Genomic DNA, 72,089 nt, shown 5'->3' with positions numbered 1-72,089 from the left:
AATTATTTTGGGGAAGTTCAATGGCCTGTGCTCTATAGAAAGTCAGACTAGATCATAAGCTTTCGTGAGCTACAGCTCACTTCATCGGATGCATTTGGTGGAAAAAACAGAGGGGAGATTGATATACACACACAGAGAACATGAAACAATGGGTTTATCATACACACTGTAAGGAGAGTGATCACTTAAGATAAGCCATCACCAGCAGCAGGGGGGGGAAAGGAGGAAAACCTTTCATGGTGACAAGCAAGGTAGGCTATTTCCAGCAGTTAACAAGAATATCTGCATCCGATGAAGTGAGCTGTAGCTCACGAAAGCTTATGCTCTAATAAATTTGTTAGTCTCTAAGGTGCCAGTACTCCTTTTCTTTTTGCGAATACAGACTAACACGGCTGCTACTCTGAAGACTAGATCAGTGGTTCTCAGCTGTGGTCCACTGCTTGTTCAGGGAAAGCTTCTGGTGCGCCGGGCCAGTTTGTTTACCTGCTGTGTCCGCAGGTTCGGCCAATCACGGCTCCCACTGTCCACGGTTCGCTGCGCCCAGCCAACGGGGGGCTACAGAAAGCGTCACAGCCGAGGGACATGCTGGCCACCCTTCCCACAGCCCCCATTGGCCTGGAGCAGTGAACCGCGGTGAGTGGGAGCTGCAATCGGCTGAACCTGTGGACACGGCAGGTAAACAAACTGGCCCGGCGCACCAGGGACTTTCCTTGGACAAGTGGTGGACCACAGTTGAGAACCACTGGACTAGATGATCACAATGGTCCCTTCTGGCCTTGGAATCTATGAATCTTCTAACTCCCTATCTTGTGTCTGGACTGCAGGGCCATCCTTTCTTCCCCTTCCACTCTGGTAGGTCTTTTCCATCTCTAACTCTTGGGTTCCAATGATAGATATTAAAGGAGAGAGTGGAATCCTTGGGCTATTGCTGCCATCTGCTTCCCTAGCCACAAGGCAATGCCAAGCCCTGTGCTGGAAGCTGCTGTTAAAAGAGAGCCCACAGATCGGAATCATAGTAGCAGCCGTGTTAGTCTGTATTCACAAAAAGAAAAGGAGTACTTGTGGCACCTTAGAGACTAACAAATTTATTAGAGCATAAGCTTTCGTGAGCTACAGCATCCGATGAAGTGAAGTGAGCTCACGAAAGCTTATGCTCTAATAAATTTGTTAGTCTCTAAGGTGCCACAAGTACTCCTTTTCTTTTCACAGATCGGAATATATGTTTTAAGCAAAAGGCCTAGAGAGAATCTCCCCTGTCAAACCATCTGTTCCTGCTTCAGTGGCAAAGTGAGTGCTCTCCTCTGCTGGGAACATCACATTGATTTCAAATCCTGCCACAAACAGCCCCTGTCAGTGATCAGAGACAGACAGCCACGCTCACATATAGAATGTGCAATGAGCAAACCATTAAGTCTTCCTTTTCTTTGGAGTTGAAGCAAAAGCAATTAAGAAACATGGCATAACTTTCCATCTGAAAAAAGATTTCTTGCATACATAAAGCAGATGAACTCTGTCTCCCTCAAGGGATTTATTGAGAAGGGACCAGAGATTTCTCATTATTAACTACAGTTGCCTTGGCTGTGTGGACATTATCAATAAAGAACCATATTCCCCCTGCAATCCTTCCCAGTGCAAGTGAACTCAATGTGGTTTAAAAGATATGTGATATATTATTAGCATTAGCATTATTGTGGGGTTTCTGTCTTTGGCTTTGTGTTTAATCAAAAAGGAATTTTAGCAGGTGGTTTTTGAAATCCACCTCCTTATAAAAAAGTGTTTCACAAAAAGCAGCTCTGATTGTAAACATGTCGCCTTTGAAAATATCCTTGGCAAGGTTAATAAAGCGAGCCATGTAATTCGGTGCTATTCCTTCGGAGTCAGTACTGAGCCAATGCCCTGGTCATGAGGTTATCTTTCTGATGAACTATTAAACCAAAGCCCATACCATTTCCAGCTGCTGGGTTCCTGTTGCTCGGTGGTAACTGATAAATATTTTACCTTGAAATGTACTGTCTTGTGCAGTGTGATGGGGGATACAAACCCCACACAGGACAACAAGGGGCTAAGAAGTTGCCTGGGGCTTAGCCAACTCCGCCCTGCCACACCTGCAAGGCATGCATTGGCTGGCAGAGGAGCTTAAAAGGGGAGCAGAACAGTTTCCTTGTTGGCAGGCCAGGGAAGAGAATAGATCTTGAACCCTCAGCTCCTGAGGAAAGAGCTGACTGAAGGCAGGAGCTTCCCAGATGACTGCTGCCTGAAAGCCCCTCCCAGAGGGCCGTGTCTGACGCACACTGAGAGGGAGTCATTGCCCTCTATTTTTATTAATTCAGTTTATTGTTAATTCCCCTTGGGTTTTGTTCATGGACAAAAGTTTTGTTCATGTTAATGCCCCGGAAGAGGGGAGACTTTACAGTGACCTGGCCGGAGGACTAAGGCACAGGGAAAGGTAGGTCGCTTGCAGAGATGGAGCAGCTGTCAGCAGGAGACACCCAGCAAAGAGAGAGTTCCTATGCCTGGCCCGGCCACAAGGAGGCATCAGTGGTGAGCCCACCCCTTCACAGCAGATATACCATAAACTCCCACTGCGTTTACAGCTGTTGTGGTCTCAGAGGCCAGTCCCCTCCCAGGCCCCAGCTCACTGGGCAGATCAATGGCACCTTGGACCCCAGCCCTTTTGAACCCTCTGTCACCCTTGGCAATGTTGATCTTTGGCACTCCATGCCAGAAGGCCCACTAAGCTGAAGAGGCAGAGCCAAGATGTATACTTGCCTGCGTAGGGGGACAGAGCACTGCTGCTGTAGCCCCCATTATTTCAGCACGTATCTCCAGAAATGTCGCCTTCCCCATCCTGAGATTCTCTCACCACTGCTGGGCCCAGGTCTGCAGAACAATTGTTTCCCACCAATCCACGCTGGTTTCCCAAGCCCAGAAACACGGCTGCTGTAAAGCTGCTGCAGGAGCATGGCCTCCTCTATCACTGGCTCGGTGTCTTCCTCTTCTTCCTCGTCCACCTCCCAGTGCCACTGTGGCTGAAGAGCCTCCTGCTGCTGGAGGAGCTGCGGCTGCTGCCACATCAGCTGCTTGGTGCGGCAGGCGAAGTCCCAAGCTGAAATCTCTTGGCTCCAGGGGTGAGCTGGAGCCGGTTCCCACCCGTTCGCTAGAACCGGTTGTTAAATTTTGAAGCTCTTTTAGAACCGGTTGTTCCGTGAGGGTTCTAAAAGGGCTTCTAAATTTAACCGGCCAAAAGTGGCGCCCTAGGTGCCGACTCCATGGGGGCTCCAGGGCTGCAGCACCCGAGGGGAAAATTTGGTGGGTGCAGAGCACCCACCTGCAGCTCCCTGCCCCGCCCCCAGCCCCAGCTCACCTCCGCTCTGCCTCCTCCCCTGAACGCGCCGCCCCGCCCTGCTTCTCCGCCCCCCCAGGCTGTTTGTGCGGGAAGCGGGGGCGGGCTGAGAAGCAAGCGGCGGCTTTGCACTCAGGCCCAGGGAGGCGGAGGTGAGATGGGGCAGGGGGAGCGCGAGGAGGGCCGCCCGTGCTGCAGCAGGTAACCCCGGGGGGGGCAAAGGGGAACCACTCCCCGCCACAGCTCACCTCCGCCACCCTCAGCCTGAGCGGGAAGCCGCCGCCTGCTTCTCAGCCCTCCCTGGCTTCCCGCCGAACAACTGATTCGCAGGCAGCCAGGGGACGGGGGACGCGGAGAAGTAAAGCGGGGCGGCACGTTCAGGGGAGGAGGCGGAGCAGAGTGGAGGTGAGCTGGGGCCGGGCGTGGGACGGGGAGCTGCCGGTAGGTGCTCTGCACCCATCAAATTTTCCCTGTGGGTGCTCCAGCCCCGGAGCACCCACGGAGTCAGCACCTAAGGCGCCACTTTTGATGTGATCAGTGGGGAAGCGGCCACTCCCCCGCCCCTAAGAGCCAAAGGGACCTGCTGGATGCTTCCTGGGAGCTGCCCCAGGTAAGCACTGACGGGACTCCGCACCTCGCCCCCCGGCAGGTCCCTCTGGCTCTTAGGGGTGGGATGGGCACCCACTATGGTGGCCTACAAGACCCTCCTGCCTGGTTCTGGGGCAGGGGTTCTGTGGGGGGGCGTCAAGGAATGCGGGGGGTTGGATGGAGAAGGAGTCCCGGGGGGCGGGGTGGGCAACGAACCCCTCGTGGGGTGAGGAGGGAACCAGTTGGTAAGATTTTGGTAGCTCATCACTGCTTGGCTCCGAGTGCGGATATAAAGCCCAAATAGCCTCTGTGCATTCATAGTTGTCAACATAGTGGCACAGAGCATTTGTTGGGTCCATGCTGGTAGGCAGCAACTCAGAAATAGTGCTAGCCCATCCAGAAAGGAAATATGGGGTGGAGACAGATGAATTATGGAATTTTTAAAAAAATTGAACTAGCCAGGCTTCCACTATGCATCCCACAATGCACAGCAAGAAAAATCCCAGAATGCATATGTAAACACCGACAGACCCCGGTCATCAGGATCAAAACTGGGACCTCTGGAGCTAAATGCATGAGCCTCTGTTGCATGAGCTAAAAGCCATATGGCCCTTCACTAAAGCTGAAGCAGGCTCATTAATCTCTCTCTAAGTGGTCTCGGTGCCAGTAGATGGGACAGAACACCACACCCAAGAGGTGTGTGGGTTACACACGCTGCTTAGCAGCCAAGCAAAGGTGCATGGGATACCGTCCAAGAATGCCACACCTTCAGTTTGCAGCAAACCAGTGCCATATGTACAGAGTGATGTGCATTGCCAGATGTCCCGCATGGATGCTGGTCCTGCAGCTTGCATCTTGTGTGTTACCAGATGTGCAGCAAAAAAGCTAAGGATTAAACCCCCCATGTAGACAAGCCCTGAGAGTCAGGAGTGGATTAACCCTTACTCCCTTGAAGCTAAATCGGGGTTTAGCACAGCCCATATCTTTAAAGTTCCTAGATACTCAGAGTTTCCTTATTTCCCTGTAGAGTGTTAGCCCATCAGTGTTTTCAGAATCCTCCATTTCCTGAATCTTATTTTCCTCCCAAGCCCTAACTCCAGATGCTTTAGGGTTCATCTACGCCACAGTTCTAAATGCGCTAACCCATGACAAGGGAGTTGCATGTTCAACCACAACTTGTTGTTTGTGGAGTGGGATGGGGCACCATGGTTACAGAATCATTGTTCAGGAGTGAGTTATGATTACAGTTGTCGCCCTGGTGGAGAGTAGTGTATCAGGGACACTCCCAGGGTGTTCCATTTGGCTTCTGAACAGCCTTCTTCCAAGTCCTCTTCTCAGTTCTTGCTGCTTGTTTCACTTACAAATTGAATAGTGAATACTCTATATTTTGTTTACATTTTAAAAATGTGTAACTTTTGGATAGTACAAAACTAAAACCCAAGCCAGTTCAGGGTAACATAACTATATAAAACTGTCATCTCACTAACCAAATGACCTTAGAACTTTGCAAAAGTTTATATTTTCACTAAACCAAAGTAAAACCACTCTGCAGTGCCCTCTAGTGATGCTAATGGTGCATATCAGAACTAAGCTTCCACAAAAAGAAAAGGAGGACTTGTGGTACCTTAGAGACTAACAAATTTATTTGAGCATAAGCTTTCGTGAGCTACAGCTCACTTCATCGGATGCATTCAGTGGAAAATACAGTGAGGAGATTTATATACACAGAGAACATGAAACAATGGGTGTTACCATACACACTGTAACGAGAGTGATCAGGTAAGGTGAGCTATTACAAGCAGGAGAGAGGGCTGGTGTGGGGGGGGAATCTTTTGTAGTGAAAATCAAGGTGGGCCATTTCCAGCAGTTGACAAGAATGTCTGAGGAAGGGGGAGGGGAGGGGGAAATAAACATGGGGAAATAGTAAAACAGCACCCTTTAAAAAAAGATATTGTCGAGTACAACTGGGCCCAAACCATAGCCTTCCTTGAAACTAGTTGAGTCTATGGGAATGTTTTCTGTGGACAGTTATTCCATTGGTTGCATGGGTACAATTGCAACTGCCATTGAATTTAACAGATGTCTGCACAGGCATGGGTTGGAGAGGCAAGGACACTAGCTGATCTCAGTGCAGGACTGGAAGCTAAATATGAAGCACAAAAGGTCTCTTTCCTGTTCGTGAAGCAATGTGTTGTGGTTCTGTGCCTCATTTACAAACTGCCTCCTCCTCTCTCAGCTGGTGGCCTCTCCTCTATCTCCCTAGGCTTCCTCTTCTTTTTACTGTGCATCATTTAATTTGCTATTTGCTATTTTGATATTCCATACATAGTTTCCTTTGTCTCATTTTAAGGCAGTTCCTTTTGCTTCATTTTAAGGCTGAGTTCACAAAGGGAATTAGGTACCCAATGCCTTCTGGAAATCCCTCTTAATTTTACTCCTAGTCTCTCTTTATTTTGGCTTAAATTTCCCACCTTCTTTTTGTTCCTCTTTTATTTAAAAACATAAGAACAGCCATACTGGGTCAAACCTATGGTGCATCTAGTCCAGTATCCTGTCTTCTGACAGTGGCCAATGTCAGGTGCCCCAGGGGGAATGAACAAAACAGGGCAATTATTGAGTGATCCATCACCTGGCAGTTCCAGGTTCTGGCAGTTTCACTTACTTGTTAGCTGCTACCTTCTCTCTCTTCTTCTGTCTATGGCACTTATATTGCCCCATTGCTGTAGCTCCTGAACACCTCACAACACACTTGGGAGGTAGACAGTGCTATTTATCCCCATTTTAGAAATGGGGAATTGAGGCACGGAGAGGCAAAGCGACTTACTCAAGCTCACAGAGAAAATTTGTGGCACAGCAGGGACTTGAACCCAGTTTCTAAGCTAGTGCTCTAAAATTCAGATCATCCTTCCTCTCCTGATCTAGGCATTCCAGGGGAACTGAGCCACTGGGTAAAACTTTTCATTTTCTTTTGGTGCAAGATTATACTCCCTCACATTTCACTTTATCTGCAGGTTGGTCAAGATGGCTATTTTGGCATCAGAATCATATAGACACACTCACTTTGGGCTCTTTTCAGTGTAAAAGGCATCTCAGTTAGAATTCATGACATCCTAGAGTGAGACGGTGACCGCCTCACTCCTACAGATAAGCAGCAATATACACTCATAGTGCCATGGACTCCAGCAGACTACTTGTATGATTACCAGTGAGAAAGAGGAAGTCACAATGTGGCTCTTGGTGAAATTGTCCACATAAACCCATTTTTGTGTAGATATGGCAAGGCAGCTTAAACAGGAAATGAACTGAACACACTCGGAGAAGCATTTAAACTACTATCTGCTTATCCAATCTAAACCTTCCACTCTCTCTAGGAAAGGAGTACTTGTGGCACCTTAGAGACTAACAAATTTATTTGAGCATAAGCTTTCGTGAGCTACAGCTCACTTCATTGGCTGTATGATGCATCCGATGAAGTGAGCTGTAGCTCATGAAAGCTTATGCTCAAATAAATTTGTTAGTCTCTAAGGTGCCACAAGTCCTCCTTTTCTTTTTGCGAATACAGACTAACACGGCTGCTACTCTGAAAACTCTCTCTAGGGTTCATGCATCACCATCCTGCACAGGGGCTATTGTCTACATAGAGTCCGGGCTTAGATTTTGAAAGCTGCCTAAGGGACACAGACATTTTTAACCCCCCCCCCCACTCTAAAATTCCTCCTTTAGAGCTGCGCTGCAGCATGAATTACTTTGAATACCATCAAGTTTCCAGTCAGATGAAGAGCACTCAGTCCCTTCATGGTAAGTGGAATGCTAAAACTCCAGGACTGTGCTAAACAACCATCACTGCAAAGGTAACTAGGAAATGCTTGGAACTGCAGAGAAATAAACATATTAAGAAAGCAAAGTTCTGCCTTAGAGGAAGAACTTAATCTCAGTCTCCAAGATCACAAGCTGCCTGCCTGCATTCCCCTGCTGGGAAGAGCAGATTCCCACAGCCTGCTGCATCTTCTGCCCTTTCAAATTTGCTTTACAGTATGCAAACAAGGCTCCCTTCCACTGGGGAAAGAGATTTTTCTCCCATTTCCTTTCTCTCTTCCCCCGCCCCCCACTCCTTTAATGAAAAATAGTATCTACAGATAAAGCCTCATTCTCTTGTTCCTAGAAGAAAAAGATGTTTCCTCCATGCAATTGGGAGACATTTTCTGTAGATGGCATTGGAGTGAGAAACATTTTTTGCCAAAAAAAAAGAAAAAAAAATCTATTGTGTTGTTCTCTAAGGGTGAACTTCACCCCTGTGCAGTGGGTCAAAACAAGACCTATGCACCACTTAAGTGCAAGGTGTCAGCATGAATCCATGCTTGCCCACCATATTGCCTAAACCAGGACTTTAAGAACCTCCTCTAAAGAGTAGTTCCAGCCTCCAAAGCCATCAGTCCTTGACCTCTCTACTGAAAATGCCAACAAAGGGCCTAATTGATACAGACTGGGTAGGTTTAATAAGAACTAGACTGAGATTCTCTAGGACATTTCACATAGGCCACGGAATAACTTCCAGCTGATTGTAACTAGTGACCTAGTGCTACGGATGAATCACTGAGCTAGTGAATAAGGATTCTGTAGCTTATTAGCAAGTTGTTGAGCAATCTAGGAACATGACCACTTCTAGCAGTGGCAACTAAAAAAATTATTTCTATCCATTGGCACAGCTTGGATTCTTTCCCTGTTCAAATAGTATCTGCAGCTTATAAGAGAAAAAGGTCAGGAACATGTCTCCCAATTGCATGGAGAAAACATCTTTTTCTTCTAGGAGCAAGAGAATGAGGCTTTATCTGTAGACACTATTTTTCATTAAAGGAGTGGGGGGGCGGGGGAAGAGAGAAAGGAAATGGGAGAAAAATCTCTTTCCCCAGTGGAAGGGGAGCCTTGTTTGCATTGTTGGATGAAAAAGGAGAAATACCCAGTTGAACTCAGAAACTTTATGGGTAGACTAGTGATGTTGAATGCACTTAGAAAAGTTTGCTTCAGATCAGGATCCACAGGCTCATCCAAATGTATATAGACCTCATTCGGGTACATTCTCTTGGGAATTTTGGTGCTTCTTGGGTTTGATAAAGTCTGAAAGTACCTCAAAGTCAGTGCCTCTGTTGCTGTATTTCAGCAATTCTGTCAGAGATGATCAAAGGAGTCTACGGGAGTTAAATGCTCAAATCCCATTGAATTTCCATGGGGTTTGATCACCTAATTTCCTTAGGCTCTTTTGAAAATCCCAGCCTTTATTTCTGGTCCCACATGGACTCCAGAAATGCAAAGTCACATGCAAAATTTAAACAAACAGAAAATAGCCTGGAACTAAATAGCTCACTCAATATTTTGAAATATCAGACAACTTGGATTTGGTTTGAAGTTGGGGCATAAATTCAGACTGATTTTTATTTTAGCCAAACTATTTCATCTGCCATTCATTTGGGAAGAATAATAATTAATATTCCATCTTCCTTACCCATTGTTATTACCGCAATAGCATTATCTGACATCGTGGAAATGATCTACTATTATGCTCCCAATGCCCTTTTATTCACATATTGATGTGAATAAAAGGGAGAGCTGCAGAAAGCCCATACTAATGGCAAGTGGTAGCACAAGTTGAATATTTCAGCTATTGTGTATTTGCAGACAAAGCTCCTGCAAGCTTGAATATTCGTATATAGTAAAGAGTTGGTCTTTGTTTGTGTGATTTAAAAAAAAATATGTTTCGATAATTCCCGCTGGTTGTTAGCACAGAGCCTAGGAGGCAGTAAATTAACTATAATTTCACATAGGATATGAAACCTTTCACAGCAATTAATGACTAACTTAGGTGAAAAAAAGAGATGTTACTCAGATGAGGAACAAATGTAGGATAGAATGACTCTGAACCCTACTTTAAACCAAAGCTACAGTACTTTGTTTTTAAAAGTGGAACATGGTAAGAGCAGCATAAAATATAACAAGGACAATTTGGAGTTCCCTCACAGCACTGAACACTTTCCGGATACATGTTACCTTAATTTACATACAGGAAACAACCTCCCCTCGCATATTTGAAAGCCTCATTTTCCACCTAATAGCTGATTGCCCAGTACCCTATGTGCATGTGCAAAGGCCTGTTTGCAACTCACATGCATTAACTTCTCCTTTAAGAATCCCATGCAAAATACAGCATGCACAGAATTAGGGTTTGCCATTTGAAAACATTAGTCCTTAATGCCTCCATTGCTTAATAATACTGCAGACATGGGGAGAATCCAATGTGGTGCTAAGATATCACACTGATGAGCAAGGGAGAGAGTTCAATGCCTCAGTTTCAAGTCTAAGCCAAAAGAGAGCACCACCACACACAATGCCTCTGTTCTTAGCACAGTACTGGGACACTGGCATAAAGGAAAGACTCCCAACTACTCACTCACTGACACCAAACCCTGCAGCATGCAGGGTTATCTTAGGGTTCCCCCATTGAGCCAAACACTGCCCCAACTTGACTCTTAGGGAGGAGGCGATTATGGTGAAAAGTCAGTGTTCGAGAGGGTTGGAGTTCTAGGCTGCAGACTAAAGGGTGAAATAGCGGCTGCATTGAAATAAGTGGTAAAGCTCCCATTGAGTTCAATGGGGCACGATTTCACTCAAGGTCAGCAATTAAACTAGCTAGATTACAGTGGTGGGATTTTCCTCCAATACTCCTATTGACTTCAGTGGGATCAGAGTTTGGCCAACACTGGCTTCTTTTGAAAATCTTACCCTAAGTTACAAGGTCTATCAGTGTTACAGGATAGAAGTTGATCGGTCATTCAGGGAACTTGAAGGACATGAGGAAACAATGAGACTTAAGAACCAGGGAGTAGCCATGTTAGTCTGCATCCACAAAGACAACAAGGAGTCCAGTGGCACTTTAAAAACTAACAGATTTATTTGGGTATAAACTTTCATGGGTAAAAACCCCACTTCTTCAGATGCAACTGAGACTTAAGAAGCTTAATCTATTTCTTTTATCAGAGAGCAGGTTAAGAGGTGACTTGATAATGGTCTACAAATACCTACATGGGGAAGCCAGTTCTGACAGAAGGCAGGTCTTTATTCTAGCAGAAAAAGGTATAATGGTTTCCAGTGGTTGGAAGATGAAGCTAGACAAATTCAGACTACAAAGTCAAAAAATGTTAACAGTGAGGGTTGTGAACTGTTGGGGCAACTTAGCTAAGGACACAGTAGATTCTCCATCACTTGAAGTGTGTAAGTCAGTGGTTCTCAACCAGGAGTCCAGGGCCTGCTGGAGAGCCCTGAGGAGGTTTCAGGGGGTCCACCAAGCAGGGCCGGCATAAGACTTGTTGAGTCCCAGGGTTAGAAAACCAAAGCACCACTGCATGGGGCTGAAGCCCAGAGCTCCGAGCCCTGCCACCTTGAGCAGAAGCTGAAGCCTGAGCAACTTAGCTTCATGGGCCCCCCTGTGGTGTAGGGCACAGGGCAGTTGTCTTGCTTGCTACTCCCTAACATGGGCCCTGCCTTTTATATGCAGAAAAACAGTTGTTGTGGCACAACTGGGCTGTGGAGTTTTTATAGCATGTTGGGGGGGGGGCCTCAGAAAGAAAAAGGTTGAGAACGGCTGGTCTAAGTCATAGAACTATAGGGTTAGAAGGGACTGCAAGGGTCATCTAGTCTAACCCCCGGCCAAGATGAAGGATTTGTTGCATCTAACCGGTGATTCTCAACCTATTTACCATTGTGGACCGCATCCAATACTCCTTGTATGGCCCTGAGGATGTCACATGGGCCTCAGCTCTGTATTGATTGGGCCACAAGTGGCCCACAGGCCGCAGGTTGAGAACCACTGGACCATCCAAGACAGATGGCTATCCAGACTTCTTTTGAAAACCTCCAGTGAAGGAGCTTCCACCACCTCCTGAGGCAGTCTGTTCCATTGTCCTACTGTTTTCACAGCTAGGAAGTTTTTAAAGACTAGATTACTTTCTAACAGACATGCTATGGCTCAAACAGAAGTTAGAAAAGTTTGGGCTTGACACAGAAATTGCTATATGAAATTCTACTGCCTGTGTAATGCATGAGGTCAGACTAAATAATAACAGTGGTTCCTTTTGGCCCTAAAATCTATAAATCTTAGTCTATTAGGTATGTGAAAATTTGGGGGAAAATATTCAGAACTTTTTGAACCCCTCCAGAATAACTTGATGTAATATTCATTTTGAATTTGGGGCAAAGTTGTAACTTTGTTTTCTTTTGTCTAAATTGATTCACTCATCCCTACTGAATATAGTTTGGATTCTGCATTATAGTCTTTAGTTTACTTTTATCCTACTTTAGAAATAGAACTTCAAGTAAATAAATCCTCTCCACTCCCTGGTCCCCTCTGTAACCATCTAAAGGTTCTCTGAGTTCAGGTCCTGCGAGACAGCTTAGTGTTCAGTATAATAATAATTCTACTATGGTACTTATATAGCAATTTATGTCTTCAAATCACTTTGCAAACATCCACTAATTAATTCAATTAACTAAAACAATTAGTCTGTAAAGCCACTATACACTCTTCAGATCACCTATATGTTACAGTATATAATTGAATGTTTCGCTACTAAACTTTTTAAAACTAAAAATGTAAGTGCAATTCAACAAATTCATTTAATACCTGGCTCTCTTATTCTGCAGCAATTCAGTGCTCACATATTCCTATCTAGCAGTTTAGGGAGGGAAAAAGCAATATTGGTTTAATGTATTAAAGGGAATGTAATTAAATATTTGTTCAGGGGTAATTGTGCATAAATTGCACAACAATTTAGTTTTATATAATTAGTACATCTTAATTAGTCAGCATCTTTACGATCAATGTTTAATTTACTCACAATTGTTTTGCTTAAGTGTAAATTAAACACTTCTTTTTGGGCCTTTTACTTAAACCCATTACCCAGCATGTTATATAGGAACTGATGCTTTTCGCTGTTATTAAATGTCTGCCTGCAGCCACTTATGGTCCCAAACACTTGTAATGTCTCAACTTACTTTTTTTCACATCCAGTGAAATTTACTTTATTATTTCCAGGCTGAGAGACTGTGCTTAAGACCAGATTTTTATATATGATAAAAAATAGGGGAAATAGACACACACTCTCTGCTAAGAGCAGAGGTCTTTTTGGTTACTATTGGAACTGAAAGGTTCATGAATTCATGATGCCAAAAGGAAAATATAATGTTGAATAATGGAAGAAGAAGAAGAAATGAATATGATCAGAGCAACTTTGTCCTACATATGAGTCAAATCTCTGTCTCTCTAGCTAGGAGTGTGTTTTATTTTTTTAAAATAGGTGCAGCAAAGCCACTGCCTGTGCTGACACAACCACACTGCTTTTTTTAGGTGCTAGCTCAAGCAAAGATAGCACATGTATTTCTGCCCAACCCGGGAATCCCAGCAACTGTGTAGATGTATCCACAATGAGATGGTAGCAGAGTTGAGCACAGAATTTAGGAATCTTGGCACCCAATTCCCTGCTCTAACTACTTCCACTTGGCTATATTACATTCATCTGTGGCCAGTGTGCCATTCTAGACACAGAGACACAAGTGCATGCCCTCTAGTTTTTTGCATGGTATATTAACTGCTAAACCAGATTAAATACTTGCAGGTAGTAAGCTATCAGTGTGCCTGGCAAGACTGTCAGCTAATTGGCAAATGCAGTCTTCTGCTCAACAGAGAATGCACCTGTCGAGATTACGCACGTTGAAATCATAGCAACTCAGGAACATAGCATGAGGCTGCCTGATCTACAGTGTTGATCATGAGGGGAGGCAGGGGGAGGAGAAAACGGTGGCACTCTCTCCTCCCATCACTGGTGTGTGTTCATTGTACTCCTGCTCTCCAGTTCGATTTGCTTCAGAGCGGAAATTGACGACTGGGGACATTCTACTCCCGAAAAGATTTCCTGGCAGCTACTCGCATCTACATACTCCTCCAGCAGAAGCAGAGTCTGTGGCCAGCAGCAGCTTCCTGCTTTGAGAGCATTAAGGGCCTTAGCAGTGGGCTGTTTGATGAGGGTATTTGTTGGATAATGACTGAAAAGGTAGGTGGGAGGTGAAGCAAGATAGTAGCCAAACAGCCTTGGACATGAAGTATGAGAGAAACACTGGCATGAGAACACTGGAATAAGAACCTAAAGCTAAAGGGAATAAACATTCAGAGAGTAAAGTTTTAGTGTTTATTAATATTATTTATTATACTCTTACAGTGCCATAAACATACATGGTGTTTTACAGATGAAGAGATGACAAAGTGGAACCTCTTCAGGGTGGGGACTTAAAAAAAAAAAAACTCCACGCACATTTTCCAGAGCTCAGCACCAAGGGTTGGGACTAAATATTTAAAAATGCTCAGCAACTAGTCCCTCCCATTGCGACACTTCGGACAAAGTTTCAAAAGGGCTCAGCATCCACCAGCTTCTGCTGCGACACTTTCAAGCAGATATTCAAAAGCACTTAGCACCCTGCCCGCTGGTGCTCCTTGGAGAATCTAGCCCAAGCTCTGGGTGCTGACCCCTTTTGAATATCTGGCTCTAAGTACATCTAATTCAAAGTGATTTAGACGCAAAAGGCCCAGTCCTGCTCTCAAAGTCAGCTGGAGCTTTGGCCTTGACTTCAATGGGAACACAATCAATCTTAAAATCAATATTCAAAAGCAATTAACCCAGGTAGTATTTTTAACAGACCGTACTTGGTTTAGAAAAGGGAGGACAGGGAGTGTGATAATAGCTGTCTACAAAATACTTGAGAGGGGAAGAAATGATTGAAGGTGATATTACGGAGATAAGTCAAAGGGGAATTTCCATAAATTGCCAATGGAAAAATTCAATATTGTTCTAAAAAAGGGTGTTGAAAGCTCTTCACTACTCCTCACCACCAAATGGAGTTCAGACAAAACACATCCCTATAGAGGATAATCTTGCACTAGTGTCAGAGTGTAGAATAGACTACATAATCCATGGCACACTTTCCAGGCCCAGCATCTAGGAGTTGGTCTATCAACTGTGTGTATTTTCCTCTTTTTGAAGTATGCAGTTATTATATTGTCCTGTGTACTGTTAATCTCGCGCTATGATTTCTGTGCCTTGTATATTTCAAATCTCTTCACTTTCAGGTAGATTTGTGACTCTATATAAACTTTTATAGAGAGTGCAGGAGAAAACAAGACATACACGCAAAATGTTCCTTTTATGTGGTGACCCAATGCCTCCCAAGTCTATTTATTCGATTTATCCTGCTGGGGCCAAACACACTCTCATCAGCGACCAGTAGCAGATATCTGAAGGCAAATATTTCCTATGTACCCTATGATGCTGATGATAACAGTCAAAGGCCAAGATGCTATCAGTAGCTATTTAATTTTTTTTTTTGAGGACTGTGTTATGACATCCAGCTCCTTTATCAGTAGAGTTTATCAGTAGAGGTTGAACTCAAGACCTTCAGCGCTCACAGCTACATCTTGAGCTAAAGGACTAATTCTATTAGCTGGTCACAGTAGCCAGCTGATACACTCTGGACCAGCCTACAGAGAGGGAGAGATAACATGCGTCACAGGTATGTTACAACTACAAGGAGTTTGCTTTACAACTCCCTGCCATCCACTCATAGGCACCGACTCTGTGGGTGCTCTGGGACTCAAGCACCCATGGAAGAAAAACAGTGGGTGGTCAGCACGCACCAGCCACAGCTGTTAGGCACCACCATCAATCAGCTATGTGGCAGCTGGTGGGAAGCGCTTGGAGGAGGGCAGAAAGCCTGCGAGCGGCAGCTTCGGGGGAGGGAGGTGGAGCGGGGGCAGGAAGAAGTGGAGTGAGGGAAGGGTGTCGGAGCGGGGGGGAGCACCCACAGGAAAAACAAAGTCAGCACCTGTGCACCCACCCCAAAACACACACAAACAAAACCCTAGTTGTACAAACTGGAGAGAAGAACCTTCCCTGTGATGCTCTCTACGTATTTATATAGCTCCCTCACTCTAGTAGCTGAGTATCTCCTGAATATGGTTGGATTTATGATCAAAACACTCCTCTGAGGTTGGGAGGTACCATTATATTGAGGGGAAAATGCAGCACAGAGAGGCCAAGTGACCCTAAGGTGATATGGAAAGTCTATGACACAGCTAGGAACTGAACTCAGATTTCCTCATTCCCAGGCCAGCCCAGACTTAGCCACACACCCATCCTCCTTCTCAGCTACCACAGATGTCTGAACCAGAGGGAAGCAGTACCATGGCTACAATTCTGAAGATGGGCAGATAAACTAACATAGGCATAGTCTTCATCACTGCTTTTGCCTTCTGAAGACTTAAAGAGGAAAGAGGTGAGCGGAGATGTGGCAAGTTCAAATAAAAATGGAGGGTTGTTTTTTTCCTACACACACCTACATGTCATTTTGTTCATTATCTGTTGCACAATCTCTCTTACTCCGCAGTTTAAAACCTCAAAGCAACATTTTACATTCTAGCGTTTCTTCTGATATTTGCATGCATCAGTGTCTGGTGACCCCTGGCCTTCTCTTAAGGACGGTCCATTTCATATAACGGCTGCACTTGTAATAACTATTCAAACTGCCATATATGAGGAATAGAATAATAAAAATCATAAAATTCTTCTACTCTATTGTCTCTTCCATCTCCGGATCTCAAAGCACTTTATAAACATGAAGGAATTAACCCTAACCTGACCCTTTTAGGTTGGGCACAGAGCAAGGAGATTTGTCAGATGACCTCTATGGCAGAGCTGGAATTTAGACTCATTTCCAGACTCCCAGCTCCAGATTTAACTACACTAGACACTGCTTCCTCCCTGGAGAAGGTACAGTTGCCTAAAGTGTCTGCTGATAAACCCATTTTGTGCCTTTACCTCTTGTTTTGAATATTTCAGCAGGTTAAACAAACTAAGACCACTTGCCACTGATCAGGCAATGTTTTCCTAAATTAGTGATCACATTTAGCTAAAAAACATAAATCAAGGGCTTGTTTTGCCAGGAATACACTGTTTGAAAATATAAATATATAAATTAAATTAAGCTTTCTCTACTGGATGTCTTGTAAAGCCTTGGTGAGGACTCTTAGGGCATTGCTAAAGTTTTCTTTTTTTAATTCTCATAGGAACTGTAGCTGGATCTATAGAAGCTCTGTATCAAAATGACCTTTTTTCTCTATCACATTTCTTTAAAATGTTATAGATTATTTCTCCTTAGAACTTTTCTTTTTACAGAACATTTTTCCAAGTTCATTTCCCATTTCAGTTTCCTTGTGAAAGTAAAGAAAACAGAACAGAAAAAGTCAAGGACAAATTCCATTTCAAAACTCATTGTGCCTATAGATGTGCAGACACGTGCAGGAGTACATCTATGCACAAGTGTTCACACCCATACAACTAATACTTCGCTGCTTCTTGGTAGTATCTTCTGCACCTGAGACAGACTTTTTCAAGTCACACAAGTGTCTGTGAGCAAAGCATCCACCACAGGAAGTGCTGATGGGTCCTGAGCAAGCTAAGTAGCTATGCAGAATTGTCATTAAGGGCGAGTAGTTTGCACATTCCAGAAAACTGAGCCAAATGCCAATCATTGCTTAGAAGGGCAGTCTGGAGAAATAGGTCTAAGCAAGTGTATCAGCCAGACTCAGCCAAGAGGATTCTGCAGAGGAGAGCCATCCTCAGGGGTTAGCAAATCCCCAAATAAATCCCCAATGATGGACAAACCTCACAAATAGGGAGTTTTGTCTCAGCTTTTTCATCTGAAAATTCACATAAGGGAAGATAGGAGATGCAGACGCCATGGTGATATAAGCACCTTAGAACAACTTAAAATAGCAGCAGTAGACATTAGTACATTATTTGTTATTGTGATTCCTTATTCAATGTTTTCCTCTTTAAAAAGTTTCAGTTGCCCAATCAAAGAGGTGAAACAATACCATGTGGCAAGGGTGACCAATCACAAAACATACTGATTAGCTGAAATGAAAAGTTTGGACTATCAATAGGCTGATTAGCTTTGGGTTCGATGTTTTATGGAGTTTCCTCAGCTTCATTCATGATTACAAACATGATCTGCCAGTCCTTTATAATGCACAAGTGTATTTTCCAAGGGGCATCAGGCTATTTTATCCTGTGGTGGCTACAATAATTAAACATGGCGTGTTTAGCAGTGGTTAGAACAGGGGTCTGGCAGCCAGAACTCATGAGTTCAAGTACCTGCTGTGTGATGGTTGGCAAGGCATGACATCGCTCTGTGCCTCTGTTTCCCCTATGTAAGATGGAGATAATACAGGGGTATAGCAAGGCAATACACATATAAAGTAAAAAGCCACCTGAAAAGCTGTGTCCTCGGCCATCAAAATCTGCTTCTCATAGAATATTCGGGTTGGAAGAGACCTCAGGAGGTCATCTAGTCCAATCCCCTGATCAAAGCAGGACCAACACCAACTAAATCATCCCAGCCAGGGCTTTGTCAAGCTGGGCCTTAAAAACCTCTAAGGATGGAGATTTCACCACCTCCCTAGGTAATCCATTCCAGCGCTTCACCACCCTCCTAGTGAAATAGTGTTTCCTAATATCCAAACTAAACCTCTCACACTGCAACTTGAGACCATTGATTCTTGTTCTGTCATCTGACACCACTGAGAACAGCCTAGCTCCATCCTCTTTGGAACCCCCCTTCGGGTAGTTGAAGGCTGCTGTTAGATCCCTCCCTCACTCTTCTGCAGACTAAATAACCACAGTTCCCTCAGCCTCTCCTCATAAGTCATGTGTCCCAACCCCCTAATCATTTTTGTTGCCCTCCACTGGACTCTCTCCAATTTGGCCACATCCCTTCTGTAGTGGGGGAATCAAAACTGGACACAATACTCCCGGTGTGGCCTCACCAATACCAAATAGAGGGGAATAATCACTTCCCTCAATCTGCTGGCAATGCTCCTACTAATAAACCCAATATGCTGTTGGCCTTCTTGGCAACAAGGGCACACTGCTGACTCAGATCCAGCTTCACATCCACTGTAATCCCCAGATCCTTTTGTGCAGAACTGCTGCTTAGCCAATCGGTCCCCAGCCTGTAGCGGTGCATGAGATTCTTTCTTTCTAAGTTCAGGACTCTACACTTGTCCTTGTTAAGCCTCATCAGATTTCTTTTGGTCCAATCCTCCAATTTGTGTAGGTCATTCTGGACCCTATTCCTACCCTCCAGCATATCTACCTCTCCCCCCAGCTTAGTATTATCTGTGAACTTGCTGAGGATGCAATTCACCCCATCACTGAGATCATTAATAAAGGTGTTGAACAAAACTGGCCCCAGGACCGACCCCTGGGGAGCTCTGCTTCATACTGGCTGCCAACTAGACATCGAGCCGTTGATCACTACCTGTTGAGCCTGACAATCTAGCCAGCTTTCTATCCACCTTATAGTTCATTCATCCAATCCATACTTCTTTAACTTGCTGGCAAGAATACTGTGGAAGACCATATCAAAAGCTTTGCTAAAGTCAACCTATATCACATCCACCACTTTCCCCATATCCACAGAGCCAGCTATCTCATCATAGAAGGCAATCAGGTTGGTCAGGCATGACTTGCCCTTGGTGAATCCATGTTGACTGTTCCTGATCACCTTCCTCTCTTCCAAGTGCTTCAAAATAGATTCTTTGAGGATCTCTTCCATGATTTTGACGGGGACTGAAGTGAGGCTGACTGGTCTGTAGTTCCCCAGGTTCTCTTTCTTCCCTTTTTAAAATATGGGCACTGTATTTGCCTTTTTCCAATCATCCGGGACCTCCCCCGATCGCCACAAATTTTCAAAGATAATGGCTCTGCAATCACTTCAGCCAACTCCCTCAGCACCCTTGGATGCATTAGATCTCAACCCATGGACTTGTGCATGTCCAGCTTTTCTAAATAGTCCTTAACCTGTTCTTTCACCATTGAGGTCTGCTGACTTCCTCCCCATACTATGTTACCTAGTGCAGCAGTCTGGGAGCTGACCTTGTCTGTGAAGACCGAGGCAAAAAAAAGCATTGAGTACTTCAGCTTTTTCCACATCATCTGTCACTATCTGGCCTTCTTCTTCTTGCTAACATATGTGTAGAAACCCTTCTTGCTACTCTTCACATCCCTTGTTAGCTGCAACTCCAATTGTGCCTTGGCCTTCCTGATTACACCCCTGCATGCTCTAGCAGTATTTTTATACTCCTCCCTAGTTATCTGTCCAAATTTCCACTTCTTGTAAGCTTCCTTTTTGAGTTTAAACTCACCGAAGATTTCACTGTTAAGCCAAGATGGTCGCCTGCCATATTTTCTGTTCTTTCTGCACATTAGGATGGTTTGTTCCCATGCCATCTTCTCCTTGAGTTGCGTGTTGCAGGTGGCCCTATGCGCCGGTTGGCTCTGATCATCCTTGCTATCTGCCATAAAACAAATGATGCCACTTCTACAGCTGAGTAATGAAAGCAGAGGCATGATTGATAAGAAGATAAACTAGCTTAACTGGCTTTATTTCAACAACCATAAATTAATGAAATTAAACACCAGAGGGAGGGCAGCTGCTCCTTTGAAGTAAGCCCGGGATTTCATTTTGCCACTCTCTGCAGCTTGCGGAAAATGATGGGGCTTGTTGGACTATCCCTGGGAGGAGCCATCTGATCACGACAATAGCCCCCCGTCTTGGTGCTGACATATGGTCAGCATCCCTAACTCCCTCAGCTCCCAGCTGGCTAGTAAGAAGAGATAGCCAATGGGATTAATTCCTCCATCACTGTGGAACCTGGTCAACGAGAATCTAAACATGACTTTCTGCTGGTGAGGAAAAAGTGAGAAATCTGCCTCCTGAAGCTTGGCTTGCAGAGATGTTGACATTCTTGTGAACTCTAGGCCAGAGTCAGGAAAGCTATTAGCAGCTCTGCCTGCCAATGCAACACTACCCTTGCTTCTCCAGTGCTTCAACCTATTTGGTTTTAAAGCTGTCCCAAGAGATGGGATTTCCTGCACTGAAAAGTTTCTCCCAATTCTTTTACACAGGGAGCAATATGTGCCCTCTGCAAGCCTCCCATTGATGCAACAGGCTCAGGACAGGCCTTCTACATACATCATTTCTTTTATATCTTGTACTACAGAAAACACAAGCCATTCTGAGGGGAGATCTCTTGCCAGACATTGTGCTTTTTCTAGGCACCTAAAAGCTAAGGGTGGTGATGCTTAGTGTCACCATTCCTATATTCTTTTGTCAATCAAGCCCATGGATAGTGTTCAAGGCACTTGCAAGAGATCTGCTTTATTCTGTGTCCTGCTCCAACTGACTGCATATAACAAGAGCTTTGAGGTGCCACACCTAGACCCTTTGCCTGGGAAACTCAGCCCTTCAAGGCACCACCCTCAGTATCACAGTACACACGTTATTCACTGGTGGGTGGTGTAATGTAAGACACACAAGGTGGCTAAGCTAATGTTTCAGTGGCTCAGATCCTTAACACTGGAACATCTTGATTTCTTTGCATTTAAATTCTCAGCCGCACTGTAGAGTTTCTCATTTAATTTCACTCTCTATGCATCTTGCTAGGGGAAGCTTCCTGAATAGCCTGGGTGCTTTCCATTCCATTCCTTTCTGTGCTTCTGAAGCATATATATATTCTAGGGGACAGTGATGTCTATTGGCTAGAGCAGAGGCTTAGGAATCAAGTAACATCCCTGCCTCTGCCCCTCCATGGGCACACTAGTGAACTAACCTTGGGCACACTAGTGAACTTCAGCAAAGTAGGGTTAAAGTGGGGATAGGGAGGGTTAAGGAGCCTAAAATATTTTGAGATCCGTGGCTATAGTAACATGATGTATTGTTATGTCTGGGCAAAGAAGATAGAACAGAACCTCCTTCATATGGACTAAGCTGACTAAGCTGGGTTGTCTGCTTTGTCCTCAGTTTCCTCATGCACTTTCAAATATCCTCCCACACAGCTGCCTGTATTTGCTACATTACCTGTAGCTGACCCCCAATGGGAGCAAATCAGAAAGCAGCTCAGGGTGCATAATAAAAGGGAAAACAGAAAGCTAATGGATTTAGTTTCTCATATACACAGCTGGAGTTATAGGCAGTTACCCGCCACACGGAGGGACAAATAAATGTGGTTGGACATACATTATTAAATGTAATGATATTGTTACTTATAGGTTCAGTTAAATACCTTGAACATTTTTTGTAACAATTCAAGTCACAGCATGTGCTGTGATGACATTAACCTTCAATAATCATCCTCCTTTCCCGGGGCACTGCAGCAAGAACTACGTTAATTAGTAATGAAATGATTAAATATGAAGAGCACAAACCCTACCGTGAATCTTGGCATGTGGACACCTTTCAAGGACTGACCGGCAAAGAATCAAACGCACCTTGAAATATCCATCCTGGGAATTTTGCTGCTGCAGGGACGCTACACCTGGGAGAGCGAATGGGTTTCTGGTTTTGTAAACTGAATGGTCTAAAACCAGCCCAGCTAGTTTGTACTGCCATTCTGGAAAACGTTAAGCCTTTCACCACCCTGCTCCCAGCTAAACTGTATTCATCTGCCCTGCAGAGATCAAGCTCTGTCCTAATCCTTCAAATAAAACATCTTATAGCAGCTTCCATCCCTTTGTGAATCTCTTCACTGCTGAGTGCACCACATGGGTTGTGCCATACTCAGGGATTAGGAACACAGCTAACACTAGCATAGAATTTACTAGCAATCTTGGGAGAAAGCCTGTTCTCCTGAGGTTAAAACTCAACTTCCTGGCCACTGAATCGCTGATAGATTTGAACAAACATCTTCCCCATTGGGTACTGATCTATTCGACCTCCAAACATGTTTTCAAGAGATTTACACCACCACATGGAGCTACAGACCGTGAAACTACAGACTGTAAAGTGCATTGAACAAGGCATGCTGTGGTGACCTGATGCACTTCCCATGTACTGAATAGTGTCCTAGGCCCAGATTCTGTTTTCAGCTGCACCCGGGTAAATCTGGAGTCACTCCACTAAAGTCAGTGGAATGATTCTAGATTTACATTAGAATACACTGGGAGCAAAAGTTACCCTCAGGGGATTTACAGTTGCAACTGTCCCGTAACAGTCAGTTTTTATAGGAACTCAGAGTATCTCAACAGTATTATTCACCCTGCAGGGCAGAAAATCCCATGCATGGCATGCTCTCATTCTGCTCTGCATGCTGTACCTATTTCCAGAACTGTCACAAACCCACAGCTTACTGAAAATCAACAGTGAAAACTCTCTCCTCTCATTGCAGATCCAAATGACAGGCTTTTAGAATGATTAGTTGGAAATTGCCTTTTCCATCAGATACAAGCCCAGAGGAAGGGGGGTGCCAAAGAGAAAGGAGGTGCTGATATGAGCTTCTTTGTAATGCAAATGTAGGAACATGTTTTTTATCTTCAGACAAGTGCAAGTGCCTCACAAAGATTTTATTTAAGGCCTGTGTTCTCATGCATTACAAAAGTGAAGCAAAGAGACGTGCCAACTTTAATGAACTAGGGGCCGTATTATTATTTTCAAGAGAGAGAAGGAAAGAGAGTGCACAAGCAATTTAACATCAAGCTTATTAAGAATATACCATGCATTATGAGCCCTAGGAAGGTGGTGGATTTCAGTCACCTCTCTATTTAATCCCAGGACCTCAGGTAAACTGTACACACAGCAACAATTCCATCTTCATCAACACTTAAATCATTGTCCGCAGCCTCCTTAAAGATCCTGCTTCAACGCTTTTCCTCCCATTTCCATATCATAAAGCAGTGATTGTTGCAATGGCAGCACGATGTGGTTCAAGGGAACACAGCAGCATGGAAGGCGCTTGCCTCGTTTTATGCTTGCACGCGGTTCTTAACAGCCATGTCGTAAATATGGCACATCACTTCTTCCTTTTGTGTATTTTAACTCTAGTGCATAATGATGTATAGCCTGGCCTATATGTTGCAGGCTGGCTACATGAAGGAGAAAGCAAAGCTTCACAAACAAATCAATTCATAAAAACAGGTGATAGCAGTCCCCTGTTGACTGATGCCCGATGCAGAAGCCAAGTCTGGGGGAGGGAAGAACCCCAATTCTCCACAATATGTGCTATCATTACATAGATTTCTCCTGAACGTCTCCATCTCTGCCCAAGCAAGCACCTTTATTCCACCAAGCAGTGACCTCCATCTCCACCTGGGCATTAGAAGAGTGGTGCACTGCTGAGAAGACCCAACAGTGAAGCTTCAGGATGCTGGCACTTTTCAGTTGCCTTCTCAAGTGAGGGTGTATATTGACAGACTGGTAGGGGCATAGCAGGAACCTTAGGTTCTCATCTCAAGTGTTGCATAGGACACAGTCATGGAGGAGCTGGACTCATCTTCTTTCTCCTCATCTGGGAAGAATCTCTGAAGATCAACAAAAAGGCCCAATGTTACGATGGAAAAACCCTGCATCCCAGAATATGGTGATGAGGACTAGGATGTCAACAATAATTCTTAATTAAGTTGACAAAGTTCCAGGGAGGAATGATCCAAATGGGAGTATCCAAGAACATCCATTATGAGTGTCCATGCAAAACTAAGCTTCCAGCACTTCAAATATTGACATTCATTCTCATCTTCAGAAAGTTCTGGCATGTAGTCACAACAATGCTATAATCTCACCAGATGCCTTGAAACCCAATTTTTAGGCCAAACCATTTCTTTCAACAACAGTTCTACAACACATCCTTTAACACGTGTTAAAATTGACCCTTTTCGTCTCCTTCCTCCCTCATTTTGTCTCAGCAATTAAAACAAAACAAAAAATTGAAGGCCAAGATTTACGATAATAGGTGCCTAAAGTTAGACTAAGTCTACACTCTCAGTGGCCAGTATCACAGGTAAGGGGGTACCTTCGGTTTATACAATAGTTTGATGATATTTTCAATCTCAAATCCCTATGAATCTTGACCATTTTGTTTGCTTCCAGACTGTGCTAGGCAAGGAGCAGAAGTTTCCATTGGGCTGTGTACATTGATGCCTAGGTCCTTTTCCTGACTAATTGCAGTTAATTTAGACACCAGCAATGGGCACGAGTAGCTCAATTTGTTCCTTCCAGTGTACATTACCTTGCTTTTGTCCTGCCTGTGGCAATGTCCTGGATTACACAAAAAGGGACAGATGTGCAGCCCAGCCTCACCTGGGCCTCAATTTTTGTAGGTTTAAAACTGTGCTCATAAATCAGGGACTTAGGTTTTTAAATGACATTAACTGTGGGTGCAAATTTGTGCTCCTCAATTATATGCACAAGCACACACAATTTGTGCCAGTAAAACTGGAGGAAAAGGTTTGAAAGTCTGGCCCACCTAGCCAAGTAACTGCTGGAGAACTGCTAACCAAGTATCTGCTACTCTGTTGTCTGGCGTTCCTCTGGAAGATACAAGGACAACCTCATTCCAACTCCCTTTCTCCCTGAAGGCCACTTATGCCCACTCACAGCCCACCAAGTTCACAACACACTCAGCACACAGGGGCTGTGTCCTGACTGCTTCTTTATGTTTTTTGCAGCTGTACAAGCTTGCACAAGTGGATGAATTTTGCAGCATTCACCTGCATTACTCCATTGACATAGTTACCATTCCTCTCCCCCATCACAATATTTTTCCTCTTGAAGAGGCTAAATGAAAAATGTTATGTTTGACAAGTGTGTTTCACAGCTTATTAGTGGTGAGAATGCATCTTAACTTTTGATCTTTGAGTCTGCTGTGCTGAGCTAAATGAACCAGCTTTTCCCTTAGCATCTTCCTCCAAGCAGGAGCTTTTGCGAATTCCAGCAACCTATACCCATGCCATAGAGAAGGCTGGGTTAGCAGAACAGGAGGGGGATGTGTTTTGAAACTGCTGATTGGCCATAAAAAGCACATGAGAGGTAGAAATAAATACTGCAGGATTCATAGTAAAGAGGAAATCGGAGTCATTATCCCAAATGATTGGTTCAGGACAAATGAGCCGTTTCTCTCCCTTCACACATTTACGAAGCACGAGCTGTAAATGACAAATGCTGGAGTTAACAGTCTCGCTGAACTTAAGCGCTGAATAATTCACAAGACCCAACTCTGGGTCTGGTAGAGCATTTTTGCTAATCACCAAGGCTTATTTGGATATTGCCTGGTGAAACACTTTAAAAAGACGTTAAAAATGTAAAGACCTTCTGAAGAATTAAAATATCTCCAGGCAGCGTGTGGATCCCGAGTAATCAGAGTGGCCTTTGTCTTCTTCTGAATTCAGTCCTGGAGCCTCAAAAATCCCACCTGGCCTATAGGGAGGGAGGCTCTGAGTTACAGGAGCTCATTCTTGTTCAATGGAATTCATTCTGCAGGGCAGGAATCCCTTGCAGGGTGAGTGAAATTTGAAAGCTTTGGGATTGTACCTAAGCAAGGGAGAGGACAAACAGCATATATGTATATATATATATATATATATTGTCTTGTTCCTTCACATTTTCTGGCATGTTCCTCCTTTGTTTTTTCTCACTGTCCCATTGCAAGCCCTCCCATGCTACAGAAGTGTGAAAACTGAGCACATTCTTTATTGTTTAAAAACACTAAGGGCTCACAAAAGCTGGAGCTGGACCCAAATCCTTTGCCCTTCATTTGCTGCTGCTCTGCCTCCTATGAATCATGGTTGTTGGAAACATAGTACATCCTTCTTTCCAAGTAGGGCAGTGGTTCCCAACCTTTGTCAGAGTCCCCCTTGCAGCATACTGGTGGATTGATGACCCCCCTCAGCTTCCACTCACACCAGGCCCTGGCACTGTTGTCAGCATCTTGCAGCTCTCTCTTCATCTTATTGCATTTTTGCTTGCTGTCATTTTTCCTTTTCTTTTATTTCTTTTTTTTCCTTTTGTTCTGGGTTGTTGTTTGTTTGGGGGTTTGGGGTTTTTTTTGCTTCTTTCTCATCCTCCCTCCCCGAAGACTCCCTGTTGCTCAAGACGGATGCCATTAGCAGGGCCGGCTCTACAGTTTTTGCAGTCCCAAGCAGTGAAAAAAAACTTCCGCCGCAGATGGCAAAAGGAAGAAGATGCCACCGATTTGCCGCCGCGGCCGGCAAAGGAGAGAAGCTGCCACTGAATTGCCGCAGCGGCCGGAGGAACGGCCGCCCCTTTCTAACTGTCGCCCCAAGCACCTGCTTGGAACGCTGGGGTCTAGAACTGGCGCTGCCCATTAATATCCCCATAGGGTGAGCCAGCTGCGGTTGGTGGCCGAGCTGAGTGCTGTGAGAAAAGAGACACGTGGGTCAATGAACAGCTCGTGACACAAAGAGCTATTACTGTGGCCAAATGTGCAAAGACCATGATGGGAGCAGGGAAGGAAGGAAGTGGCTTTCTAGAAACTTCCATCTTTTTGGCCTCAGATGCAAAAGGTAGGTCTGCAGTTCGGGGTGGGGGAGATGATTTCCCCCGCCATTATTGTTCCCCTGACATGCTCTGAATCTCTCCTCCTGGATTAGTCTAGTCTAGTGCCTGCCCTCAAGCCCTTGCCAGCTTTGGAAACACTGATTTAGGGGATGGAAAGTCTTGTGCGTGGGCACAGATATACTGCAGATAAAGCTTCATGGTGAAGTCCCTTCAGACAGCTTGGCCAGTGGCTGCATCTCCTGTCTGATCTCAGATAGCCTGAAAGTACCAGCACCAATGTCACAGTGATTTTAAAAAAAAAAAAAAAAAAAGGAAATGCAGTGATGTGGCTAGCAGTGTTACTTATGGTTGTGATGGGGAATGTGAACAAGAATATCCAGTTATTTGTGGAAGGGATATTAAACTTCATGCTTCAGGTCCTAAACCAATCTCTAACTATTAGAGATTAGGATGAGACCTACCGTGGGGAGCAAGATTATCCCACAGCTACTACTGCAGGGTTCTGACACCTTCCTCTGAAGCATCTAGTACTGGCCACTGACAGAGACAGGATACTGAACTAGATGATCCAATACGGCCATTCCAATGAACTGGCTGGTCATCATTGCAGGGGGGAAGGGAGGGGAACCAACAAACTCCTATTCCCTTAGAGAAAACAACCACCTAGGACCCCGGCATCTTAAACAAAGGATATAAAGACAGTGGCTGTACATGAAGAAATTTGTCATTTGACCTTTTAAGAGCTGGGAGAGGGAGATGATTAAGATTTGGTGGCTGTTCGTTTGAGAGCCAGAAGACACAGGGGCCTGTAATTTTTTGGTTAGCTCCTCAGAACAGGACTTCAGAACAATCAAGTGATTTAAGAATCCAATCCACACTCATTGATGGGATTCTTTGGAAGCAGCTAGTCAGTACTATGTAGAGAGCCTGTCAGTGTTCAAACAAGTTGGTAGCTCTTCCTCTTAATACTGAGCCCATCTCCATCTAGGCATCAGGCCTCTTACCATCTCCGGACAGAAGAGAGAGAGTGCTACCACCAGAGTCAAAAACTCCTTGAAAAGTCACATTAAATGCACATACATGCAATTGCTAGACCAAGTCCCGGGGAGGTGAGCAGAGAAAACACCAGTCCCAGCAGCATTTTCTGACTGTGGAAGCAATATTAGTAATTTCTGCCAGTTCACCAATTGCTCCAGTGTCAGGAAATGCCTCTCCCTTCTTCTGAATAGCTGTATCCTTCTCCATGTGTCCTAAAGCCTCTCTTCAGTGGTTCATTCTTGCCTAGCAATGCAGATTGAGTATGCATTAAAGAGGAAGAGGTTTTTTTCCATTCAGGAGCTTCTCTTTCCATTGACTGAAACTGTGAACTATGAGTACGTCAGACAGTTACATTCAGAAGCAAATAACTAGATTCTAGAATCCATTTAATTGAATTCCCATCCCAGATATTTGGAGAAGTGGAAACTGCTTTGTCCTCAGTGCCAAGACTGAGCCCCAAACTGGAGAACGCTCTAACAAGGGTTACATCTCAGAATCAGGTATGCTCCTCCATGGAAAGCTCTCTCTCTCTCTTATAGAATTCTCTCCTTCTGCAAAGAGCCAATACTAATACCTTAGAATATTACAGAGACATAAAAATCTGTTGAAAGTACTAGTGGCCTAATGACAACAACACTCACTCCTGAAGATGGTACTACTGTCTTTACTGCTCTTTGAGTCATACAGTCATAGAGTTTAAGGCCCGAAGGGACCATCAGATCATCTAGTCTGACCACCAACACCACCCAACACCCGCACATGAAACCCAACAGCCCAAATTAGACCAAAGATTTACAGCCCACAGGAAACTAGATTATTATGTGCCACAGGCAGAGAATAGGAGAGACCAAGATGCACCAGTGCCCAAGGCCCCCGCACCTACAAGGAAATGATTAAGTGAGACATACTCAGATAATCCTGCATCTCTTGCTGCTGAGGAATGTGAAAACCCACCAAGGTCCCTGCCAATCTGACCAGAGAAGAAATCCCTTCCCAACCCCACATATGGCAATCAGCTTGATTCTGAGCATGTGAGCAAGAAGCAGGCAAGCTAAACACCTCAGAGAGAAAACACTTGGTGCCACCTCAGAGAGCTAGCCCCCCGCATCCAATGTCCCATCTCCAGCTGTGTTCATCCCTGATGCTTCAGAGGAAGGAGATTAAAAAAACCTTCCCAAAATACCTTGTGGTGATGACCCCTTCCTAACCCCTGAAGGTGGCTGGCTGAAACCCTGAAGCATGAGCTTTTAACATAAGACATAAACCTGAAGTGAGCCCCAGGGCTGATGAGCCCTGCTCCCTGCCATCAAAAGCAAGCCTGTCATACAATTGCACTCATAAATTTGTCCAGCTGTCTCTGAAAAGTAATTAAGTTGTTTGCTCCTGAAATGCCAATTGGGAGGCTGTTCCAGAAACTCACCCATTGGATGGTAAAAAACCTTTTTCTAATTATCAGATTGAATTTGTTCATGGGTGGTTATATCCATTTGTTCTTGTGCCAACATCATCCTTTAGCTTAAATAGCTCTGCACTCTCCCAGGTATTTACCCCTCTTTCCCCACTGTATTTATAGGGAACAATCATGTCCCCTCTTGGCCTTCTTTTTGCTAGACTAAACAAGCCAAGCACTTCCAGTCTCCTCCCATAAGATAGACTCTCCAGTCCCCTGATAACCATACCAGTTCTTCTCTGTACCTGTTCCAGTTTGAATTCATCTTGTGTGAGTTAAGTAGTGGTGAAAAGTGATGGCTTATTGAAACCCTGGGAGACTGAAGTCTCTTGTTGTTCCCAAAGGAATGAAGCAAGACCATATTTTTCTAAAATTCCAACAAACTTCACTGCAGCCAGAACCCTCAGAGGGCAGCCTCTGCCTTCCCAGGAGCTGGAGACAAGCAGCACAACACATCAAAAGGACAATTTGTTTCTGTTCCCCTTCCCCCAGGCTCTCTCTCCAACCATACCCACCTGCCACCCAGCTAACAGTAGGGAAATCCATTACACTATGCATGTGCAGAACAGTGGCAGGACCAGTGTAACCTTTCCCCACACCAGCATGCGTCATCCCTAACCTGGATTTCATCTTCACATATCTCCTCTGAAATAGGAAAGTACTTACTTAGTCCCATTTTTTAGATGAGGACCTGAAGAACAGAAAGAAAAGGAGTACTTCTGGCACCTTAGAAACTAACAAATTTATTTGAGCATAAGCTTTCGTGAGCTACAGCTCACTTCATCGGATGCATTTGGTGGAAAATACAGAGGGGAGATTGATATACACACATAGAGAACATGAAACAATGGATTTTATCATACACACTGTAAGGAGAGTGGTCACTTAAGATGAGCCATCACCAGCAGTGGAGGGGAGGGAGGAAAACCTTTCATGGTGACAAGCAAGGTAGGCTATTTCCAGCAGTTAACAAGAACATCTGAGGAACAGTGGGGGGTGGGGTGGGGGGAAGAAATAACATGGGGAAATAGTTTTACTTTGTGTAATGACTCATCCATTCCCAGTCTCTATTCAAGCCTAAGTTAATTGTATCCAGTTTGCAAATTAATTCCAATTCCGCAGTCATCTCTTGTTGGAGTCTGTTTTTGCAGTTTTTTTGTTGAAGAACAGCCAACTTCAGGTCTGTAATTGAGTGACCAGAGAGATTGAAGTGTTCTCCAATTGGTTTTTGAATGTTATAATTCTTGACGTCTGATTTGTGTCCATTCATTCTTTTACATAGAGACTGTCCAGTTTGACCAATGTACATGGCAGAGGGGCATTGCTGGCACATGATGGCATATATCACATTGGTAGATGCGCAGGTGAACGAGCCTCTGATAGCGTGGCTGATGTGATTAGGCCCTATGATGGTGTCCCCTGAATAGATATGTGGACAGAGTTGGCAACGGGCTTTGTTGCAAGGATAGGTTCCTGGGTTAGTGGTTCTGTTGTGAGGTGTGTGGTTGCTGGTGAGTATTTGCTTCAGATTGGGGGGCTGTCTGTAAGCAAGGACTGGCCTGTCTCCCAAGATCTGTGAGAGTGATGGGTTGTCCTTCAGGATGGGTTGTAGATCCTTGATGATGCGTTGGAGAGGTTTTAGTTGGGGGCGGAAGGTGATGGCTAGTGGCGTTCTGTTATTTTCTTTGTTGGGCCTCTCCTGTAGTAAGTGACTTCTGGGTATTCTTCTGGCTCTGTCAATCTGTTTCTTCACTTCAGCAGGTGGGTACTGTAGTTGTAGGAATGCATGATAGAGATCTTGTAGGTGTTTGTCTCTGTCTGAGGGGTTGGAGCAAATGCGGTTCTATCGTAGAGCTTGGCTGTAGACAATGGATCGTGTGGTATGATCTGGATGAAAGCTAGAGGCATGTAGGTAGGAATAGCGGTCACTAGGTTTCCGATATAGGGTGGTGTTTATGTGACCATCGCTTATTAGCACCGTAGTGTCCAGGAAGTGGATCTCTTGTGTGGACTGGTCCAGGCTGAGGTTGATGGTGGGATGGAAATTGTTGAAATCCTGGTGGAATTCCTCAAGGGCTTCTTTTCCATGGGTCCAGATGATGAAGATGTCATCAATGTAGCGCAAGTAGAGTAGGGGCATTAGGGGACGAGAGCTGAGGAAGCATTGTTCTAAGTCAGCCATAAAAATGTTGGCATACTGTAGGGCCATGCGGGTACCCATCGCAGTGCCGCTGATTTGAAGGTATACATTGTCCCCAAATGTGAAATAGTTATGGGTGAGGACAAAGTCACAAAGTTCAGCCACCAGGTTAGCCGTGACATTATCGGGGATACTGTTCCTGACGGCTTGTAGTCCATCTTTGTGTGGAATGTTGGTGTAGAGGGCTTCTACATCCATAGTGGCTCGGATGGTGTTTTTAGGAAGATCACCAATGGATTGTAGTTTCCTCAGGAAGTCAGTGGTGTCTCGAAGATAGCTGGGAGTGCTGGTAACGTAGGGCCTGAGGAGGGAGTCTACATAGCCAGACAATCCTGCTGTCAGGGTGCCAATGCCTGAGATGATGGGGCGTCCAGGATTTCCAGGTTTATCCTAGAACCCCGACCTGGGGTATTCTATCTGCTACCCAAGATCCAAAAACCTGGAAATCCTGGACTCTAAGGTGCCCCAAGTCCTCCTTTTCTTTTTGTGAATACAGACTAACACGGCTGCTACTCTGAAACCTGAAGCACAGAGTAAGTCACTTGCCAAAGATCATACAGGAAGCCTGTGGCACAGCAGGGACTCAAAGCCAAGTCTCCCAAGTCCCAAGGTAGCACCCTGACCAATGAGCTGTCCCTAACTGGGAGGGAGCACCTTTAGCAGTAAGGAGGAAAATTAAGAGGATCTTCATGGCTCCTTCAGTCCATGACCATCATAACTCTGGGTTTTTGTTTCATGCACCCCTGGCCACTAGGAACTGGACTGAGACCACTAAGCTCATATCACAGGGCAGACAAGCACTATTGTTAGCTGGTAATGAGTTTCAGTTGCTGTTGGCCTGGAATAGGTTTGAATCAGCAATCTAGAGATGAGAGACTCCAAATACCATTGCCAATTACCTGAATCACCCAGTCCTCCGCAGCTGCAGTGGCATCAGAACTTCCTACGTACAAGCTCCCATCCTCTATATGTTGAGCCACTCTTGGCATCATTATAATGGTACATATGATACGAAGAATATAAGAACCTAGGAACTGCCATATTGGAACCAAACAAAGGGCCGTCTCTTCCAAAGCCTCTCTGATAGAGGCCAATGCCGCATTCTTCAGAGGAAGGCATAACAAGTCTTCAGAGTACATCGGGTGGTGCAATTCTATACCACTGGCCAGTGGTGTAAAGTTCATAACTGCCCCTACATTTGTAGACCCTGATGCCTCAACATTTAGTTTACTAAAGGGAAATGACTAGCAGAGGAAAGGATGGTAGCAATATCCAGCTAATTTTGCCAGCTGACTTCAGCTTTGTCTGAGTCCCAGGAACCAGAAAACTGCCCAGGTGGAAAAGTAAAGCTGATCAGGAATTTCTCAACTAAATGGGGGGGGAGTGATAGCTCAGTGGTTTGAGCATTGGCCTGCTAAGCCCAGGGTTATGAGTTCAATTCTTGAGGGGCCATTTAGGGATTTGGGGCAAAAATTGGGGATTGGTCCTGCTTCGAGCAGGGGGTTAGACTAGATGACCTCTTGAGATCCCTTCCAACCCTGAGATTCTATGATTTTTTTTTTGCCACATAATTACAATTCACTGAAAAGGCGGCTCAGGCCACGAAAGAATATCTGGGAGGGAAGAGAAAGAGACTACTTCTCACCCTAGAATAGCCAGAAGTCTGGTGGTTAGGATGCTCACCTAAGAGATCAAGGTTTAAGTCTCTCTTCTCTGTGATTTACAGCAGAGACTGAACCCAAGTCTCCCACATCCTAAGAGAGCATCCAAACCACCAGGACAGTTGTTATTCTGGGGGTGGGTAGCTCTTGTTTCTTCTCATGAAAAATGTCACTAGGTCTAGTTTTTGTTGTAATGTAGAACAAAAACCAATGCTGAATCCTTGCATTTCTTTAATGAAGTGGAATTCTTGTTGTCCGGCCAGCCCTACTGAAAAGTTTGGAGCAGTTCAAGCTAGCCCTTGAAGAGCTAAAGCAGCAAAATGGTCCATCAGGCAGTTATTATGTCATCAGTGATGAAGGGCAAAACTCTATCAGCTAATCGTGATTTCTTCAGACCATTATTTATTTACACAGATAATTAATTCCTCTGCAGTACGAACATTTATCAACAACTCCATTACCCAACTCTTCCCTCTTAGTTCTTTGTGGAGCTAGTCATGCTGACAGCTTCAGTAACCACAGTCTAATTAAAGTAATTGTTGGCCCGCATTTCTTATTCTGTTTCATGTATAATTATACTCCGTCGGAAATCGTGTGGGATTAGAAACAGACTTTTAATCTATTCCACATGAATCAAAAACAACTCCCGAGAAAACAGTTTAATAGCCATGTTTAACAGTGTGCCACTTTATTTTCACTAGAGATTTCACAGGCTCAGTGCTACCCGCAGACATTTTCAGCCATACAGAGATGACAAAAGACTCCTTTAAAAGTGAAAAAAAAAATTTATGTCCTTAAGTTAATTAGCTTGGTTTTTAAGGGAAATCTTGGACAAAGTATGTGGTGCAAATGACAGCTGCTGCTCCTCCAGTGTTCTGGGAAGCTATAAACTCCTCTCTTTGCCTCACCACCAGCTTTTGAAATGCGGCTCTGAACCCACCTGTCCTATGCTACATGATGCAAACCAATTATCCATGCCAGCACTTGCTGTCAACAAGCCTCCATTGCGTCTCCTTGTCTCTATTCCCATCTACTCCCACACCTTCTTATTCTGGCATTGCCATTGCCATGTCTGTGTGGCATTGCAAGATAGTTATACTGAAGATGGAACAAAAGAAAAGTGTGCTTCTTTGGGATCTGCTGTCACTTCTGTTCTCCTGGCTTGTTCAGAAAGCAGGAATTTGGGCTCAGAATAGAAAGATTCATATGAACAGAAGAGATCTGGGGTTAGCTATTATTAGTCTGTAGGACTGGTCAAAATGGCCAAAAAACTCTCTCATGACATTTCAAAAGAAAACCATTGCTAATTTAAATAATAGGGTTTTAAATTCCTCAATATTTTGTGAGAGCACACTTTAAGTGGTACATAGAGTTTGTACTGGCCCTCTACACCGGTGGTGAATTTCATCCATTGCAAGTATTTAGCTGATTATCAAATATTAATACAAAGTTTGTGGCACGTCAGTACAGTCACATAATAATATTTCTGTTCCTTGATTGGATGACCTCACATTTGCAAAACTATTTCTGCATCCATACAAAAAGCATTTCATTTAATCCCAATGCGAATGTAGTTCTATGGGTACAAAATTCATTGTTTGTTAACATTTGCCTAAGACAAACAAAACTTCTGTTGCATGCATCTTTGCAAGAAGTCTATAATAAATGGCTCACTTGTAAATCAGTGAATTGTTTGCGAACATGTTTTTACTCTATTCAACCAGCTCCAGTTAGAACTACTTGTTAGAAGGTTGGAAATTTTTCAAGCAAGTGAGTTGAGCTAGCACAGACAGTGGACATATCATAGTTCTGAATGATTTAAGCCAAAAGGCATTATTTTGTAAATTTCCTTAAAAGGTCAGATACAGGAATCTTTCAAAACCATTCTATTTCAGAAACATTTTTTTTTCAACATCACTTTTCTATATTTTTCATTTCGTCATTCTTTATCAATCACCATATGTCCAATACTGAAAAATAGCCTTGTTTTAGCTTCACATTGTTCATTTGCAACAAAGACGCTTTCCAAGAGACATATTCCATTGCCTGTTACATTACTTATCATTGCTCTGTCCTTTGTAAACATACTCTGTGCTTCCTATGTTCACCTGCTACCTAATTAGCCATAGCTAAACTGCACTCCTGTAGTACATTTATCCTCAGGTAAAGCTCTGTAGCTTTAATCTATTCCCATACCCCCACAGTACCAGACTCCTTACCAGACATGGATTATACCATAGAGTTTCAAAAATTTAATTAGGCTTCTAAATCCATCTTTAGGCACCTAAATGAGTGGCGTAATTTTCAAAAATGCTGAACACTTTTCAGTTTCTGTCGTTTCCTATGAACACTGCTGGGTGCACAGCTCAGCACCTTTGGAAATTGGGTCACTTATTAAGATGCCTAAAGATGGATTTAGGAGCCTAACTTTAGGCATGATTTTTTAAAAATCTTGACCTAAGATCTTAAACAAGTTATATAGACACATGTTTATATGAGCACAAGTTATATGGCCAATTAGAATGTTCTGTTCTGTTCTGTATAGGTTCTTATACTGTGCTCACTGCTGTTTCTGAGCATCTTCCAGGAGTGCTTTAAGCAACATGACTAAGCATCTTTCATGTGTTTGTTCTCTCCTCCTCTCCCCAGAGGGAAAACCACGTGCAGAGGAGTGTCTTGTTTTCCTAGGGTTTTTTTAAAAAATAAATATATCTGTTGATATATTTTTACATTATCAGAGGCAAGGTCAAAAAAATGTGCCTTACCCTTACAGAGGAAGGTGGTGAGTTTTGTGATGGTCCTCAATTTTTGAAGGAGTTCTTTCCACAGTTTAACACTGGCCCCTGGGAAAGTTCTGTCTCCCATGCAGACTCGTGTGACTCTTATTGCTGGGAGTTACACTGAGGAGCAGTATTTTCATGCTTGGTCTTTGTCCTGGAGCTTGAGATGGCCTTTTAGATATCCTGGGCCTAGACCATGAAGTTCTTTGAAGAGAAGGACTGAGATTTTCAATTTGACTCAATAGTTTATAGGAAGCCAGTGTACAGTGTGGAGGGTGGGTTTGATGTGCTCATGGTAGCCTTTGTTGCTGAAGAGACATGCTACAGCATTTTGTACTAGCTGGAGGTTCTTCAGTGCTGAAGACTTCATGCCCAGCTTTATCACATTTCTGTAGTCCTGCTGAGAGGTGATGGAGGCACAAATAACAGGTCATGTCATCATCTGCAGTGATGGCACAGTCTCCTAGACACCCGGAGATGCTAGAAAGCATTATTATGGATGATGCTAAGGGAGCAATGAGGAAACAATAACATTCCGAGACTATGGATTGAATTGATCAATTGAAGACATGCATTTCCAACCAAAGGAGGCTGCATCATAGCTGAAAACTCTCCAAAGTACTTTCCTCTGTCCACCAGCCTCAACTCTGTCTTGCTCAGCTTCAGCTTCAGACAGCTATTCTTCATACTTGAGCTGATCTCTGTCAGGAATCAGGTCCGGCAGCAGAGCCAGTCTCTGGGCAACCTAACAAGTGCAGCTGCCCTGTAGTAGGCTGCCTGCATGGCTACACCACATGATTGGTTGGAAGAGTCAACAGACCACCCTTTAAGCCCAGCAGCAGCAGCTGTTCAGTAGTTGGCTGATCCAAGACCAGGTGCTGCAAACTGTATGTGATGCCTTCATCACACCAGATGACTGCTGGGGAAATGCCCATTACTGTAAAGATGAAGCTTTCAGACTAAATCTTTTGGGCTAAAGTCATAGGAAAGCATGAAGATGGCAACACTAAGCTAATATACAATGAATGCAAAGTGTTTGACATGTAGGGCAAAAACTAAAAATGTCTTGTTTTAGTAGGGTTAAAGCACAGACAAAGGATCTTCATGAAAAGAAAGATCTAAAAGAGATTAAAATCTATAGCTTTGGGAAAATGCATTATAATTGGAATATTATACCTCCTGAGGTAGATGTGGAATTGTATAAAGATATTGTTAGTTAAACAGAAATTAAAAGGTACAGTGCCTAAAGTGAAATCCCTGCAAGCTGCTTAGAAACTTTTTAAAGACATCATAATAGAGGCTCAACTTAAATGTATACCCCCAAATTTAAAAACATAGTAAGAGACCCCAAAACGTGCCGTGGCTAAACAACAAAGTAAAAGAAGCAGTGAGAGACAAAAAGGCATCCTTTAAAAAGTGGAAGTTAAATCCTAGTGAGGAAAATAGAAAGGAGCATAAACTCTGGTAAATGAAGTATAAAAATATAATTAGGAAGGCCAAAAAAGAATTTGAAGAACAGCTAGCCAAAGACTCAAAAAGTAATAGCAATTTTTTTTAAAAAATACATCAAAAGCAGGAAACCTGCTAAACAACCAGTGGAGCTACTGGACGATCAAGATGCTCAAGGAGCACACAAGGACGATAAGGCCATTGCGGAGAAATTAAATGAATTCTTTGCATCAGTCTTCGCAGGTGAGGATATGAGGGAGATTCCCAAACCTGAGCAACTCTTTTTAGGTGACAAATCTAAGGAACTGTCCCAGATTGAGGTGTCATTAGAGGAGGTTTTGGAACAAGTTGATAAACTAAACAGTAATAAATCACCAGGATCAGATGGTACTCACCAAAGAGTTCTGAAGGAACTCAGATGTGAAATTGCAGAACTACTAACTGTAGTCTGTAACCTATCATTTAAATCAGCTTCTGTACCAAATGACTGGAGGATAGCTAATGTGATGCCAATTTCTAAAAAGGGCTCCAGAGATGATCCTGGAAATTACAGGCTGGTAAGCCTGACTTCAATACCAGGCAAACTGGTTGAAAATATCATAAAGAACAAAATTGTCAGACACTTAGATGGACATAATTTGTTGGGGAAAAGTCAACATGGTTTTTGTAAAGGGAAATTATGCCTTACCAATCTACTAGAATTTTTGAGGGGGGTCAACATGCGTGTGGATCAGGGCGATCCAGTGGATATAGTGAACTTAGATTTTCAGAAAGCATTTGACAAGGTCCCTCACCAAAGGCTCTTAAGCAAAGTAAGCGGTCATGGGATAAGTGGGAAGGTCCTCTCATGGATTGGTAACTGGTCAAAAGATAGGAAACAAAGGGTAGGAATAAATGGTCAGTTTTCAGAATGGAGGTAAATAGTGGTATCCCCCAAGGGTCTGTACTGGGACCAGTCCTATTCAACTTATTCATAAATGAAATGGAAAAAGAGGTAAACAGCGAGGTGGCAAAATTTGCAGATTATACAAAACTACTCAAGATAGTTAAGTCCCAAGCAGACTGTGAAGAGCAACAAAGGGGTCTCACAAAACTGGGTGACTGGGCAACAAAATGGCAGATGAAATTCAATGTTGATAAATGCAAAGTAATGCACATTGGAAAATATAATCGAGCTATACATATAACATGATGGGGTCTAAATTAGCTGTTACCACTCAAGAAAGAGATCTTGGAGTCATTGTGGATAGTGCTCTGAAAACATCCACTCAATATGCAGCGACAGTCGAAAAAGCGATCAGAATATTGGGAATCATTAAGAAAGGGATAGATAATAAGACAGAAAATATCATATTGCTTCTATATAAATTCATGGTACGCCCACATCTTCAATTCTGCATGCAGATGTGGTCACCCCATCACAAAAAAGATATATTGGAATTGGAAAAGGTTCAGAAAAGGGCAACAAAAATGATTAGAGGTATGGAACGGCTGCCATATGAGGAGAGATTAATAAATGGGACTTTTCATCTTGGAAAAGAGATGACTAAGAGGGGATATGATACAGGTCTATAAAATCACGACTGCTGTGGAGAAAGTAAATAAGGAAGTGTTATTTACTCTCTCTCATAACACAAGAATTAGGAGTCACCAAATAAAATTAATAGGCAGTAGGTTTAAAAACAAACAAAAGGAAGTATTTTTTTCCCTGCACAATGCACAGTCAGGCTGTGAACTCCTTGCCTGAGGATGTTATGAAGGCCAAAACTATATCAGGATTCAAAAAAGAACTAGATAAGTTCATAGGGGATAGGCCTATCAAAGACTGTTAGCCAGGACAGGCAGGGATGGTGTGCTAGCTCCTGTTTGCCAAAAGCTGAAGATGGGCGACAACCAGGAGATGGATCACCTGATGATTACCTGTTTTGTTCATTCCCCCTGTGGCACCCGGCATTGGCCACTGTCAGAAGACAGGATACAGGGCTAGATGGACCTTTGGTCTGACCCAGTATGGCCATTCTTATGTTCTTAAGATATAGCAAATAAATACGTTTGTGACAAGTGGGGATGCTACTGTCAAATATATACTGATGGCTCTTACATATAATGATGTAAGAATAGGAGGAGGGGGAACAGCACTCTGCCTTCCCACATTGGGAATCAAAAAAGCTGTAAGACTATCAAATTTTCTAGCTGTTTTGATGGCTGAAATGGCAGGGATAATGCTGGCATTAAATTGTGTCATAGATATGTGCCCAGTCACAGTGGTCATCCTATTTGATTCCTTATCTGGACTACTGGGGATTAGAGACCTCTTCAGAAAACAGTATTATTACATGAAATATATCATTTCTGTTAACAACAGAATAGGCACAGCTGGGTGTCATCAGGTATCCCAGCATGTGCAGGGGTATGGTGCAATGAGCTGGAATACAAAATGGCAAAAAATGCTGTTAAAAACAAGCACATTGATTTAGAGATCCCTTAAAGTAAACTGGAGTTTAAAAATCTAATTAAAAATGAGAGGTATGGAAGAAATTATGGGCAAGAAACAAAGGGGAAAAGGTTCCATGAAATATGCCCAAGAATTGAAAATGCTGATATACATCAAGACCGTGAAAGACAGAATGAAGTGGCTCCATTTAGAATTGTAACTGGCCATTGTGGATTAGTCAGTCATTTGTTTCTAATTAAAGCTAAACATGGATTATGTGGCATGCGCAAGGTCCAGGAAAAAAAGAGTGCACCATCAAAAGATGGTATTTATATGAAAAACCCAGCAATATTGTTAATCTATCCAACTATACTCTTACCCCAGCAGAAGAATCTGTCCTATCTCGGGGCCTCTCCTTTTGCCCCTCCACCCCCACAAACATGATACAGTTCTGTGATGACCTAGAATCCTATTTTCGACGTCTCCGACTCAAGGAATATTTCCAACACACCTCTGACCAACATACTAACCCACAGAGACCTTCCTACCAACACTACAAAAAGAAGGATTCTGGGTGGACTCCTCCTGAAGGTCGAAACAGCAGCCTGGACTTCTACATAGAGTGCTTCCGCCGACGTGCACGAGCTGAAATTGTGGAAAAGCAGCATTAGGCTAACCTGGTGGCTGAACTTTGTGACTTTGTCCTCACCCATAACTATTTCACATTTGCAGACAATGTATACCTTCAAATCAGCGGCACTGAGATGGGTACCCACATGGCCCCACAGTATGCCAACATTTTTATGGCTGACTTAGAACAACGCTTCCTCAGCTCTCGTCCCCTAATGCCCCTACTCTACTTGTGCTACATTGATGACATCTTCATCATCTGGACCCATGGAAAAGAAGCTCTTGAGGAATTCCACCAGGATTTCAACAATTTCCATCCCACCATCAACCTCAGCCTGGACCAGTCCACACAAGAGATCCACTTCCTGGACACTACGGTGCTAATAAGCGATGGTCACATAAACACCACCCTATATCGGAAACCTAGTGACCGCTATTCCTACCTACATGCCTCTAGCTTTCATCCAGATCATACCACTCGATCCATTGTCTACAGCCAAGCTCTACGATAGAACCACATTTGCTCCAACCCCTCAGACAGAGACAAACACCTACAAGATCTCTATCATGCATTCCTACAACTACAATACCCACCTGCTGAAGTGAAGAAACAGATTGACAGAACCAGAAGAGTACCCAGAAGTCACCTACTACAGGAGAGGCCCAACAAAGAAAATAACAGAACGTCACTAGCCATCACCTTCAGCCCCCAACTAAAACCTCTCCAACGTATCATCAAGGATCTACAACCCATCCTGAAGGACGACCCATCACTCTCACAGATCTTGGAGACAGGCCAGTCCTTGCTTACAGACAGCCCCCCAATCTGAAGCAAATACTCACCAGCAACCACACACCACACAACAGAACTACTAACCCAGGAACCTATCCTTGCAACAAAGCCCGTTGCCAACTCTGTCCACATATCTATTCAGGGGATACCATCATAGGGCCTAATCACATCAGCCACACTATCAGAGGCTCGTTCACCTGCGCACCTACCAGTGTGATGTATGCCATCATGTGCCAGCAATGCCCCTCTGCCATGTACATTGGCCAAACTGGACAGTCTCTACGTAAAAGAATGAATGGACATAAATCAGACGTCAAGAATTATAACATTCAAAAACCAGTTGGAGAACACTTCAATCTCTCTGGTCACTCGATCACAGACCTAAGAGTGGCTATCCTTCAACAAAAAAGCTTCAAAAACAGACTCCAAGGAGAGACTGCTGAATTGGAATTAATTTGCAAACTGGATACAATTAACTTAGGCTTGAATAGAGACTGGGAATGGATGAGTCATTACACAAAGTAAAACTATTTCCCCATGTTATTTCTCCCACCCCACCCCCCACTGTTCCTCTGATATTCTTGTTAACTGCTGGAATTAGCCTACCTTGCTTGTCACTATGGAAGGTTTTCCTCCTTTCCCCCCCCTGCTGCTGGTGATGGCTTATCTTAAGTGATCACTCTCCTTACAGTGTGTATGATAAACCCATTGTTTCATGTTCCCTGTGTGTGTATATAAATCTCTCCTCTGTTTTTTCCACCAAATGCATCCGATGAAGTGAGCTGTAGCTCACGAAAGCTTATGCTCTAATAAATTTGTTAGTCTCTAAGGTGCCACAAGTACTCCTTTTCTTTTTGCGAATACAGACTAACACGGCTGCTACTCTGAAACCTGTCGTAATGTGAGGATGACAGACTTGCTTGGGTTTGCTTGCAAAATAAGTTGGAGGATTAATATCACCCAAGCAGTGGAGTGATTGAGCCTGCAGCCTCATCATCTTTTTGATTCTTGAGCAGTTGATCTCCTCAAATGTACAACAGCAAATGAATTATTGTCAAATTAGAGATCTTGGGGGTGGAGGGGGGAGAGAACCCACCCAAAGCTGCCGTAACTTGGGACAGATGTGGGTCCAAAGAACTTAGCTTCACTAGCAGATTTTGTCCAGTGGTTTCAGAGATTATTTCAGCACTGCAGTATGTGGGGGTAATTTGCCTGTTCTCCTCTGCTGACCCAGCAAGGCTGTTGCCTATTATCTGGATTCCAAGAGGAAAGAAATGCATTGAGAAGGAAGAAGAAGAGTAATTACTATGCACTCTCCTCTGCTTCCCTACGACGCTGCAAAAATAGCTTTTGAGCGTCATTAAAAATAAATCCTGGCTAAATTCTATAATCATTTCACTTAGAGAAACAACTTTAGCCCAGGAGCCAAACTTAGATGAACAGCAAAAATTTGCAACTCTGAAGACAAAAGGGTTAAAATTTTTCCATAAGACTTACCTTTGGAAATCTTTTTGGCATGTTTATATGTCGTTAACTAATCTGGTGCCTACCTCTCTTAGCCACCTTTGAAAATCCCTGTCCCCGGGCATGGCACTACTGAACTACAGCACCTTTCAAACAAACAAACAAACAAACAAACAAACAAACAAACAAACAAACAAACAAACAAACAAAAAAAGGTAATTTTCCCTCTGTTGATACTCACAAGTTCTTGTCAACTGTTGGGAATGGGCCACATCCACCCTGTTTGAATTGGCCTTGTTAGCACTGACTCCCCACTTGGTACGGCAACTCCCATCTTTTCATGTGCTGTATATTTATACCTGCCTACTGTATTTTCCACACCATGCAGCTGATGAAGTGGGTTCTAGCTCACGAAAGCTTATGTCCAAATAAATTTGTTAGTCTCTAAAGTGCCACAAGGACTCCTCGTTGTTTTTGCTGATACAGACTAACACAGCTGCCCCTCTGAAACCTGTCACTATTTAAGCCCAGAGAGTTCTGCCAGCAGGGAATTTGACCTTATGAGATTTTTTTAAAACATGAGGGTGTGGAAGCTGAGCCCTCAAACACTGTTGTAATTTAGCTGATACCACCTCTTCCTTAACAAGTAAGGCAAGAAATATCTGTAGCAACAAGTCTTTTGCCAGTTGCCATGCTCAGGAAGTCACCAAGCTCTCTCTCCCTCTGCTCAGGAGCCTAGCCTATTCTCACAGGACAGAGGGGAAGAGGGAGAGGACAGAGCCCTGCAGCTCAGCATGGCTCCACTCCCTCTTCCCTTCTCCCTTCCTGTGAGCAGAGACAGCTCCTCCCCACCCCGTCCTCTGCAGCACCCCGCCCCGGGGGAAAAGGCTGAAGAACTCGGGGAAGCTGCACCTCCTGTGTGGAAGTGGGTTGGGAGACCCTGCTGCAGCCCCCCTCTACCAGGTCCTACCAGGCCTGGGAGAGGGGGGTGCAGAATCCCAGCAGGAGCAGGTGAGACTGGGGTGGGGAGGGCACAGCTGATGGGGGGCTGGAAACTCAGGGGGGCTGCGCAGTTGCTAGGGCTAGCGGGCAGATACATGGCATGATGGTAAACACTGGGAAAATAAACTGAAATGTATTTAATTTCAAAACTTTTCATTTACATTTAAGCACATTGGAGCTGGAGAGTGTTGATACACTTTGATTTATAATGGTAGACTTTTAATCAGGCACTTAATCAGACACTTATGCGACATGAAGCAATCTGTAATTGACATTAGTGAACCTGATTGCGTGCTGCACGGTACTTTTCCTAGGAAAAATTTTACAAAAATAAAAAAAGACGGTGCAAGGGAGTTTCAAAATTTCAAGCAAGAAGGAAGGGTAATTGGATGCTCATTCATTTCTGGTGAGTTTAACTTCTATTTCTAATTTCATAGTTTTGCCAGAATTAATATTAATAGCATGCTAGTTTAATAGCACTGTCATGTATTTTATAATTCTTTGTTTGCAAGATTTCATTAAAATATTGTCTACCGGCACACTGAATCTTTTCGAGATTAAGAAATACAATCCAGCACACCACTCTTGAAAAGCACGGGCTTGTGGCAGGCTCACTGGAGAGCAAACACTTGGAGAGTTCTTTGGCCCTAAAATGAACCCTTTGACCAACCAAGATTTGGCCAGTGCCTTATCCAGCCAGCCAGAAATGTAACTCAATACCCGTGCTTTAGGTCATTCAAGCCATAGCATCACTATATGTATTACTATGAGTTACATGCCAAAATTAAAATGGGTTTTGTTTGTTTGAACTTCCATTCAGCTTTGCAATTGATATAGCACAGGTAAAAATCAGCTCTGAAACAATCAAGCTGCTTTAACAACATGGTATTTGGCATCAGGCATGGATTGTGGTGAAACAGTCGACGGAAGGACTGAATATGTAAAGAGGTGGCCCCAAACTATAGAAATCCCGGGGCTCCATCAAAGTTAATCCAGCACTGTGCAAAGGGGTCAGTTTGAACAATTTGAGTCAGACAAAGCAAATACTCATAGGGCGGCATTCATTCTGCTTCTTCCCTCCCACTCAAGTCCTATTGAAGTGATGCATTGACCTTTTGCTGCTGTCTGCATGGGAGCAACTTTCACCGAAGGGGATGATTGTGTTGCATTTCAGAAAACCAATGTTGAATGCCATAAAGAATCCAAGCAACACAGGATTTCTAGAAGGGTTTTACTTTCTTAATAGAACTAAGCCCACTCACTTCTTCCCTGGAGGGAAATGGGTCAAAGGCAGGGAAGAAACAGAATGTGACCAGATGAGGGTTCTTTTCAGAATTCCATCTTGCCTAATTTCCTTTACCAGTTTCAGAAGGGAGCTTAACTTAGGGCTTCTCTACATTTGAAACACTACAGCAGCACAACTGGAGCACTTCAGCTGCACTGCCATAGTGTAGACACTACCTACGCCACTGTGCAGGGGTTCTCCTGTCACTGTAGTTAATCCACCTCCCCAAGACTTGGTAGCTAGGTCAAGAGAAGAATTCTTCCATCCACCTAGTGCTGTCTACACCAGGGGTTAGGACAGCTCAAATATGTTTCTCAGGGGCTTGGATTTTTCATATCCCTGAGCAATATACTTGGGTCAACCTAACCTGTTAGTGTAGAGCAGGCCATATGGGGTATGTCTATATTGCAATTAGATACCTGTGGCTGGCCCGTGCCAGCTGACTCAGGCTAAGGGCCTGTTTAACTGCAGTGTAGATGTTCAGGCTCAGGCTTCTCCAGCCCAAGCCAAATATCTACATTTCGGTTAAACAGCCCCTTAACCCAAGCCCCAGAGCTTGAATCAGCTGGTACAGGGCAGCCGCAGGTGTCTAATTGCAGTGTAGACATACCCATAGAGATGAAGTGGTGTTCCCATAAATATCAGGTTCCCTGCTTGTTGTTTGCAGTGTTGTTGTAGCCGTGTTGGTCTCATGAGATTAGAGAGACAAGGTGGGTGAAGTAATGTAACAGAACTTGGTCTTTTAAAAGATATTTCCTCACCCACCTTGTCTCTCTAATGTTCCCTAATGACAAGCAAACCAGACGGTGTAAAGACTACATATAAAATGTGTCATGGGATGACCTTATTTCCCCTTCTTAATAGTCAGAATTGCTTGCTATACTGCCTGACAGCTCTACTGATGAAAATGTATGAGAAGAAGAGGTGAACTACATCAGATGCCTGGAAAATATTATGCCACTCACAAGATCTGTGGCATTAGAAGATTGACTTGTGTGATGCTTGAAGCATTATAGAATCTTCAACAGAGGCTATGGCAGCTAAAAGAACTAGCGTCTGGCCACTCTGAATGGCACTGGAGTTAAGACAATGCACAAGACAGGTGCAACTTGACAGAAAGAGACTTCAAAGATCTATGCTGTTGTACTCATCACTTTGGGCTGAAAAGCAAGTTATTCATAGTACAGCAGTAATGCATCACCTCCATAAAGGACCTGTTATTGTGCATTTACAGGTTGTACATGTACTCAGTGGAGTTGGGTGAATAATAGAGTCCATGAAGATTTGTTCAACTTTTTTTAAAAAGTAAATTTGCTTTAGCCATTGTATGAGGTTTATTTTCATATACTGTGTAGTGTCAATCTGATTTTTATGTTAAGCTAATGGGAAAAAGGACACCAAGAAAGAACGAAGGTAAAGTTTCCATGGTAGAGCACAGCACATAGAAAACAAAGACATCATAGATGTGTAGATAGCAATCCATTCACATGACTGTTTTGTATTCACTTTCCATCACTGGTAATACAGTCAAGCTGCTTTAATGAGATGAGGTCAAGTGCATTAAGGCCAAAAAAAGCTTTTACAAAATGTAACATCAATGAAACTGTTACCAGGGAATGTTTTACAAAATTTCAGTGGAAGCCTTTTTTTTTATTTTTTTTTAAAGGAACAACATCCATCTTTCCAGGGAAACAACCCAACACAGGACAATACTTTGGAAGAATATGACAGCCAGAACAGAAAACTGGCTTACCACGAGACCCAACATTGAAGCCTCTCTGCCTTCCCAATCCTCTGGACTTCAGTGGTCTCTGTAGTAACCAGCGCTCCAGTCAAGTCACACTAAGAGTCCCATCCCTTCCAGGGTAATGATAGCCCAACTCAAAGGAATGAATACTCATCCACCTTCCCAAGTTCAATCCTCCACAGACTCTCCACCTCTCTTTCAGTCTCTGCAGAATTCCTCCTCACAGCCCTAGTCTACACTAGGAGTTGAGGTCGAATTTAGCAGTGTTAAATTGATTTAACCCTGTACCCGTCCACATGATGAAGCCCTTTTTTCGACTTAAAGGGCTCTTAAAATCGATTTCCTTACTCCATCCCCGACAAGGGGATTAGCGCTGAAATCAGCCTTGCAGGGTCGAATTTGGGGTACTCTGGACGCAATTAGATGGTATTGGCCTCCGGGAGCTATCCCAGAGTGCTCCATTGTGACCGCTCTGGACAGCACTCTCAACTCAGATGCACTGACCAGGTAGACAGGAAAAGGCCCGCAAACTTTTGAATTTCAATTTCCTGTTTGGCCAGTGTGGCAAGCTGCAGGTGACCATGCAGAGCTCATCAGCAGAGGTGACCATGCAGAGGTCATCAGCAGAGGTGACCATGATGGAGTCCCAGAATCGCAAAAGAGCTCCAGCATGGACCAAAAGAGAGATACAGGATCTGATCACACTATGGGGAGAGGAATCCGTGCTATCAAAACTACGTTCCAGTTTTCAAAATGCCAAAACATTTGTCAAAATCTCCCAGGGCATGAAGGACAGAGGCCATAAAAGGGACCCGAAGCAGTGCCGTGTGAAACTTAAGGAGCTGAGGCAAGCCTACCAGAAAACTAGAGAGGCAAACGGCCACCCTGGGTAAGAGCCCCAAAAATGCCGCTTCTATGATGAACTGCATGCCATTTTAGGGGGTTCAGCCACCACTACCCCATCCATGTTGTTTGACTCCTTCAATGGAGATGGAGGCAACACGGAATCAGGTTTTGGGGACAAGGAAGATGATGATGATGAAGTTGTAGATAGCTCACAGCAAGCAAGCGGAGAAACCGGTTTTCCCAACAGCCAGGAATTGTTTCTCACCCTGAACCTGGAGCCAGTACCCCCAGAACCCACCCAAGGCTGCCTCCTGGACCCGCCAGGCAGAGAAGGGACCTCTGGTGATTGTACCTTTTAAAACAGTATACATGGTTTAAAAGCAAGCATGTTTAATGATTAATTTGCCCTGGCATTTGCAGCTCTCCTGGATGTACTCCCAAAGCCTTTGCAAAAGATTTCTGGGGAAGGCAGCCTTATTCTGTCCACCATGGTAGGACACTTTACCACACCAGGTCAGTAGCACGTACTCGGGAATCATTGTAGAACAAAGCATTGCAGTGTATGTTTGCTGGCATTCAAACAATATCCGTTCTTTATCTCTCTATGTTATCCTCAGGAGACTGATATCATTCATGGTCACCTGGTTGAAATAGGGTGCTTTTCTTAAGGGGAAATTCAGAGATGCCCATTCCTGCTGGGCTGTGTGCCTGTGACTGAACAGAAATGTTCCCCGCTGTTAGCCACGGGGACGGGGAAGGGGCTAGCCACGTGGTCTGGGGAGGCAAAATGCGACCTTGGAACGAAAGCACATGTGCTATGTAAGTAATATTAACAGCAAGGTTTACCGTGAAAGACTGTACCCATTGTTCTATAAAATGTGTCTTTTTAAATACCACTGTCCCTTTTTTTTTTCTCCACCAGCTGCATGTGTTTCAAGGATCACAGGATCTTCTCCTTCCCAGAGGCTAATGAAGATTAGAAGGCGAAAAAACCACACTTCTGATGAAACATTCTCTGAGCTCATGCTGTCCTCCCACACTGACAGAGCACAGACGAATGCGTGGAGCTAGACAATGTCAGAGTGCAGGAAAGTACAAAATGATTGGGAGGAGAGGTGGTGGGCTGAGGAGAGTAAGTGGCAGGCTGAAGAGAGGGCTGAAGCTGAAAGGTGGTGGCAACGTGATGAGAGGAAGCAGGATTCAATGCTGAGGCTGCTGGAGGATCAAATTAATACGCTCCAGCACATGGTTGAGCTGCAGGAAAGGCAGCTGGAACACAGACCGCCGCTACAGCCCCTGTGTAACCAACCGCCCTCCTCCCCAAGTTCCATAGCCTCCTCAACCAGCCGCTCAAGAACGCGGTGGGGGGGCCTCCGGTCACCCAGCCACTCCACCCCAGAGGATTGCCCAAGCAACAGAAGGCTGGCATTCAATATGTTTTAAAGTTTTAAACTTCTAAAGTGCTGTGTGGCCTTGTCCTTCCCTCCTCCACCACCCCTCCAGGGCTACCTTGGCAGTTATCCCCCTATTTGTGTGATGAATTAATAAAGAATGCATGAATGTGAAGCAACAATGACTTTATCGCCTCTGCAAGCGCTGATCGAAGGGAGGAGGGTTGGATGGTTAGCTAACAGGGAAGTAGAGTGAACCAAGGGGCGGAGGGTTTCATCAAGGAGAGACAAATATAACTGTCACACCGTAGCCTGGCCAGTCATGAAACTGGTTTTCAAAGCTTCTCTGATGCGCACTGTGCCCTCCTGTGCTCTTCTAATTGCCCTGGTGTCTGGCTGCGCGTAACCAGCATCCAGGCAATTTGTCTCTTTTAAATGTCCAAATGCACATTCTACCACCATTCTGCACTTGATCAGCCTGTAGTTGAACAGCTCCTGACTAGTGTCCACAGGCTGCCTGTGTATGGCTTCATGAGCCATGGCATTAAGGAGTAGGCTGGGTCCCCAAGGATAACTATAGGCATTTCAACATCCCCAAAGGTTATTTTCTGGTCTGGGAATAAAGTCTCTTCCTGCAGCTGAAGATGCGAGCATCATGTACCTTTCCCGGCCATCCCACGTTGATGTTGGTGAAACGTCCCTTGTGATCCACCAGTGCTTGCAACACTATTGAAAAGTACCCCTTGCGGTTTATGTACTCGCTGGCTTGGTGCTCTGGTGCCAAGATAGGGATATGGGTTCCGTCTATCACCCCACCACAGTTAGGGAATCCCATTGCAGCAAAGCCATCCACTATGACCTGCACATTTCCCAGGATCACTACCGTTGATATCAGCAGATCTTTGATTGCGTTGGCTACTTGCTTCACAGCAGCCCCCACAGTAGATTTGCCCACTTCAAATTGATTCCCAACTGCCCGGTAGCTGTCTGGCGTTGTAAGCTTCCACAGGGCTATTGCCACTCGCTTCTCAACTGTGAGGACTGCTCTCATCTTGGTATTCTTGCACTTCAGGGCAAGGGAAAGCAAGTCACAAAGTTCCATGAAAGTGCCCTTACACATGCGAAAGTTTCGCAGCCACTGGGAATCATCCCAGACCTGCAACACTATGTGGTCCCACCAGTCTGTGCTTGTTTCCCAGGCCCAGAATCGGCATTACACCGCATGAACCTGTCTCATTAGCACCGCGATGCCCACGTTGGCAGGGCCCGTGCTTTGAGAGAAGTCTGTGTCCATGTCCTCATCAGTCTCGTCAGTGCACTGACATTGCCTACTTGTCCGGTTTCGCTTTGCCAAGTTCTGGTGCTGCATATACTGCTGGATAATGTGCGTGGTGTTTAATGTGCTCCTAATTGCCAAAGTGATCTGAGCGGGCTCCATGCTTGCGTCTGCACAGAAAAAAGGCGCGGAATGATAGTCTGTTGTTGCTCTGATGGAGGGAGTGGCGACTGACCACATGGCTGACATGGTTGGCTTACAGGGAATTAAAATCAACAAAGGGGGTGGCTTTACATCAAGGAGAAATAAAAACAACTGTTACACAGAATGGCCCCCTCAAGGACTGAACTCAAAACCCTGGGTTTAGCAGGCCAAGGCTCAACCACTAAGCTATCCCTCCCTCTGGTATTTCAGGCAGGACTTCATGGAGGGAGGGAGGGAGAGAGAGAGGGGGGAACAAATGAATACAAAACAAATCTGGTCTATTTCTTGTTTTGATCCACTCCATCTATCTTTTACATCTTTGGCTGGCCACAGATGGGTGCAGAAGGACTGCTAGCCATCCACATCTCCTATCTGCTCACCATAAGATGGTACAATAGGACTGCCTGCAGGACTAAAGAGAATTACCTGGTCGAGTCACTCCTAATTTAGTCCCTGCACCCATATCTGCCCAGGCGCTCCTGACTGACCTTACCGAGGCGGCCATGAGCACCTCAGACATGATGAGGATGGTTTCAGGCCTATTGTACCATCTGCTGCCACAAGGCAATGGGTTGCTGCTGCTGTGTAGCAATGCAGTACCACATCTGCCAGCACCCAGGAGACATACGGTGACAGTGAGCTGAGTGGGTTCCATGCTTGCCGTGGTATGGCATCTGCACAGGTAACTCAGGAAAAAAGGCACAAAACGATTGTCTGCCATTGCTTTCACAGAGGGCCTGATGACATGTACCCAGAACCACCCGCGACAATATTTTTTGCCGCATCAGGCATTGGGATCTCAACCCAGAATTCCAATGGGCAGCGGAGACTACGGGAACTGTGGGATAGCTACCCATAGAGCAACACTCCGGAAGTCGACGCTAGCCTCGGTACTGTGGAAGAACTCTGCCGAGTTATTGCACTTTTTGCACTTAAAGCATTTTGTGTGGGGACACACACAATCGACTATATAAAAACAATTTCTAAAAAAAATACTTCTATAAATTCGACCTAATTTCGTAGTGTAGACATACCCACATTTACGGATGCTGCCTCTCAGGGCTTTCTCCTATCTCTCCCGAGCTTCTTCCCTGGAGTTTCTCTTCTCCCCCGCCTGCATTGGGAGTCTCTTTTCTCCCCAGCTTCCCGCTCCCTCTAAGGACAGTCCCAGGGGACAAGCACCTTCCTGCAGGTCCCTCTGTGTTTCCTTTCTCAGAGAGAGGAAACTCCCAACTACCTCTCTCCAGGGTCTTCTCCTTATTGCCCTGCAGTCCTTCCCTTATAGGAACCACTCAGTCTGGTTCTCCCCAACAAGAGCTATTTCTTAATTAGCCGTCTCCCTTCCAGATGCTACAGGATGGGATAATTGAACTCTCTGGCTCCCCTTAACCCTCTCAGTGCCAGTACGGGATATCACATAGATGATAAAACATTATTCTGGTATTCATCCAAGGTGTCATTAACACAGGCAAGGCCATTTTAAAATATATTGATAAGCAACCTGATAGAATCCTTCAATTCAGGTCTTTCGTGATAAGGCTAAATTACATCTTGGCCAACACAAAAGTGACTGGTGATCAGAGCTGGTTGGAAAGTGGAATTTCTTTTCTATGGGAAATTCCAAAATTATGGAAAAAAAGTTCTGAATTGGAATTTTCCCACAGAATGAAAATTCCAAAAAATGTCAGTTTTGTAACATAGAAATATTTTATTTCAATAATGTTTAATTAGTTCACTTCAGTAATAATGTTCATTTTGTTTTGACTTTTATATCCTATTAAAACAGTAAATTATATATATAATTATATATATATGTTAAATATAATATAGAATCATAGAAATGTAGATCTGGAACGGACCTTGAGAAGTCATCAAATTCAGCTGGGGCAGGATCAAGTAAACCTAGACCATCCCTGACAGGTGTTTCTCTAACCTGTTATTAACAACCTCTAGTGATGGGGACTCCATAACCTCCTTTGGAAGTCTGTTCCATTACTTAACTATCCTTATAGTTAGAAAGTTCATGCTATTAATTTTATTAATAATATAAAAGTCAAAACAAAATGAATAGAAACAATAAAGTCAAAACAAATCATTTTCACATTGTCCAAAAGAGAATCAAATTAAATGGTTTGGCTTTTCCCCTTTGAAAATTTTATCGAAATTGACATGGTCCCATGAAACATGTCAGTTTTGATGACATAGCATGTTTCGATGGAAAAAAAATGTTCCATCAAAATAATTTCAACCAACTCTAGTGGTGATTTTGCATGTCTCAATTTTTGGAAACCCAGTCTGAGACACCTTAAAGGAGCAAGAACTTTAAAGAGTGCTGTGCATCTACCCCCTGAAAACTTAATCCTTTTAAGGCATTACCAGTTAGATACCCAAAAACGGAGGTACACAAAATCACTAATCACTTTTGAAAATGTGTCAACAGTTTGCACAAGGAAATCAGTATAACTGGAGAAGGAATTGGCACAACTGACTTGAAAAAAAAAAACAGCCATCAAAGTAGCAATCATGGCTGGTGGATTTCTTTCTTTGCTGTTTCCTTTAACCTGAAATAAAAGTAATCTAAACTAGTTGCATAATGTAATAGACTGCACTGGGGAGGAGGTTTAACTACCAGCCTTTAGTTCTCCCAGAATTAGGTAAGTTAATGGAGGATAGGTCCACCAATGACTATTAGCCAAGATGGTCAGGGATGCAAATCCATGCTCTGGGTGTCCCTAAGCATTTGACTGCCAGATATTGGGACTAGATGACAGGGCATAGCTCACTTGATAATTGCCCTATTCTGTTCATTCCTTTTGGCATCTGGCATTGGCTGCTGTCAGAAGACATCCTGACCTAGATGGACTATTGATCTGACCCTGTATGGGCATTCTTATGTTCTTTCAAATTTGTCTTCTAAACTGTAAATTCTCTAGGACAGGGACCCTCTTGAAATCTTGATATCTGCATGTTGCATAGCACTGGACATTTAGACAACATCAATATTGCTAACCCCAAGTGTTTAAAAATTTTGAGTCAGGCTCAAAAATCATGCTATTATCATAAAAATCACAAGATTTTCAAAAACAAACCCAACAAAATGCTGTGGGAGGAGGATGTAATTTGCTTTCTGGCTTCTGAGTCTCCAGGGTGCCGTTTTCAAGCTTTCCCCCCTATAATCATGAAGGCCATAAAAAAAAGTAAGTTTAAATAAATGCTGAAGTTTTCCTCTCATCACACAAATCTAGTAGCTAGGACTTTAAGAAATGCTCCAGATATTGCGAGGGTCAAGATAAATTGCAAGAGTTGGCAACACTGCAACACTTAACCAATGTAATACAATCGTATTGTAAATATGTCCATTATAGAACCATACTCAACTGTCTGAGATGGAGCAATAGCTTATTGGCTGCTGAAAACTCTATCTCCAAGCAATCTTTCACATAGAAACCCAGGCTATGCTTTTGGAACTGTGACTGATGATTTAACCATGCCTCTCCCAGAGTGTCATTTCATGAGTCTCAATGTTTAGCTGGGGTGGGCATCATTATTGCTTTCAATGGGCACAAAGATCTGAGGAGAAAGCAGCCCCTTTCACTACCATGATTTCATACTGATTATGTAAAAGTGCTGCACAATCCCTGCAGGTGAATCACCTTGGTTTCTCACTCGAGCTATTTCTAAATCAAATGTCATTCACTGCAATACACAGACACAGCGTCCAAATGGCAGCAGGGTACCGACACCTCACAGACACAAATATTTACCCACCATGGGAAAGATTACCCATATGGATGTTGATAACTTGCTATTTGCCTCAGATGTGTATTGCATGATGGTCATTTTCCCATCACCCTGCAGTCCTATCACCTCTGGTTGCAATGTCTTCAGATCTCAGAAGTGGAGCAGGGTTTTGAGACCTCCAAGGGAAAATAAGGTGCTGCCAAAAGTGCCGAGGTTTTGATTCAGTAGGTAGAACTCTTCCGTAAAAGTACCAAATTAGTACCCCAGCATGCTGTGAGAGGGTACAGTGCTGCTTGAAGTGCCATTTCTGGGTGAGACTCAGTATTGAAATCCGAATTGCTTTACAATATCATTGATGGCTGGTCTCTCTGTAAAGGGCCCCAAACCACCCTTTTCTCTTCAGAAAATTCAGAACCCAAATCTGGAGCTATCTGCTGTGACTTGGGCCCACCTGTAATTCATAAGCAGCAACATGCACATCTATTAAGTAACATGAACCTTTAGAACATTTCAGTGGTGATTCTATGAAAACCAAGGGCTGAAGGATCAAATGACTTAGGAGTTGTGGAATTTGCATCACTGGAGGTTTTAAAGAACAGGTTAAACAAATACCTGGCAGGGATGGTCTAGGTCAGCATGAGGAGACAGATTAGATGCCCTCTGGAAGTCCCTTGTAGCCCTATGTTTCTCTGATTCTATGATCCTTACTTAGTTACAATTTACCACTGGATCTTGCCAAGACTTACTCCCGAGTACAGTGTTTAAAGCTAATGAGAGTACCCACAGTAGTAAGCACTGCATTTGGCTGAAAGCATTTGCAGGATCAGGCCCTAAGTATGTAAGCTCCTCGGGGCAGGAAGCATGTATCCATTTGACTTTGTAGGGTCATACACATCTGTAATGTTTAGAGCTGGTTGGAAAGATTCTGATGAAACAGTTTTTCATTGGAATTTGCCAATTTGTCAAAATTGAAACATTCAGAAGCCAGGCAGTTTTCAAATCCTACCTGCCAGGCAGTTTTCTGCCTAGTTTCCTACTAGCTCACCCACCTAGCTGTGCTGCTGCCTGCCTGGTGGGCTCCTGGGGAGCCCAGGCTTCCAGGGCCTGCGGCTCCCCTACCATCCAATATGCAGATCCCCCTAGGGCATCAGACCCCAGGGCTTCTGAAGCTCTGGGGAAACCAGCCAGGACCTGAAGGCTTTTCTTGCTGTGGAGAGTTAAACCAACTAAACCAAATTTTGAATTATTGAAATCCTCCGTTAAATGTAATTACCTTTCTCCACACAGCTCTAATATTGTTGTATAATAATAGCCCCATTGAACTCACTGGGGATTGATTACTCATGCGAGTGAGTGTTATAAAACTGGGCCTTAATATAAGTCAATTTTCTTCTGAAGACTATGAAACCATTTTAAATTAATCGAAAATAAGCAAAATTACTAACAGCACTTCTAAAATTAAGGGAAGATTCTAATGTGCAGAGAAAACCCTTTAATAAAAGCCACTGATTTCTATCTTTCTCCTCAAAAGGGAACATGTCTATGTTTAATGCCAACTAGAACTGCATATGATAAATGTAATCCTTTTATGTTAGACAGAGAAGAGCAAGAGATAATTAGTTTAATCAGCCTTAGATACACTTGATGGTTACAAAATATGACAAAATACCAAAAATTATCAGATGCTTTTAAAAAAAAAAATTAAGAAATGAGGTTTCAAATCTTCTGGCCTAAAAGGTGTTCTTAAAATAGTCATTCATTGTCAAGAAAGGCTGGGAAGGATCTAAGAATAAAATTAGATTTAATAAATGGAGGTGTGGGATTAACGAAGAGATGAAAATATAACACATGATGTGATACATATGACAACACAAGATATTATGCCTACATAAGTTAGTGATATATGATAATTAGATCAGAGACCAACGCAGGATGGAGTCAGCCGGGAAAATCAAGAATCCCTGAGAGATGACTTGGACTCTCTTAAAGGGTTACTGAAAGAAAAGGATAATGGATCGTGGTTTGAGCTCAGAGATAGGAAAATATAGGAAAGTCGTGAGGATAGGTAGCTCACAACTGCCTTAGTAATGGAAAGGTTGTGCAACTTTCAGTTCAAACTCTAGTTCACTGATCAACTCTAGTTCACACACACACACACACACACACACACATACACAGAAAATTGACTCAGATACAATATGTTGACTTATGATAAGAAAATTGTCTAATGTTTATAGTGAGAGCTCCTGGAACTGAAATGCTAATGGCCTGATTGTAGAGCTTCCAGTCAGTTCCTGCCTAGACTGATAACAGGGGTGACTCTGTGTAATCAGCCATCATATGAAAATTGAGTAAAGGGGTGTAGGAAGGTACTGGCAGGTCCTCAGTAATTATTGACACTTCAAGGCCTGAGCAAGGTGGGGCATCAGACCAGTGGACCTACTTCAGGAGTCACTCATGAATAACAATGCCAGTTCCTGAAACACAGGAAGAGAAATTACCAAATGCAGGAGGAGCACAGACAACCCTACCCAATACAGCCATTGTACCCTAATTAACCTTAAAGGTGATAAGAGCTCTGCCATAGCGAGGAGACTATGGGCCTGGCTCTTCTTGGGGTAGTCTATTGGGTCTCACTGGATTTAGACTCAGGTGACCTTGGTTAAGTTCCCAGCTTGGCCACAAACTCCCTGAGTGACCCTGCCCAAGTCAGTTAATCTGTCTGGTGCCTCAATTCCCTATCTGTAAAATGGGGATAATACGTGTCTACTTCATCGTTGTGTAGTAAGAATAAAATCCAGTGATGCCTATGCTCAGCTATGGTGATGCGAGCCATATAAATACCTACATAAGACAGATCCACTGCCTTGAACCTTGTGCAATCATTTATACCTGAGCAAGATGAAAGCAATATGCTACTAACTCAGAAGCATGAGCATGGCACTAGAGAATCATGCCCCATGTGCCTGTGATAGCAAAGACAGGAAGTTTCCCTCTCTCATACGGGGGATCCACGACTCATGCCATTTCAAAGATCCTTGGTGCACATCTCAGGTCACCACAAGCCTGTGCTAAATTCAGCCTCAAACTGCACAACATTTCACGAAAAAACATGAACTTCTTGATGGAAATGTCCAGAACACGTGAAAATACCCATAAGAGAACAATCTGGCAATGACAGAGAGGAAAATTGCAGCAACTGGAAAAGTGGAGAGGATTCCCAATTCCAGCTTACATTAATGCCCAAAGCAGTATATAGCTAGTGTGCTTACTCCAAACCGAACACACACACTATAGCTGTCCTGCACAGTATCTGTGTAATGGCAGAGGCTGTCATCTCAGACAGGATTAAACAGTCAAATGAAAGATAGAAGGAACTCACCTTGACAGATAAGGAGTGAATGAGACTTTGGGAAAGTACCAGGAAATAAACATAAAGGGAAAAGCCTTGAGCTCGGCTTAAAGAACTCTTAGTTGAAAAACCAGAGAGTGAACAGAATCAGAGATAAAGAGATGAGAGGCAGAGAACCAGTGTTGCTTCTAGTAAAAGGTCAAAAGTTTCATCCAGCTATAAAATACATGTGCATGCATGTGTGTGACTTCTCACTCATTTTAAAATTTTAGATGGAAATTTTCTTTGGAAATCGTTTGCTCCAAACCTTGTAGATCATCACTCGGGTTGGCTAATAAATCTAATGGTGGAAAATCCAAACTCAAATAGCTGGATTTATATTCCCTCCACCACAAAAGCCTCATTGCCACCTTCATCAACAGTGCTGATGGGAAAAGTCAATGTATAAGTTGGTGCTTCCTTAGGCCATGTCTACACTACCACTTATGTCAGTAAAACTTAGGGGTGTGAAAAAACACTCCTCTGAGTACCATAAGTTTCTCCAGCACAAGTGGTACGGTGCACAGCGCTATGTCATGGGAGAGTTTCACGCGTTGATATAGCTACCGCCACTCATGGTTTTATGATGTCGACTGGAGAGCTCTCTCCCATTGGCAGCGAATGGCTACATGAGTGATCTTACAGTAGCGCAGCTGCATCGGTACCGATGTACAGTTGTAAGCTTGCTCGTGTAGACGTGGCCTAAGGAAACACCAACTTATATATCGACAAATATAGTGGGGCTATTGGAAGACATTAATGAGAAAATGGACCACAGAGATTGCAGTGCCATTTCTAAACACAAAACTGGAGCAAATAAACATGTCTGCCCACAATGTAGCAAAGGTGGTAACACTTTAAAATATATCTACATTGCAGACCATTTGTGGTGGCATGTAGGGTATGTTTACCTACATGCCACAGTGAAAGGGATGTTGCATCCAGACTGTAGTGGGTAGCTACATATAGCAGTGAATGAATGTGGGGGAAAGACTCCAACAGTGGGGAGCTACCAAAGACTTTTCCCAATATCTCCTCTCTGCCAGGGCCTCTCACTGCTGTGTCACCTCAGGACCATTGTGAGGCACCATGGGAGATATAGTCCAGCCAGAAGCCCAGCCCATAGAGGAGAATGAGGATGAGGCACCCAAACTACAATGCCCATCAGGCACCGAGACAAGAGTTCCAAATCAAAATATGTAGTTTTAATCCAAAAGTTTTCAGCTGAGAAATTTTGTTTTTCAGATTTATTTATTTGGCTGAAATTTTTAGGCTTTGATTTTTTGCCAAAAAGTCAAAATTTCTCATGGTAGATTTCAACAAAAACCATATTTTTTTCATTTTCCATTGACATTTTCCACAGAAAAGAGAACATTTTCTAACCAGTTCTGTTACTATCCCCACTTTACAGATGAGAAATTGAGGCCCAGAGAGGTTAAGTGACTTGCTTACACTCACACAAGAAGTTTGTGGCAGAGCTGTGATTTGAAACCAGATCTCCTGACTCATAGTCCAGTCCCTCAACAAGAAAGACAGACAGACAGCCAAAACCCATCAATAGACACTGCAAGCCAAAAACCACTTGATAATTGCACAATCCTTCTTAGCATTAGAGATCACTGTAATTTCAGATAGATAAATCTTTAGTACCTTGTACACTTCAAAGTCAGGAGGCATAATAAATTTATCCTAGGGTTCTAACAATAGAACCTACAAGATTAATGACCCTTCTCAGCCACTAAAGAGAGCAAAGATCCAGAGGGACAATGTTTTATTAAGATGGTTAATCTGAGGAACAAATCTGCTTGGTTTGTGCCCCTCTCTGTCCTGTGATTGCTAGCTGTGGTAGATGGGTGAATTTAACTGGTCCCCTGGACTCTGAGGTATGTCTACACTATAGCTGTGCAGCACAGCTACAATGCTGCAACTGTGCTCCTGTAGTATAGACACTTCCTACAGCGACAGAAGGGGTTTTTCCATTGATGTGGTTAATCCCCCTCTCTGAGAGGTAGTAGCTAGATTGACAGAAGAATTCTTCTGTTGACCTAACTGCATTTACACCAGCGGTTAGGTTGCCCTAACTATCGCATTCAGAGTGCAAAAATTTTCACGGCCCTCAGCGACTAGCTAGGTTGATCTAGTTTTTTAATATAGACTAGGCCTGGATCAACTAGATCCCACAATCCCTTACAGAATACAAGCAGAATGAGAAATGTGGGAACCTTGAACCGGTTGTTAGGTGGCCAGGAGGCAACTCACTCAACCAGTAAACAATTTTCATCATATGCTAATTCCTCAGAGTCCTTCTCACCCACTGCTACTTGTAGTGTGGCCACTAGGATTTGTTGGGAATACATGAACATGTTTTGTGACTATTGCTTTGCACTGTTTTATTTTAACTGTTTAATTGATTGTTTCTCTGTATACGATGGCAAAAACTGATCATCTGATTATTGGTTATGAAAATCATCATTCTACCGCTCTACTTAATTTTACTATTATTACTAATACTCGGTATTTCTAGGATGATTCCCGTTCAATGATCCTAACGTGCTTGTACAAATAATCACAACATCCCTGTGAAGTACTGTTCTCCCCCTTTAACAAATGTGGAAATGGAAGCCAATAGAAGTGAAATGACTTGCCCATATTCAAATATCAAGTCAGCAGCTGAATTGGAAGTAGAAATTAGATCTCCTGAATCCCAGTCCTGTGCTTATCACTAGCTGTGCTTTCTTTATTTCATTTTTCTTTCTTTCTTTATCCTGTCCTTAAACTGCTGGACACCATCATTTACTGCAGAAAGCCACATATCTGCATCAGTGCACCCACATTGGAACAGTTAATTGACTCTTGAATAAAGTGTTCCTCTTATCTGTTTAACTGTGTAGCTGTTTGCCTGTTCTCCCAGGCAGGTGTATATCATCTCTGTGTTTCTGATATTCATAATTACTTTTGCAACAAATATTGCATTGTATTTTGGCCTGTGGAGAGAGCTTACCATTCAGAAGGCATTTTGAATTTATATGGAATACTTTTATTGATCGTGAACTGAAAATATGATCAAGTTTCTGTCCTTGCTTGCCAATATCAGTGTTGGAGAACTATCAGACTTAAGAGTCAAAGTAATTTGTCTATAAACAAAGCCCTGTGGCTCGCAGAGGATCACAGCATTATGGAGGTGGTTCATCTTGGAGCAACATAAAGTTTGGCTCTCTTCTTAAAGAGAACAACTATTCATCCCCAGTAAATCTGACAAGGGAAAAACTCACATTTTCTAGTCATCTTAGCCCATAGCACGCTGGCATTTTTCAGGCTGCCTGCTGAATGAATGCTGTGGAGGACAGAGATAAACAACATGTCCACAAGATTCTAAATGGCTACTGCTTTACAGAATTTCAGGAGCAGAAAATAAATTGAATTCCAGGCAGTTCCTTGGTAGGCAGGGCTGGAGCTCCAATTTTCTGTCTCAGTTTCATCTCTCTTGTGGTTAATGGAATGAAGAATGAGCCCACATTTTCTCAGATTTTTAAAAGACTTTCAGATTAAAATATATTTTTAAAAAAATTAAAGTTAAAATTCAGGTATTTCAAACATATTTTCCATTTGTTTTCTTTTATTTACTTAGATATCAGTCTTATACAAACTCAGCACAAAAGAGTGCACATCTAAAGCTCTAGGCACTCTTGATATACATTTAAAAACTCAGTAACAAAGGAGTTATAAAACATGAACCATCCATAGCAGCAGCATTTCAAACTCTTCACACCCAAAGCCCATATCCACACTACAGAGTTCAGTTGACTTAAGTAACATTGACGATCATAAGCTGCTTTAATTACATCAGTTGTGCACATCCACACAACACTCCTTGTGTCGGTGGAGTTCGTTCACAGTCTGTGCTCTTGCATTGACAGAGACAGCGCTGCATCATGGGTAGCTATCCAACTGTGCAATTCACCACCCTCTGCTACTGGAAGATCTGGGAATGGATCACAGTGCATCATGGGGGCATACTCACCGTCCCATGATGAAGTTCTTTCCATCCCATCATTCCAAGGACTTCTGACTTCATTTTGCACCGTTTTTGTACAGCTCCTGTAAATTATGTGCCTGCCATCTGTGCCTGAAAGAATGGATCCTGAACTACTGATCAGTTTGGTGATGAGCATTATGAACATAACACAGCTGGCCCTGCAGTATTTAATGAGCTGCAGAACAGAAAGGGAATCTGTGGTGCCTGCCCTGCTGTGTGCAATGGAAAGAAACAATTCAAGATTGCTGCTGGCATTCACAGAGCAGCTGCACATGGTGGACCATCAGTACTGGGCTTGGGAAACAAGCACTGAGTGGTGGGATTGCATTGCAATGCATGTATAGGATGATGAGCAGATGCCCAAAGCCACCTTCCTGGAATTGGGTACGGTGCTCTCCCCTGCCCTGTGGCGCAAAGACACCAGAATGAGAGCTGCCCTCACAGTGGAAAAGCGAGTGGCAATTGCTGTGTGGAAGCTGACAAATCCAGAAAGTCCACCGTGCGGGCTGCGGGGATGCAAGTGTGTTGGGCCATTAATCACCCAACTATTGAGGACTGGGACTCTGGGTAATGTACAGGAAATACTTGAGGCTTTGCAGCAATGGGATTCCCTGATGGCAGCAGGATGATATGGCATACATGTCCCAGTTTGGGCCTCAAACCATCTTGAAACAGAGCAAATCAACCGAAAGGACTACTGCTCCATGGTCTTGAAGGCACTGGTGGATCACCAGGGCTATTTCACTGACATCAATGTGAGTTGGTCAGGGAAGGTTCATGATGCATGCATCTTTAGGAACACTGGACTGTATAGAAAGCTGCACACTGGGACTTTCTTCCCAGATCGTAAGATTCCAATGGGAGATGGGCAAATGCCCATAATGATCCTGTGAGACCCCACCTACCTCTTGCTCTATGCCTCTCATCGAGGTGATTTGATTTTGTTGGCGTAGCAGGGAAGGTATATTGGTGGGAGGAGCATTTCAGTGTGTACGACTCCACTATTTTGTCAACTAAAACTAACTTTTGGCAACAAAACTGGGTAGCGTAGATAAAGCCTAATACACATCATGACATATCAGCCATTTGAGCAATACAAGTTAAAACTAGAGCTGTCCAGAAAATGGAAATCGCTTCCTGTGAAAAACTTCACACTTTTGAAAATAACGTCATCCCATATTGTGAAAAAAATTAAAAATGTGTTATTTATCACAAGAAGGGATTCCCAGAAAAATTTCCAGTTAAAATGCCATTTCAAGAGAACCAACATGGAATGTTTTGGCTTGCCAACTGCCTGCCTAGAAGAATTTTTCAATTTCACTTTTTCCCAGAAAAAATTATGCCTCACAACTTTATTGCAGAGAAAGTGAAATTAACAAGAGTCTTCCAGGTGTACAGCTGGGGAGCTGTTATTTAGATTTTCCTGACTGAAAATAGAAAATTTCTGTCCAAGTTGAAGTTTTTTTATGGAAAACTTTTGCTTTTGCAAAAAGGGCACTTTCATAACAAAGTGGGAATCAAGCTGCAGATTCTCTTCTGGTCACAATTGTGGCTGATACTTCACCAACTTTAACACCAGTTTAATGAAGATGTTTGTATTTGAACCTTTTTAGGTGTGATTGAAGATTACCTCTCTTGTGCTAACCTAAAGATTTCCAGATGCTGTATTCCAGTTAACTATTAAAACCTACCTTGTTTTGAAAAGGATGCTCAGTGTCAAAGCAAATGCCTACTAAAGGGCTTACTCTCAGGAGACTGTACCAAGGCCAAGTCATAGCCCAGACACTGTGTATCCCTGACAACATAACTAGCAACAGTATACACAGAACACTGGAGTAGCACTGGTAGTTCACAATGACAGGAACCAGTTGAGCTATGGGTGACTACTGCTTAGTCCATTACAAACTGTGTTCCAAAAGGAGTGTTCAGACATTGAGAAAAATCTGGATCAAATCCCACTGCAAAAATGGATCAGACTCAGCACACAACAGGCCCTAAATAATGCTTAGAATAAAAAGTTTAGATCAATTGGAGTGCTCACAGAACCTCTATTGCTCTTGTAATAAAATCAGTGTTCTTTTAATACTTGGCCAAGCTTCCTAATTGAGTAATATCCCCAATAGCTGCTCTCAAGTTTCCAGCCACTAGAAAGGAGTGGGAGGCAATCATAATCTTCTCACAATCATGGACTTGCAAAAGATTTAAATCCCTGACAATAGGACTCAAGTGATCACTGAATACAATCATGCCTGCACCATTTCGTTATTTTGGTTTGCTCTAGAAGAGTGGGCAATTTGTCATCCTGGCATGTATGGGGTGAAGACTCTCCTTTCTGCTAGGTTGTTTCAAACTCTTACAATCCATTGTGGAGGGAGGAATTCACCCTGTAATCACTAACACAGAGACCTATACCAGTGCCTTTATTAGCATGTACAGAATCTCAGTGTCATTGCAAAAAGCAATCAGACAGTGGGAGTACAACATAAATCCCAGATGCCTAAAAGTAACTCTAGCTCCCTCAGTCAAAAGCCATCTTGACCTGCCCTCCAGCTGGGGCTCCTTAGTTCGAGATTAAGGCACCTCAATCCCTTTGGGCAGTGGCTGATTCTTACATGTGGTGCAGAATCAGAAGGGCCACCCACTTAAACTGCTCCATGAGTCCGCCCCCAGCCTGGGGCTCAGACTCTTGGCCTGCCATGTCCCTGCAGCTGCAGCACACGCACTTTCCTCCAGCCCTCACAGAGCTTTCTTGAAAGGCAACCCCTTCCTCTATTTGGAGGGAACTGGTCGCAGGAAGTAAGGACTGCATTTCCTGCCAAGCTTCTAGACAACCAAGGCTCAAGGAGGAGGGTGCAGATGCCAGTTTCTCCTCTCTGCCCACCTACTAACCAATCAGGGATTTGAGGGCAAGGCCTGCGTCACAGCATTGCTGCTGAGTTGTATAATGGGGGCTCTGAACATCTCCTTTCCTGAATACCCATCCCCAGGAATGCCTTATCCCAGCTAAACCCCATGTTATACTATCTCCTTCTGCCCAGGCCTCTTCCTGATGCAAACCTGGGTCATTTCTGCAATGCCTTGGCAACTGCTTTCCATTAACATGCAACACTTTGCCATATAACACCATTTGAACAAAGAACTTGGTATAGTGCAATCAATAACTGTGCTACCCTCTGTATTGCCAGGTCAGTCAGGGAGAAGATACCCCTTTATTCCGTCTGTGACAGCACTAGGGTTCCTTTAAACCCTCCCTCAGACCCAGGGCCATGAGAGAGAGAGAGAGAGAGAGAGAGAGATGGATCCTGTGCAGACAGACCATAAAGCCTCCTGGGTCCCATCATTGTCTGGTTTCACTTAAAATCAAAATTATACTATTTTCCTGACTTAAAAAAATGTTTGCAATCAGATATTTTTTTCCAAACAGCTGAGAGAAGGGGAAGGATTTTAGAGGGTTAGGGTGAGGAGGGGTGAGGTTTGGCAAAGAGAAAAATCTGAGGCTGTTGAATTTTCTCCTCTAGGCAGGTACAGGGACAGAGTTTAACAGAACACAAAAAATGCCAAGCCAACTGGCTGGAGGGAGGAAAGGCCAAACAGAAGGTGCATCATCTGCCTGGCTTTTGCCCAGCACTGAAGGATGCTAGCAGAGGTCTTTCAGATTAGTCCTTCCCAGCAGACAGAGAAATTGACAGGTTGGTTTCCTCCCTGACAAACAATGCTGCTTTGCTCCATTCACATTCACTCTCCAGACTGCCTGCAGAAATCTTCCAGATTGTGTTAGCTGAAGGGTGGCAATCCACACCTTACAGATTGTTCATTATCATTGCTGTGGGACCATGGAGTTTAGACAGAACCCTCTCTGACAAGGCAACCTACTGCTGAGAAATTTAGGACCCACATTTAGGAGAAAAAGGGGGTTGACTGAAGGCATTATGAATAGAAATGTTTTGGCGGTTTTAAAAAATATTTTAATTCCTGTGAAAACAATTTATTTTTTACAAAAATTAAACATTCCCCTACACTCTTGGGAACCTAAATACAATTAGATTGTTCTAGTCCACAAGAATCTCAAAGTAAAACTGACTAGAACTAGAAGGTGAAACTGACCAGCCTCGTTTCATTGTCCTTACTGAGCATTCTAATCTATTCAGATTCTTTAAACCACTCTCATCGCCTTCATATCAACAAGGAAATGGCATAAGCAGTGACAAGTGAATTAGATGTTTAAAGTTCTTTCAGTGTTAATAGTATACATTAGAGAGAGAAGGCGGGTGAAGTAATATCTTTTATTGTACCAACTTCTGTTGGAGAGAGGGACAAGCTTTCAAGCGACACAGAGCTCTTTTTCAGGTCTGAGAAAGGTACTGGGAGCATCACAGCTAAATACAAGGTGGAACAGATTATTTAGCACAGGTAGTTTAATATTCTAAGGGACCATTCAACGTGGAATGGCCCATTAACCCCTTTGCACTCAAAGGACAAAAAGAAGGGGTGTGTGGGTGGGTGTGGGGGGGCGTTAGTGGGCTACAAATTATTCTAATAATAATTAATTGTTTATTACAACAATCTGTAGCCCACTAAACTCCCCAGCACTAGGGCTTTGGTCAGAGTCATTTTCAAGCTCTTTTGATTTAGTGAAGCTGGTCTCAAATTCATGTCTGAGCTGTGGAACACATATTCTACCCAGGAATACTAGAGTGACTAGTTATGAAGCTTTAAGACCAACAACGGATAATTTGTGCATAATCCATTCATATCATGTATTGCTACTTGTTTTTGCTTTATTACTAATTATTATTATTAATTAGTGCTTCCATAGAGCCTCAGGGCACCACTCTCAGCTCCATTGTGCTACATGCTGTACAGGCACACAATGACAGGTTTCAGAGTAGCAGCCGTGTTAGTTGGAAAGATAATCCTTGCTCTAAAGAGCTTACCATCTAGGTATGACAAGATGCAACAGCTCACTGAGACAAATAAGGGTTAGGGGAGTAATGAGGTAACAATAAAGTGATTGAGTTCTCCTCTGCTAAGCAGTGGTCTCAGCTCACTACTTGCCTAGCTATTGTCAGCCAGTGGTTATTTATAGCTGTCGGGCAGAGGTGAGTCTTAAGAAGGAGTATGAAGGAGAAGGTAATGGCTTTGTGTGTTTTTTCAGGGAGTTTTTCCTACTCAGAAAACAGCATGGGAGAAAGCATGAAGGTGCCATTCATTCACTTGTGATGTACTTTTTATATTTCCAAATAGACTTGCAAATGACAGAGCTAGTTCACAATGCTATGGAAAAGAGAGAAGAGGTCAATTATGCTGCATTGTGCATTAGGCAAATACTATTTAACTAGCTCTCTTAATTGCAGATCACACACACACTAAAAGAATGAACTTATGCTTATGTGACTTTTGTCTTGTCTTGACAGTCTGAGGGATAAGTGTTTCTTTTTCTGGATACGCTGCTTTAGTTGTTGGAGCAGAGAGCATTTCCTTGCATCTTCCTAAATATTGTTGATCTGAAGATGGCTATAATGTGAACTATGCAAAAAACATCCAGACCAGCCTGGATTTTTGAAGCCATAAGTGTTTATCTGTTAGTGTGTATACAAGTTGCACAGGGTAGATAGTAATTTATTAGAAACAGCACAAGGCTTCTGAGTTTAAAGGTATTCCTCCTCCAACCTGCAACTCCAGGCTGAGTTACTGACAACAAGTAATGAGAGGTTTCAGAGTAGCAGCCGTGTTAGTCTGTATTCGCAAAAAAGAAAAGAAGTACTTGTGGCACCTTAGAGACTAACAAATTTATTTGAGCATAAGCTTTTGTGAGCTACAGCTCACTTCAATGAGAGAATGTGCGAGTTCTTGTCCATTTTAGATCCAATAAATCCTCAGCCATTCTGGTTTCCAGGTAGTTCATATAGCATGATGATAACCCCTATTCTCAAATGCTTGTCTTTGACTAGAAGCTGTGCCTTTAATAAGACATGCTGTGGCAGATGTCGTTTTTGTCACAAGGAGAAAAGCTTCTTTGTCCAGATAAAGACAACTGAATCCTCCTCCTGGAATGCCCTATCTGAAGGGAGCAGAGCCAAACTAAACTCCAGTGCTCCTAACAACACCTGGGAGTTCCTATTTTCAGTGACAATGTGGCAGTCATCATTATCTCCAGCTCTTGGCTTCTCCAGCTGAGCTGACATTCCTGTGGCCAGGATGGGGTTCAGAAGCTAATTAGGTCAACAATCAACAGGGAGTGCAGCCAAAAACTCTCCACTGAAAGGCTCAGACATCTGAGAGCCATAGGAGTGTGGAAATAAACAAGGAAAAGACAGAACTATCTGTCATCCTTCTCCCCCTAACAATAATAATAATAATAAATAATGAATAACCTACACAGTTATCACCTGCCATTCTGTATCATCTCTGCAACTGTTACAGGCTTAAATTAATTTGAAAACTATGGGCTCACTGCTGATACATCTGGGCAGAACCAAGTGCAGGATCTAGCCGAGAGGTGGGCAAACTATGGCCCGAGGGCCACATCCGGCCTTCCAGCCTGTTTAATCCAGTCCTCGAGCTCCTGCTGGGGAGTGGGGTCTGGGGCTTGCCCTACTCCCGTGCTCCAGCCGGGGAGGGGTTGGAGGCCACTCCAAGCACACATGCTGAGGCTCCCGGACACAGCGGCATGTCGCCCTTCCAGCTCCTATGTTTAGGGATTGCCAGGGGGCTCTGCATGCTGCCCCTGTCCCAAGTGCCACCCCCGCAGTTTCCATTGTCCGGGAACTGCAGCTAATGGGAGCTGCAGGGGTGGCGCTTGTGGACAGAGCAGCACGCAGAGCTGCCTGGCCATATCTCTGCATAGAAGCCAGAGGGGGGACATGCCGCTGCTTTCAAGAGCTGCTTGAGGTAAGCATCACCTGGAGCCTGCACCCCGACCCTCTCCCATGCCCCAACCCCCTGCCCCAGCCCTGATCCCTCTTCCGCATCTCAACCCCCTGCCCCAGCCCGAAGCCCACTCCTGCACCCTGAACTGCTAATTTCTGGTCCAACCCCAGAGCCCTCACCCCCTCCTGCACCCCAACCCCAATTTTGTGAGCATTCATGGCCCACGATACAAATTCCATAACCAGATGTGGCCCTTGGGCCAAAAAGTTTGGCCACCCCAATCTAGCCCTGTGGGGGAGACATTGGCCAGCCATGTAAAAGTGGGGGAAGGATGCATGGAACTTCTTGTGCCACTGTGTTGGAAGCTGTCTAGAATCCTGATGGGGGGAGGGAAGGAGCAGGGAGGAAAAAGTGATATGTTTGCGCCTATACAATAGATACCTAAAGGAGAGATGAGGCAAGGTCCCTGCTTCTCTTTCCCTCTCGCTCTTTCCCCACTGCCCCAAGCATTGTGGGAAGGAGCATGCACCCTCTTGAAAGGTAGTGCAGCAGGCCTGCCAGTGTACACTACCTTGGAGCCCCAAGAAGGAATTCTGGATACATCAGCAGGGGACTCAAGTAGCTCAGTGGCCCTTTCATACCATCTCTAATGAGCCAAAGGGTGCCTAGACCAAATTCCAGCCCTATTTGATAGGATCACTTCACCCGCCACTGAAATGAAGCTACCTCTGGGGCAGAACATGGCAATTATTCAACAGTACAATACCACAGTTTAGACTGGGCAGTCGAAAACAACTTTCCAGTTGAACTGCCAGGGAAAAAGTAACTACCGAATTGGAATTTGGCCAGGACTCTGGGGTTAATATAGCTACCTTTGCAGGGATTGCCATGGAATCTCTCATGGTCACATGTGGCTAGCATCTCAGCCTAATACATCTCATTTGAAAGATGACACTACTGCTGGCAGCAGGGCACACTCTAAGGCTGTGTTGAGGCATTGATACATTATTAGCTCAGAATGCCCCCTAGTGAATCAAATAATGAAAAAAACAACTAATTATGTAATGAAATGCCAACTGCCTTTGTCCTTTCCAATTCTTGATTTTATAAACTTATCATAGTGGTTGCAGAAGTACCTTCTATGGGGAAGCTCTATAGGACTTCACAGGGATGAAAGCAGCAGAATTGTATAGAAATTAAGAAAGAGTTCCATAGAAAGTACTTTTAAGAACCTGCCAAATGGAGTGGAGACTTGTATATCCCCTGCTAAAAAATTGTATAGGATTGTTTTAAAAATCCTATTCTAGGTGGACTCCTCCTGAAGGTCGAAACAGCAGCCTGGATTTCTACATAGACTGCTTCCGCCGACGTGCACGAGCTGAAATTGTGGAAAAGCAGCATCGCTTACCCCATAACCTCAGCCATGCAGAACACAGTGCCATCCACAGCCTCAGAAACAACTCTGACATCATAATCAAAAAGGCTGACAAAGGAGGTGCTGTCGTCATCATGAATAGGTCAGAGTATGAACAAGAGGCTACTAGGCAGCTCTCCAACACCACTTTCTACAAGCCATTACCCTCTGATCCCAGTGAGAGTTACCAAAAGAAACTACAGCATTTGCTCAAGAAACTCCCTGAAAAAGCACAAGAACAAATCCGCACAGACACACCCCTGGAGCCAGGACCTGGGGTATTCTATCTGCTACCCAAGATCCATAAACCTGGAAATCCTGGACGCCCCATCATCTCAGGCATTGGCACCCTGACAGCAGGATTGTCTGGCTATGTAGACTCCCTCCTCAGGCCCTTCGTTACCAGCACTCCCAGCTATCTTCGAGACACCACCGATTTCCTGAGGAAACTACAGTCCATTGGTGATCTTCCTAAAAACACCATCCTAGCCACTATGGATGTAGAAGCCCTCTACACCAATATTCCACACAAAGATGGACTACAAGCCGTCAGGAACAGTATCCCCGATACTGTCACGGCTAACCTGGTGGCAGAACTTTGTGACTTTGTCCTGACCCATAACTATTTCACATTTGGTGACAATGTATACCTTCAAATCAGCGGCACTGCGATGGGTACCCGCATGGCCCCACAGTATGCCAACATTTTTATGGCTGACTTAGAACAACGCTTCCTCAGCTCTCGTTCCCTAATGCCCCTACTCTACTTGCGCTACATTGATGACATCTTCATCATCTGGACCCATGGAAAAGAAGCTCTTGAGGAATTCCACCATGATTTCAACAATTTCCATCCCACCATCAACCTCAGCCTGGACCAGTCCACACAAGAGATCCACTTCCTGGACACTACGGTGCTAATAAGCGATGGTCACATAAACACCACCCTATATCGGAAACCTACTGACCGCTATTCCTACCTACATGCCTCTAGCTTTCATCCAGATCATACCACTCGATCCATTGTCTACAGCCAAGCGCTACGATATAACCGCATTTGCTCCAACCCCTCAGACAGAGACAAACACCTACAAGATCTCTATCATGCATTCCTACAACTACAGTACCCACCTGCTGAAGTGAAGAAACAGATTGACAGAGCCAGAAGAGTACCCAGAAGTCACCTACTACAGGACAGGCCCAACAAAGAAAACAACAGAACGCCACTAGCCATCACCTTCAGCCCCCAACTAAAACCCCTCCAACGCATCATCAAGGATCTACAACCTATCCTGAAGGACGAGCCATCGCTCTCTCAGATCTTGGGAGACAGACCAGTCCTTGCTTACAGACAGCCCCCCAATCTGAAGCAAATACTCACCAGCAACCACACACCACACAACAGAACCACTAACCCAGGAACCTATCCTTGCAACAAAGCCCGTTGCCAACTCTGTCCACATATCTATTCAGGGGATACCATCATAGGGCCTAATCACATCAGCCACACTATCAGAGGCTCGTTCACCTGCGCATCTACCAATGTGATATATGCCATCATGTGCCAGCAATGCCCCTCTGCCATGTACATTGGCCAAACTGGACAGTCTCTAC

General features: G+C 43.8%; 1 long non-coding RNA gene across 1 annotated transcript; it reads right to left on the bottom strand.

The window, feature by feature from the left end:
* Window positions 1-19,789: 19,789 nt before the first annotated feature.
* Window positions 19,790-47,413, bottom strand: LOC122459112. Its single transcript, XR_006279579.1, has 3 exons — window positions 47,403-47,413; window positions 45,085-45,094; window positions 19,790-20,040 (listed from the first exon to the last, which is right to left on the bottom strand). It is a non-coding gene; the product is annotated as an uncharacterized LOC122459112 (long non-coding RNA).
* Between the last annotated feature and the right edge of the window lie 24,676 nt (window positions 47,414-72,089).

This window comes from Dermochelys coriacea, chromosome 3, assembly GCF_009764565.3.
Source record: "Dermochelys coriacea isolate rDerCor1 chromosome 3, rDerCor1.pri.v4, whole genome shotgun sequence".
Lineage (NCBI taxonomy): Eukaryota > Metazoa > Chordata > Testudines > Dermochelyidae > Dermochelys > Dermochelys coriacea.
Note: the sequence above shows the minus strand (reverse complement) of the source record. Positions and strands in the feature narration are given on the sequence as shown.